Source organism: Lepisma saccharinum, chromosome 19, assembly GCF_977018435.1.
Source record: "Lepisma saccharinum chromosome 19, izLepSacc3.1, whole genome shotgun sequence".
In the NCBI taxonomy this organism is placed as follows: Eukaryota; Metazoa; Arthropoda; class Insecta; order Zygentoma; family Lepismatidae; genus Lepisma; species Lepisma saccharinum.
Window position 1 is genome coordinate 13,085,589 of NC_139247.1, and position 72,089 is coordinate 13,157,677.

The 72,089-nt window shown below is 38.7% G+C and overlaps 1 protein-coding gene across 1 annotated transcript; it reads right to left on the bottom strand.

The window, feature by feature from the left end:
- Positions 1–5,287: 5,287 nt before the first annotated feature.
- LOC146002939 (uncharacterized) lies at positions 5,288–13,776 on the bottom strand. The gene is made up of 2 exons (XM_083141097.1): positions 11,246–13,776; positions 5,288–10,055 (listed from the first exon to the last, which is right to left on the bottom strand). The coding sequence occupies exons 1-2, from the start codon at positions 13,774–13,776 to the stop codon at positions 5,288–5,290; spliced, it is 7,299 nt and encodes a 2,432-aa protein (XP_082997223.1).
- Positions 13,777–72,089: the final 58,313 nt, after the last annotated feature.

The window sequence follows — 72,089 nt, forward strand, 5'->3', positions numbered from 1 at the left end:
TGGATTTCCCGTATCTTACGTGCCCCTTGCAATTGTTGATATTGCATGATGCACGAAACACTCCGTGGTGATGTTGTTAGCAGAGATCGCTAAGGCGCCAGGTGTCTAGGGTTTAAATCCTGACCTAGACAATGGTGTCATTTGTTATTTCATCATAGCTATCATCCTCATCTTCGCGATTAGCCAAAGGTGGCAGAAAAGCAAATTAAAATAAACCAAATCAATCGATCAATTATGGAGATATTTTAGAATGAGTACGTAATCTTGAATTTCAGTCTGCCCATTATTTGTCTTGGTCAGTGTATAAATACTCTCAATGCTTCTTACAACATCGCAAGTATCATTAATGTTTTGGATTTTGCTCAGGCAAGACTCCCAGGTTGTTGTTTTCAAGTCGTCTCTCTTAACAAGGAACGCTAGTGGCAACCCTGCCACGCGCCCCTGGTAGTTATGTCAGAGAAAGCGTTTGCTGTGTTGGGTTGCATACGTACAGGATAGATTTTATAGCGCAGAAACTAAGCGCTTTCGAGGTAAACTTTATAGGGAAAAGTTACTTGTTTTTATGATATCTACCAGCACCCAAGCGTTGTTGAAAGAGTTTTGCGACACCCTGTATAGATATATGTAAATTTATATTGCGTTATTTCAAGAGAAGGGGATATCTGGATATGTAATCTACATTTGACCCATTTATGATTTTTCGACACGCTAATATTCATGCAATTTCAACTCTTCCAAATTTTGTTTGAAGAAATAATATCTCAAGGCATTATTTAATTTCCAATACATTGTATGTGCGTAAGAATCAGACCATTTGTGTGGAAACCTTATTGCTATGCAAAAGTCGTTCCTGTCTGAGGATAATATAAATTCCAACCTGGTCTATTTTTCTTCCCCTGTCAAATGCATTTATCTCGTCACATAAATCTTCCACGAAATATCTCGGAAGAACATTTTGGAAGTTATATCCGCTGTATCTGCAAGAAAACCACCGAAAATATATATATTCAGTATTCCCTTATATGTTAAGTACACCTTTATAATCAGGTTGCCTAATCAGGACTGGACCTACAGCAGACGATGGCAGTTGCAAATTGATGATGTACTATATGTACATGTTTCCATGCATGTTCCAAAAAAAAGAGTAGGAAGACTTATTCACTTTTCTAAAACTCCGCGTGAGTTGTTAATTTCGCAATCACAAGCTCAATAAAGTTAATATACATTGCATAAAAAGAACACAAGATGTTTAAAGATATTAGAGATGAAGTTGTTTAGTGTAAATTCTCAATTGGTGAGAAATTCAAAGGTATAGAAGTATATATAATATATATATAGGGTGGCCACGAAGTGGGCGTACCCCTGGTTTTGGTCGGAAATTATGTTTATTGTTGTTGTTTTGCAATCGTTCGACTATCATAAAACACATGAGACTTGATTTAAAGTGCAAGCCGTACCGTCCTTGTCACGTTAAAGAACTCTCTGATGCTGATAGGACGTGGCGCCGGGATATCTCCGCAAAAGATCTGCCAGGACATGGCGCAGAATTCAGCTGTGCTACGATCATGATGGTCTCCATACCGATGTCCTCGGCAAGTAAACTATCAGGTACGTGATCACTTCGCTATAACAACAACAACCACTGTAGTATCGGAAACAAAAGGGGCTGCCCCCACTTTGTGACCTCCATGTAGAAGAAAGAAAAGCACTCTTTTGTTTAAGAGGATTTGATTTATTGATTTTATTGATTTGGGTTTTATGCACAGTAAGGCTAATCGGGACTGGATGTGCCTCCATCGAGAATCGAACTAGAGACCCCTTGATTACAAGGCTACGACGCTTTGACTGTGCCATAGGGAAGGCCCTTGTTTTAGAGGAGGAGTTACAGTATTGAACTAGTTGTTCATTTATTACAATATCGTCCGAATGGGCATTGCTACTAAAGTAAAAAAACTGGGCGTAAGCAAGGGTATGCATTTCTCCCCATGTTGCAAGTGGAGTGGGAGCGTTTTTTTTATCTTGATTATTAAGCTAGACACTATGTTTGAAAAATATGATGAATATGAATTTTTATAATCCCACGTATTCCTTGAGGGGATCCACTTGAAGTTATATGGAAGTTTCGACTATTCTATCTGTCAAAATTACATCTTCAAACAGTCCTCTCTACGTTGATATCCTTTTTTATGACATCGGAAGTTTGATATTGTTTAGAAAGCAAATAAAATAATGCTCCCACAAGCGCAATGCATTTCTCCTAGCCTCCTACGGCCATACTGACATTGTTGCCAAATCTCATGCTTATAAACGAGCTAAATTTCACCTTAAATGGAGCTAAAACATTCAAGGAGCTACATTTACAAAGTCTGGATAAAGTGCCTCCTAGGGTAATTTCAAGTGTGAATGTGGGGCTTTACTATTATCGTGAAGACAATTTATTCTTAGTTGTCACCGTCTAGTTCCGGTAGCATCGCTAGTGTTGCTCACGGGACGGGCATGTCCCGTCTCGTCTCGTGTCTCGTCTCGTTTTCGAGACGAGACAAGAGACCGTAAAAAACCTTTTGAAATTCGAGACGGGAATAGACGGAATGCCTGTCTCGTCTCGTTTTCGAGACGAGACACGAGACGGGACGGGACGGCTTTTGAAAAGTCTCGTCTCGTCTCGAATGTCTCGAAAAAATAAAAGCAAAATATTTAATCAGTTGCAAATACTTGTTTGCTTGGAATAAAGTATTTCAATTAGAAACGTTGATAAGCGTGAATTAAGTCAAAAGAAGACTATTTTAAAGAGAGTAATGAATGAATTGAACACCTAAACTTATCTTCAATACTCTTTCGAAACACAGCGTTACTACGCATTTTTTTTTCAATTTATTCCAGGTTAATAATTTTATGTTACGATGGCACTCCAGATATTAGTCCGAGATTTATCTTGTAAATATAGTCTCAGCTCTATAGGTTGGAAAGATAAACGGACCGACGGATAGGGTTTATTATTATTATTATTATTTAATTTTTACATCAAAGGGTGTACAGAAGTGAATGTTATTAGCAAGTAGGAAAAACATTGTATAAGTATTTATTACTCATCTCGTGTGCGAGCCATCGGCTGTGCGCACTACATATATTCTTATTACATAACAATGATTCCCTACAGACTATACTATCCGTTAGATGTTAACATAGCAGTTCTGGTAAATTAGCACTTATTCCTCTTCCGTATTCCGTCTCTTTACAGCACTTCTTTTCCCCCTAAATGTTTGTAAATACACCCCCACTTTTTCCAATAGTTCCATGCTCCTTTGCCCTACAATTGATTCGAACACTCTTTCCAAGCTTATGTTGTGTAGCTTCTCCTCCTGCAGAACGCGCGTGTCTTGACATAAGAATAAATGTTCTGGCCCATCATCACCACTGAGTAATACACATTTATATCTCCCTTCCTCGTTTTTTACTGTATTGTGTATCCATCCCCCAGCCTCATCCATATCAACCACCTTCTTGATGTACGCTACTTCTCCCCATTCCCGCGGTCCCCTTCTTTGGAGTTCGAGAGATCTCTTAGTTTCACATTCCGCTACTATTTCCTGCCTATCTATATCCTCTACTCTTTGTTTCACTAATGTCCCCTGGTCGACGTGCATGGACGTCCGCAGGATTTTTTCCAGGGAGGGTGTGACGCACAACGGGGAGAGGCGAAAGGGATGGCATGAGACTCTTTATGAAAGTTTACGTAGGTGTTAACCCTTTCCCCACCTCGCCGCCGTGAGCACTATAATTTGTTCATAAAAAAAACAATTAGTACAATAATATTTATACAAATATTGAATTTATTATTTCTGCGTTGTTAAAAAAAAATATGATTAAATGATTGTGAACATTATAAGTATATACTTTTGCTTCTTATTGTATTTACAGTTCCGTCTTAGTTATTAGAGGCCTCTACTATTTGTTTTACTTATACCATGCACACACACTAACTAAGTCCCGGCGCCTTCCGTTGGGGCCCTTATTCACTGCACTCTCACCTGCATATTCCTTCTAAAGCTAGTCCAGTCCACTTCTTTCACACACTTTCCTTCTGAAGCTTCTTTCTTTCACTATGTCCAATCCTTTCCTAAGATCCTTGCTTCGATATTACACATGTCAAAAAAAATCCTTATCCGCACTATTTGCACAATGCACACTCGCACACTCTCTACAGGCTGTTTTACTATGTCCTTCTACTCCGCCATATTCTATCTTTGTTGTGTCTTTTTGTAGACTCTCTCCTCGAAGAGAGAGAAAAAACATTAAAAAACTTCCCCCTTCTCCCCCCTGGGGTGGTTCTTGGACTGACCGGCAGAGGGGGTGTCCAACAAGAGTCCTTTTTGGTCAGTCACACGAGGTGCTGCCCTCTTGTGTATTTTGTTACACTACATGTTAAAATTCCACATCTAGCTGCCCGTAATCTGTTATGGACCGTATATGAGGGTACACTGGTAGTACTGGACCTCAACTAATCCCTAACTATAACCCAAATACCCCAGGAGAATAGGAATAGATTAATATTTAATATAAACCCAAGAAGGAAAAATATATATAATTAAAATACGAAATTTCTACCCGCACTTTCTCGCCAGAGTCCTCCTTGACTGGATCACTTATACTCCAGAGAAGAGTGCAAACTACACACGAAACACATACAAAGAAAATAATATGTATATTATTATTGAAAAAGAAATTCTAAACTGGTGGTTGCCTCACATCCCCCCTACGTAATCATACAGTAGGGCAAGCCCTCTACAGTATGATTTCGTACTCCTTGTAATTTAATAAATGATTATTCTTCTTACTATTTTTTTAGGGGGTGTCGGGGAGCGAGCCCCGTTCCGATTTGTATCCAAAAACTTTCGGTGGTTGGGTAGGTGAATTTGCAAAGGACACTCACCATATGTAAATTACATGTTTAATGACAGACACATAAGTTTACATACATTACACATTCCCTGTCACACAGATGACAAGAGAGAAAACTGTAGACACAAAACGACGTCCTGCAGCCATACTTGCTGCGCACTCGAAGACAAGTGTTGCCAACACCTACTTGGCAAATATAAAGAGAAATGTCTTGGCCGCCATGTTGGATCCAAGTACATTGTGGGGGCCAACATACCGCCCACCTTGAGATATATAATTTCAAAAAATAAAAAATTAAATGGTACACTGCAAACAAAAAATATGAAAAACAATTTTACACATATTGTACACTATAACTATTTGAAATTATTGAATGCAAATGTTCAATTTATGAATTTTGACAATCATTATTAAATGGCAAAAGACATAGCTTTACAACTGGTCTTTTGTAATTGCCGGTACTGGTTTTCACTGTAACAGTCCTTACGAGTCCATCAGTACCTGGATGAACGTCACATATTCTTCCAAGTTTCCATTGTTGTGGAGGAAGCTGATCATCTCTTATGAGAACCAAATCACCAACTTGAAGATTTTTCTGTTGTGTTCTCCACTTCGAACGTTGTTGCAGCTGGGTGAGATAGTCTCGAGACCAACGTTTCCAGAAATGTTGCATCAAATTTTGTGTAAGTTGCCACCGTGAAAGTCTGTTAAGTTTATATGTGGTAAGATCTCTTTCTGGAGCTGACACCAATGCATCTCCTATCAGAAAGTGTCCTGGAGTAAGAGCTTGCATATCATTTGGGTCACTGGAAATGGCTGTGAGTGGTCTCGAATTTAAACACGCTTCAATCTGTGCTAATACAGTGCACAATTCTTCAAATGTGAGCAACGTATTTCCCACAATTCTTTTAAGATGGAATTTCACTGATTTTATTCCACTTTCCCACAATCCTCCTGCATGAGGATTTAGAGGTGCGTTGAAATGCCATTGTATTCCCAAACTGCTCAGATTATTTGCTATTTTTTCATTGTGCTTGCAATTGTTCACAGTTTTTAGGATGTCTTTTAGCTCTTTGTTTGCACCAACAAACGTAGTACCACAGTCACTGTACATGTCACGTGGCTTTCCTCGTCGAGAGACAAATCTTCTAAGAGCAGCTAAAAAGGCTGCAGTGGTTGCACTACTCACTACTTCAAGATGAATAGCCTTAGAGGAAAAGCAAATAAACAATGCGATGTAGCCTTTGTAACTTCGACGAGAACGACCACTCATTTCCTTAAGAATTACTGGTCCAGCGTAATCCACTCCACATTGTAAGAATGGCCTATTAACTGTTACTCTTGGTGATGGCAAGTTTCCCATTAGTTGTTTTGATATGGTGGGATTATATCTATGGCACGTCACACATTTTTTCACTAATTGACGCACTCTGTCACGACCATGAATTATCCAAAATTTCTGGCGTAGCGTTGCAAGAACCAGTTGTGGCCCTGCATGCAAAAGAACAATGTGCTCATATGCAATAATTAAGTCTGTTAATCTATGCTTCTTGGGCAGCAAAATAGGATATTTGGCACTGTATGGAATGTTACTGTGTTTCAATCTGCCGCCCACCCTGAGAACACCTAGTTCATCAAAAAATGGATTTAAACTATGCAAGGTACTCCCTGAAGATATGGGTAAACCATTGTTAAGAGCATTAATTTCACTGGCAAATTCACTCTGTTGCACAATTTTCACTAACACCAGAAGTGTGTCCCACAACTCTTTTGTGCTCAATGGACCATGCAGTTTGTTAGTTTTGTTGCGGGCATTGAAAATGAACCGTTTACACCAGGCCACTACACGTTGCAGTTTATTTAGAGAAGAATACCTCTCAAATAGCGGGTTGTCTTGTGTTGACACAAGGATTACAACAGACTGCTTCTGTTCTACACTCACTTCACTACATTCTTGTATGTCACACTTGTTTTCAAGCAATTGTAGCTCATGTAAAAATGGAGGCCCTTGCCACCATAAATAATGTGTCACTAAGCTGGAAGGGGGAATCCCACGACTAGCACAGTCGGCAGGATTGTCTTTACTGCTGACATGACACCACTTTATATCACCTTCCTCTTGTATTTTAGAGACCCGATTCGCCACAAAAGTTTTCCAACGACTAGGACATGAAGCTATCCAAGCTAAAACTATTTTGGAGTCCGAATAGGAGGTAACAGTTGTGAAGTTGACTGGCAATGCTTTTCGCACATAAGTAATGAGGCGAACCAACAATAATGCAGCACAAAGTTCCAGTCGTGGAAGTGTTATCTTTTTCAGAGGAGCCACTCTTGTTTTTGAGGCAACAAGTTTTACCTGGACTTGTTCATCAGCACAGAAACACCTAAGGTAAACAACCGCTGCATAGGCTGCTTCAGATGCATCACAAAACCCGACTAAATGAAGCTCGATACAGTCTTTTGGAATGATGCAACGTTCAATTCTAATAGTTTGCAAATTTGGTAAATCACTGCAGTAACTAACCCACTTATGAACTAGATTAGTTGGAAGTTCATCATCCCAGTCAAGTTCTAATTTCCACAGTTCTTGTATCAATAATTTGGCTTTCACTGTGGTAGGTGATAGCCAGCCCAAAGGATCAAATAACTTAGAGATCTCTGAGAGGAGAAGTCGCTTGGTCAACACAGAATGCATAATTGGACTCACTACATTAAAGGAGAAATGATCCAAGGAAGGACACCACTGAATCCCCAATGTTTTCTTACAGTCACTGTCATTAAATTGAAACGGCACGTTTCTTTCAAGCAATTCGCTTGGAATACTGTCTAACACCTTAGGATCATTGGAGGACCATTTGCGAAGTTCAAAACCACCTTTAAGCAGGAGTTGGGTTAGTTGATGGTACAGTTCTATAGCACCCTCCGTAGAATCACTCCCACTTAAAAAATCGTCTATGTACACATGATTAAGTAACACATTTGAAGCAAGGGGGAAATTTGCACCTTCATCTTCACGTAATTGTTGCAGACACCTCGTAGCTAAGTATGGTGCACAAGCAGTACCATAAGTGACAGTCAATAATCTGAAGTCTTGAAATGGTTCACTAGGATTCTCTCTCCACACAATTCTCTGAAAGTCTGTATCCTTTCGATTAACTTTCACTTGTCTATACATTTTTGAGATGTCAGAAGTTAGGGCTACTTGATGTATTCTGAATTGTAATATCACACTAATGATATCACTTTGTAACTTAGGGCCAATCATTAAAGTGTCATTAAGAGAAACACCTGTAGACGTTTTACAACTGCCATCAAAAACTACACGAATAGGTGAGGTCGTACTGTCTTTAAATACAGGATGATGAGGAAAATAAAAGCTTTCACTAGGCACCTTATCTATTTCTTCAGGGGGGATGAGTTCCATATGTCCAAGTTCTCTATACTCAGTCATGAAAGCATTATACTGTTTACGAAGTTCAGGGGAGTGAGAAAGTCTGCGTTCTTGACTTTTAAGTCTCCTAACTGCTGTTTCTCTTGAAAACCCTAACACCACATCATTATTCTTAAATGGTAAGCTAACTACATAACGACCATTCTCTCGTTGTTGATTAGCTATGAAATGTGCTTCACACTTTTTCTCTTCTGACGTTAAATGATTAAGGGTTGGCAATGCTTCAAGTTCCCAGAAATTACGTACGTTAGTATTCAAATCACATGACACATGGAAAGATGAGACTGAGTTGGTATTTGCATTACCAACACTACCATCAATTTGCCCTGATAACACCCAACCGAAGACTGTTTCTAAAGCTGATGGAGTACCAGGAGGTCCCACGCAGCGTCCACTTCCAAACAATAAAGGAAAAATGTCACAGCCCAGTAAAATATCCACAGGAGCACTCACGTTAAATGTAGGATCAGCCAAGGGTAAGCCCTGTATGTGTGACCAAGTGCACGCCCCTGGTGCTTGCACCCTTGGCAAATTACCTGTAATTTTCTTCACTACCACAGCCCTGACACTGTACAGTTGTGTCTTGCACTTTGACAGAAACTGAACATTGGCTATAGCATTGGCTGTGTAAACACCCTTTTCAGTTATGCCAGAAATATTTATGTTTGTGCGTTGCTTAGGTAACTGCAACCTTTGTAAACACGTCTCAGACACAAAGGACACTTCCGATGCAGAGTCTAGGAGCACACGACAAGGCTGAAAGTAACCTTGTTTGTTTTTAACATTAACAATAGCCGTACATAACAATACTTGTGATACACCAGAGGATTTAACTAACTTGTTTTCTGCAACATGAGATGACACTTGTGGGGGAGAGGAACTGGTCGACTGCCCATTCTTGTTAGCCTTGTCAAAATGAATTAAAGTATGGTGATATTTTCCACAGACGCGACACCCGTTTGATGTACATACTCTTAATTTGTGCTGTTGAAAACAATTAAAGCAAAGCGCCTTCTCTTTCACAAAACTGTGCCTTTGTTGCACGGACATTTGAAGAAACTCTTCACACTTGTGTAGTTTGTGTTGCTTGGTGCGGCATTTCGGGCAGAAGGAAACAGCTGATGATACAAAGGAAGAGGTTGACGGCTTATTATGACTCACCGCCTTCCGCCGATTGTTGTTTTCACTTGCCATTGACGACAATGCACGCGCACGCTGATCTAGGAACTGGGTCAACTCGGAAAAACTAGGCACTTCTTGCGACGTGAGAGAGAGTTCCCATTGTTTTCTTGACTCAGGATCGAGCTTTTTTGTTGTATGATAAACAAGAATCGCGTCCCAAGATTCAACAGGTACACCGAGCACCTTTAAAACACGAATGCACTCATTTGTAGTGTCGATAAGACGACGTAAACTTGTGTGCGAGTTCTCATTCACTTGCGGCTGATTCACTTGCGGCTGATTCACCAGTCGCTGGACAGTGTTGCTAACTAATTCCCTCTTGTTAGAATAGCGGTTATTGAGCAACTCCCACGCATGTTGATAGTTTTCATCTGTCACTGCTAACGATTGTATAAGCAAGGCAGCCTCGCCCCTGAGAGAAGCCTTCAAATACTGAAGTTTTTGTGCACCACTTAAGTTCGCGTTTTTATCGACACTTGCACTAAACAAATCATGAAAACTTAGCCAGTCCTCCAGCGATCCGCTGAAGGAAGGAATTTCCAATCTCGGTAGTTTAACTTCACCTACATGTTGCTGGGGTGGGCTGTCACGTGATGATGACGTCACTGATGTAAGACTTCCTGATGCCGTTAATTGTGCTGACCGAAGCTTCTAGACAATTTGATCAAGTCTGTCTTCTTCCACACCTAATTCACCTTCATATCTTTCGAAGTCACTAGCGTCCCTTGCAGCAAGATCAATTAATAATTGTTTGCAGTCACTTGATAGTTGCGTCGCTTTATCACCACACAAAGACATCGTGGCATTGTCTAAAGTCCCGGAATTGACACGATTCTCGAGACGCGTAATCTCACGTTTTAGCACTGTCTTTGCTGCGAGAATTCGCTCCATTTTTACGCGTTCGCGAACCGCGAACCGACCGAAAATTGGCAAACCGGATTGCACTACACGCTGGTAACGAAAGATGCTTGTTTAGGCCAGCACCACGCCTTGATGACGTCAGTTTCTTTGTTCGCGTCTCGCGGGCGAGGAACTAACGAACGGAAAATACGAAAAGTGTGATAAGAAGTTCTGTACAGAGACTGTCTTTGTCACACAAATGCACGCTCACAGTCACAGTTCACAAATATGCATGTAGAAAAACACAAAGTCACTAGAATCACTTTCACGGAATGTCACACATCCGGCTATGGAGGACCATGTCGGGGAGCGAGCCCCGTTCCGATTTGTATCCAAAAACTTTCGGTGGTTGGGTAGGTGAATTTGCAAAGGACACTCACCATATGTAAATTACATGTTTAATGACAGACACATAAGTTTACATACATTACACATTCCCTGTCACACAGATGACAAGAGAGAAAACTGTAGACACAAAACGACGTCCTGCAGCCATACTTGCTGCGCACTCGAAGACAAGTGTTGCCAACACCTACTTGGCAAATATAAAGAGAAATGTCTTGGCCGCCATGTTGGATCCAAGTACATTGTGGGGGCCAACAGGGGGACATAGCCCCTGCTACCTATAAGACTACGCCATAATAACTAATAAGAAATATATATGCAAATTGATATTACAACATTATATTACACACATGAACAAGATTATAACACTAATATTCTTTAAAATTGTGAACTTTATTTTGTTTCTCTTTTTTTTTTTTCCAATGCCAGCGGCACAATACGGTCTCTTGTATGACCAGCTCTTCTCACCTCGACCCTCCATGGCTTTCTCCGGCTGTTTCCTGGGCCGTGACGTAGGGCTTTAAATGGCTGCTGTTATAAACCCCGGCGTCTTTGTCGTTTCTTACGTCCCACAGCTGATAGGAATTAACTCTTACAACATTTCTGACCGAAAATGGCCCTTCGTACAGCTGGGCGAACTTCTTAAAGACCCCTTTTGCAACCTCCGAGGACACGTTGGTCTTGCGGAGAACTAGATCACCAGGTTTGTAGGATATTGTATGATGTTTGTCATATATTCTCTTTCTTCTCTCTGCTTCTAGTTGTATGTTCTCTTTAACTTTGAGAAGTTTATACTCATATGGAGGGGAAGCGTTCAGCTGAGGCAAGCGAAACAGCTTCATGAGTTCCTGATCAGGTTTCCGGTTGAAAAATATTTCATACGGAGATGCTTTTGTGCTCGAATGTGTAGCCATGTTGATGCATCTGGCAATATCTGGAACGTGCAAAGGCCACTGCTTGTGATTGTGGCTCGTGTAAGCTCTAAAGAGGCGCCCTAACTCCTTCATTACTCTTTCCACCGGGTTTGCTTTCTGGTTTCTTACGCTAACAAACTGAGCTTCTATACCTCTATCGGCTAGCGACCTCTTCCATTTATGCGCCTTGAATTGAGTTCCCTGGTCTGTTATGATTGTTTGTACATTTGGGCACAGCAGTAAAAACTCATTCAACACTTTGTTAAGTATGGCACTGGTGGTAACTTTCCGCATTGCGTAGATAGCAATACATTTACTGAAAACATCACAAAGAACCAAGCAATATTGCAAGCCGTATTTTGCCTTAGGCAGGGCCCCGGCAATTAGAACTCCTGGCTCCTCTGCCAACACTGCTTGCATGGGTCCTTTCAGCTCTTTATTAGGATGTTTTGTTCGTTGGCACAAATCACACTCCGAAACAAATTGCCTGATTTGTTTTCTCATTTTTCGCCATGTGAAGTGCTCTGAAATGGCCATGAATGTTTTCCACTCCCCAAAATGACCTCTTTTGTGGTAAAAGTCTATCACTTCTCGCGTAATATTTCCGGGCACACACATTTTTAGCAAGCATCCTTCCTTTCTACACAATATGATGGTGTATCGAAACCCCTGCTTCACTACATCTTGACATCCTTTATCGCCATATTCATTTATAATATGACCTAATACTGGATCATCCGCCTGCAGCTTAGGCAACCTATGCATGGATTGCACAAGCTCTGTTGGAGGGTTGAAATGCACGGCCGCCACGACTATTCCAGGGGCCTTCAGATCACTACAGGGACCCTTTCTTACAGCACTAGGGTATCTTGACAAGTAATCAGCCATATTTTCCGCCCCTCTGATATACTGTATTTCGAAATCCAAAGCTTGCAAAAGAAGAATCCAGCGCGTTATCTTTGCATTTGCGAGTTTGCAGCTTAACAAGAATTTCAGAGCTTTGTGATCAGTTCTTATTATGAAATGCGTATCTGTTAAGTACAATGCATTCTTTTGTATGCCATAAACAATGCTCAGCAACTCTTTCTGTGTAATTGTGTAATTGCCCTCACAATCATTTAGAACCCTGCTACAGCAACTTATTATACGAGGTTCACCATTATCGTCTCTTTGGTATAAAATAGCTGAAATAGACCTGTCACATGCATCGCATTCTAGATAGTACTCTCTAACTTGCCACGGCTGGTGCAATATCACATCACGTAAAAATGCCTCCTTTATTCTCACGAATGCCTCTTCCTGACGAGATCCCCAAATAAATATCTTATTTTTCTTCAGTAGTTCTACCAAAGGTACAGTCAGCTCTGCATGATCGTGCTGGAATGCTCTGTAGAAGTTCAGAAAGCCAAGGAGACTCTTTAGCTCCCGCACATTTCTTGGCCTTCGGAAATCTTGCAACGTTTGCATTTTTTCTGGGTCTTTTCTTATGCCCTGTGAAGATACTTTCATTCCCAACAACGATACTTCCTCTTGAGCGAAATTACATTTTCTTAGCTTCAACGTTAGTCCACTATCCCTCAACTTATTGAAAACAATCCGCAAATGACGCAAGTGCTCTTCATAATCATCATCAGCAACAGTAATATCGTCACAATATGCGTCGCAGTATTCTCTAACATCTTCACCCAGTACAGCTTTCAAGCATCGAACTGCACTCGCCATGCTAGTTTTCAGGCCAAAACACATCCTCTTGTAACAATATGTAACGTTATTATATATGAATCCAAGATACTTCTGATGTTCTTCCTTGACAGGTATTTGAAGGAAAAACGAGGTCAAGTCAATGCAAGTAATGTAGCGTTTACCTTCAAACTTCTGTAAAATCTCCATTGGAGTGGACGGGGCGTCATGCTGTGCTTTCAGCACTTCATTCGCTCTCCTTGCGTCAAGACAAATTCTAACATCATTCGTTCCGGGTTTCTTCACGCATACTAGAGGGTTCAGGTAGCATGTTGGTCTCTGCTCTATTATTCCCCAAAGAAGCATTTCTTGAATTTGCTTGTCAACTTTCTCTCTATGTTGCATGGGGATAGGATAAAGCTTCTGTCCCCAAGGTCTATCATCAGTAATTTCAAGCTCGTGTTCATAATTCTTGACTAATCCCGGCTTCTCATCGAAAATATCCCTAAATTATATTAATAGATCTTGAAGCGCTGCTTGTTGATCTCCGGTTAGACCTTCTGTAGCCATAACGTGATCCTCAATCTGTCGTCTTGTAGCTTTCGTGATATTGTCTTCCATTGTGCCCACGTACACGGCAGCCTCAGTCACTTGAGGTTTTGCGTCCTTAGAGTTCATGTTTTTTGTTAAACTATCATTTACATAACTCCTTAACGATTTGTTCTCTGCCTCGTCACAACAACATATAGGCTCCTTGCATTCATAAGATAGAAAAAGGGTCGGCACCCCGTCGGCTATTTGCACCTCTTCCTGCGACAAGAATTTAATTTCAACACCTTGTTGCTCTATTGTCATCGCCACAATGTTTCGATCATAATCAATGACAGCTCGACACGCCTTCAAGAAATCTGATCCTAATAGAATTGGTTTCACTAGATTTCGAATTACAAGACACACGACATCAGTGGTCACTTCCCCAAATGACAGCGGAACGTATGCTTGCGTCACCACCTTTGATGCTTTGTTGCCGAAGGCTGATATTACTTTAATGCTCCCTACGCTTAACTGAGGGATATCAGGCTTCCATTTTACTATTTCTAACCACACTTCTTCTGATAAACAAGTGACCATAGCCCCTGAGTCGGCCAATGCTTGATAATGGCTTCCACCTATACCAACTGAAATAATAGGCATTCTTAGCACCTCGCTTTTCGAAACTTCATTTTCATTCTGAATGAGCTGGTCAAATATCGAACAAACAACGTCTCCATTTCCATTGTTATTGTGGTTAATATTTACTGCATCTCTTGTATAAACTTGCATTACTTTAGTTTCATATTCATCCATTTCATCCTCACAATTTGTACTTTCTTCCCCAGATAAATCAAAAGATCCATTTATCGCAGTCCGGTTTCCTAAGTGTCTTTCCGCATTTCGGATATTTCCCTTTTGTCATGCTTCATTATTGGAGGGACAGTCTTCCTCATTTTGCCTTGCCACTGATACACTGTTGGCAGAAAAGAACCGCGAGCTCTGTTGTCCGCGACGCGCCTCTTCCTCCCCCCTAGACCCGTGGTTGCCACCATTACGTCTGCCGTAGCTCCCCCCTCCTCGGCCTTGCTGCGTGAAGGGTCTGGGGCCCTGAGGCGGTTGCCTCTCGAACCTGTTGACATTCCTCTCATTGTCGCGAGAATAACTCTCACTTGGGCTGACGTAATTATTCCGTCTGTCTCTATCAGTTTCTCCGCCACGCACAGAATTTACCTGTCTCATCCTCGCTCTATTGTTTGGTTGAAAAGTTGCAGCATGCGACGTTTCTTGTATTTCCTTAAGAAGGTTAATTAGCTGCTTAGAGGTGTCGACCGGTGACCCAATGAGGCACCTCTGAGCGTACGCAGGCAATTGCTTTATAGCCATTTTAGCTAACATCCTGTCATCGAGCGGCGAAGGTAATATTGCGTTCTTCTGGACAAGGGTCATAACATATTCACATAAAGATTTCCCGTCGGCTGGATTGTATCGAGAAGTAAAGAGCTCAGCACGCAGTCTCAGGAGTCTCTCTTCACTCAGGTACTCTTGACAAAAACAACTTTCAAACCCCTTGTAATCCGTAATATTGCCTTTGTGGATAGTAAACCAATTAGCAGCCGCGTTTCTCAACGACAGCCCAGCGACCTGGGCTTGTTGCTCGTACGGTACCTGAGACAATGCTAAATATGTCCTCATTTCTTGCATGTAATTGTGCGTTTTTAATTCATCCTCTGTTCCGTGATAGGTGGGCAATTTCAAATCTCAATGCATTATTGCCATTGTTAGAGGGCGTAACTGAGCTTGGCCGTGAACTTTGCCTCTCACCTTTATCTGTGAAAGTATCTAACCGCCGAGTGACCGCGGAGATAGCCGATTCTGTATCCTTTCTTACAGATACAATGTCCCTTTTAAGGCCCGACACTTCATCTGTCAACAAAGCAACCTCTTGATGGAATGCGTCATACTGTTGCTGCAGTGCGTTGTTGAATTCTGCCATCGCTGCTTGCATTACATTTTCTGCAGTTTTCTCGCAGTCACCTCCTGTGTGGATGCGTATATCCTCCATTCTATTATTGTTGAGAGTGGTGACCCTTTCCTCTAATTTATTTGCCCTATCGCTTACGCAATCTATTCTGGAGGCAGTGATCTGATTAATCTCAATGAATTCGCTCTCAAGCTGACCCATCCTTTCCTCAACAACCCTATTGGATTGGGACAAATCTTTAAAAATTTTCTTCACTTCCACTTTTAGTTCTTGGTGACCTTTTTCCAAGCGTTTTACCTCATCTTTTAAATTGTTATGATTTTTCTGGAGCTCTTCCTGATATTTTTCTAACCTCTTCCGTGTTTCCTGCTGATCTTTTTTCATTTCTTCGAGGGTACCTTGGACATTTTGGAGTAAGGCAAAAATTTCTTCATTAGTTATCTGGCCTCCCCCCAAGCAATTACCACCGACAGATTTATGAACCGCCCCTGTGCATTTAGCACTCCTCTCTGGACTTAACGTTCCCTCCACAGTGGCGTCTTTAGGACGACCCTTTGGAGAAGGAATAAAACTAGACGTGACATTATCACGCGTACGCCTCCCCATAATGCTAGTCATGAATCTATTCCTTTTCTCACGTTAAATAAAACACTAACAACAACACAAATTTAGAAATACACCACAAAAAAAATAACATTGCTTAAGTCCTGAAATAAAGATTTAAAATTACCTATAAAATTTACTTTCTATTCTACACTACAGCATGCATCCTCACATACGATCCATGGCAAATACAACGGAACTGGCATTTTGATTTTTATCCTTTCAGATTTAAAACTGTGTTACTAATCTTTTGTTTCCTTCCTTTGATTTTTTTTACAGCTTATGTGGATCCGCGCCACGCTATTGGGCGCCATGTGACGCACAACGGGGAGAGGCGAAAGGGATGGCATGAGACTCTTTATGAAAGTTTACGTAGGTGTTAACCCTTTCCCCACCTCGCCGCCGTGAGCACTATAATTTGTTCATAAAAAAAAACAATTAGTACAATAATATTTATACAAATATTGAATTTATTATTTCTGCGTTGTTAAAAAAAATATGATTAAATGATTGTGAACATTATAAGTATATACTTTTGCTTCTTATTGTATTTACAGTTCCGTCTTAGTTATTAGAGGCCTCTACTATTTGTTTTACTTATTCCATGCACACACCCCTTTCGTTGGGGCCCTTATTCACTGCACTCTCACCTGCATATTCCTTCTAACCTAGTCCAGTACTCTTCTTTTACGCACTTTCCTTCTGCGGCTTTATTCTTTCACTATGTCCAATCCTTTCCTAAGATCCTTGCTTCGATATTACACATGTCAAAAAAATCCTTATCCGCACTATTTGCACAATGCACACTCGCACACTCTCTACAGGCTGTTTTACTATGTCCTTCTACTCCGCCATATTCTATCTTTGTTGTGTCTTTTTGTAGACTCTCTCCTCGAAGAGAGAGAAAAAACATTAAAAAACTTCCCCCTTCTCCCCCCTGGGGTGGTTCTTGGACTGACCGGCAGAGGGGGTGTCCAACAAGAGTCCTTTTTGGTCAGTCACACGAGGTGCTGCCCTCTTGCGTATTTTGTTACACTACATGTTAAAATTCCACATCTAGCTGCCCGTAATCTGTTATGGACCGTATATGAGGGTACACTGGTAGTACTGGACCTCAACTAATCCCTAACTATAACCCAAATACCCCAGGAGAATAGGAATAGATTAATATTTAATATAAACCCAAGAAAGAAAAAATATATATAATTAAAATACGAAATTTCTACCCGCACTTTCTCGCCAGAGTCCTCCTTGACTGGATCACTTATACTCCAGAGAAGAGTGCAAACTACACACGAAACACATACAAAGAAAATAATATGTATATTATTATTGAAAAAGAAATTCTAAACTGGTGGTTGCCTCACTGAGGGGCAAGGAAGGTATTTTTTTCCAAGGGGGGCCAACGTGGTATATTTTCCCCAATAATAGTGTTCATCCCTCAAAAAACATTGCTTAAATTTGAATATATCATGTTCGTGCAATAATTAACACACATTATTGTGGCTGAAATTAAATTATATGTGTGAAATATGTAATTTTTGGTTAACTTTCGTTTTAGAGAGGGGGCAACGGCCCCCCTTTGCCCCCCTTCCGCACGCCCATGTCGACGTGTCTCCCCTCCCATATCCATTCCAGTCCAATTTCGTATAGTTTCCCTTTGATCTCTATCGCCAAGGTTCCCATTTCCTCCCCTTGTACCCGTTGCATCAGCGCTTGCCATTTTACCGAGTTCTTCCTTCTCGATATTAATGTCGCCCAGTATTTAACGCTTCCCAACATGCCCCAGGTATGCTCCCTGACCAGTCCAAGGTCCCGTATATGCCGCACTTTGCAGTGGCCATGCTGATATGCAAAGCTCTCTTGTAAAATGTGCTTTGTAATCTGTTTAGTACATCGCCCCCCTTTGCTCCCCATATCTCCCCCCCTACCCTATTGACCCTATTAATAATGTACGATACAGTTTTTCCACAAAATGTATTTCTCCAATTTCCATACTGTCCGCATTATTTCATTTGTTATTGCCCCAGCCTTTCCTTGTACCGTTTGCATATGTCTTGTCCAGGTCCCTTCCATAGTGAGAACTAATCCCAAGCATTTTATTCTTTTCACCCTTTCTAATTCTTGCACTCTGAAAGTCCATCTTTCGTCTTTTCCATATACATATCAGTTTTTGAACACCATAATTTTTGTTTTTGTGAGATTTACTTCCAGTTTGGATTCTCTGCTGTATTTTCCCAACCCGTCCAGAGCTCTTTGTGGTCCGGCATCTGTCTCCGAGATCAGAACCATATCATCTGCGAACAGGAGCGCCGGTACCCTTATCATCCCCACCTTGGGGGTGTCGGCTTGTTCACTCTCTATATACGCCACTATATAATATATATAGAGAGTGAAGAGCAGGGGCGACAGAACACAATCTTGCTTTACCTCCGCTTCCGATTTTCGTTTCTCTGCCACTTGACACCGTACACAGAATTCTACCTTCGAGTATTGTAGGAAACATGTCAGTACAAATTGATGAGGAGTTGTTGGGAAAGTTATTAGGGAGTCCAAGATATTAGCAAGACTAAGAGAAGGAGATAATTAGGGACAAATAATCTTGCATTATCCCACTCCGATCAGCTGAGAGCTAAAGAGAGAAATACGGGAAATATGGAAAGAACTAATTTGGTGATTTTAGTGTTTACAGGGAACCATGACAAGGTTTTAACAGATGATTATTTGCGCGGGTTGCAAAATTATTAGAAAGTTATGGAAATTTCGGAAATGTCTTCGTTGATAAAATTCTTGTTCTTTCCCTCAGGTATTCCACAGGTGGTTGGATTCGATTTGTTTACGTCCGTTTAAAGATTATTTCCAATGCTTTTATTTTTATTTAAGGAGAATACTATTCGTTGGATTGTAATAAGGAAATACTGAGGCTGAAATAGAATAGATTTCAGTGAAGGAAGATAATTAAGTTCTGTATAATTGTCGTAGGAGGAAACTTTGTTCTATGAGGGGACTCCCCGATGGTAAAGTGATAGCGTCGTCGCCTTGTAATCAAGGGGTCCCGGGTATGATACCCGGTGAAGGCATATAATGATTTGGATCCCACTTTAAACTGTGGGTCCAGTCCCGATTAGCCTTTCTGTAAATCAGATGAACGAATGTTGTATCTGTTCTTTTTATTCTGTGAATTTAGCCAAGTTTTTGAGCAAAATACATGTAGTATCTACTGTCTACATTTTCACTCGTTATCAAACAAATTTCACAAAGTAGTTTTTATAAAACTTCAGAGGGAAGCTGACAGCAATGCCAGGGGAGGCGGTAGCTCAGCGCACACCCAGCCTGGTTATGGCCAGGGTGTATTCCGAGACTATTTTTCGCCGCTCACCACTGACAGAGGTTTCGCTTTGAACAATGGACACCGTTGCTTCAGGGGCGAGGTTGACCTGCAGTAGCGGGTAAGTGCCATAAATCCAGACCTAGGAATGAAGGTTGATGCAAGGGAGGGGCAATAAAAATTCTGTAATTTGCTTTGCTTGCCTACAGGAAGTTTTGCACTAACAATAATACGAGGGACACTTAGGATCCTTTTCAGCTGCTAGGAAAAGCTGAGAGAAATGGAAAACGGCAGACTTTGAATGAAAGAAGGACAGTGAACCCCTTGTAAGATAAACAAGTCCTTTGTATTATTCGCCGACACGCAAGCTTCGATTTCGAAGCTGAGGCTATCAACAACGAAGTTATTAGAGGGTTGGAAGCCGTGACGAAGCCAGAGGGGGGTGGCAGGGGGACCCCACAAGTCAGACACTTCGCCCTCCCCCACTGTGCCCCCCAATTGAAATTAATTAAATATGGAATAATAAGAGAGTTCATTTATACGATTATGACGATTTTCACCTTTTCAAAGTGGTGTATTCTGCATGATATCACTTTCCTGCTTATATTACCAACTTGACTACATTTGTTTTAGTATATATACGAAAGTGTGTGTGTGACTTTCGTTCAAGATTCCAGCACTGACCTGGGCATAGGTGATTTCTCATTCAAGTATGTCCTGCAATCGTCGAGATTAATTTAAGTTTTAACCAGTTTTAAGAAGTGGGAAAAAGCGTTGAATGTGGATGGTTTCGAAACATATTTTGAGGACCACAAAACATCATCTGTAGTACGGGCAAATTATTCTAATCGTGGGTCGTTAGTGACAACGCTAATTAGTAAAAGACATTCAAAGTTGATTCAAGATTTGGTTGGTTGATTGATTTGGTGTTTTAAGTCCACTTTATGCACAGTATGGCTAATCGGGACTGGACCTACAGTTTAAAGTGCCTCCACTGGGTATCGAACCAGGGATCAAAGGTGATCGGAGAAAACCCGACACTACATGTCAGTTGTTGTGGATTCATCGCGGTTTCTTACTATTCAGGGACTTGAATTTCGAGATGATGAGCCTGAGGCAAACCTTAACAAAGGGAATTTCTTAGATACTCTAGAAGTTAATTTCAAAATGAGGGGATATTATTCGGAAATGTATTGAACTTGAATCTTAAAATGCAAATTACACTTAAAAATTGATTCAAAACACATCGCGGGCAGGTTCGCTCTTTCTAGTACATATCAAAGTCGAATAACTTCTTCCCACGAACTCCATAGGTGCCTGTAATTGTGTAGCACAGACATACGTTGGAGTGGTAGGGTAAGAGTAAGTAATTTCAGATTCAGAATATTTCTTGAATTATGAGATAACTGTAACCTTTTTCAAATTTTTTATCCTGTGAAAACATTTCCCTGAATTGCGAAACACAAATTTGCCCAAAACTCTTCTGCGTTACGAAGATGACACTGAAGTACTCCACTTAATGGATTTCTTTGAAATCCTAGTAAAATATAAATGGGCATTTCACAAGGTTCACACTCTAGTTGTATTCTCTGTAAGAATTCCAGTTTCCAATGCAGCGTGTGAATGTGAAAGAACCGTTTCGTCCTTATAATCTTTGAAAAGGCTTGCTCGAGACAGGATGCTGGATGCAAACTGCCTCATATGGCTGTCCTTGATATTGAGAAGAAATGTCAAGTCCTGGACGTACCAAAGCTGGGCAATGTGTTCTCCAAAACACATAGATCAGAATTCTCCTACAGGAGAATTGCAATTCACTAAGTGACTTAAGAAGATCAATTTCTTCCAACGTCACGTTTATTTTGCAAGAAAATTAAACTCTTCGAAACATTTTTACGTCATTTATATTATTATCTTATAACTTGAATATTTATATCAGTACTTTCATCTCATGAAAGACGATGAATTATAAAATTATGAATGTCTTCCAATACTGAAATAGGCCACTAGAGACAACGCAACTTACGAATAAAAAAGAATTAATGCCTTTATTAAATAGAATCATATGGAGATAAACTCGTAATCAAGAAGTAAATTTAGGCAGTAAACGTCCACTCTAAAAAAGCGACAAACACAAAACAGCATACATGAATATAATAATAATTATTATTATAACTATTATTATATATGTACTATGTATATATATGTTATATATGTAGTGTTGCCACCTTCCGCCCCCCCCCGTCACATTTCCCTGGCGCCGTCACTGGTTGGAAGTAAATTTATTAGGACGAGTAAAGTAACATTAGTTGTTGACAGTGTTGCACTAAAGGACGTGATATGTGCCACTGTTTGTATAAATGATAGGAAATTTAAGCATAAATTTATAATTGTTGAGACTTGAGAGTTGTTTCCGCCATTTGATCGTAGGAAGAGGTTTTCTGAGACAGAGTGGGATTGTTTTACACGTACCTGAGAAAGAGTAGCTGTTTAAAGATAGAGAAGTGTTTTGCACGTTTTTTTAAAGTTCAGATAAAGCGGGAATTTAACCTTACTGTTATAAAAAGAGATAACGCAGTACAGGGAAAGAATAACTCTTCACATTTCTTGCACCTAGTGGGATGCAACACACATGCACAAGAGTATTGCAGGAAGTCTATGAACGAGGATGAAAAGGAATATGTGAAATTTGACTTACCTGCGGGTGAATTAGTGGATTCTAATATTCTTAACGTTGATATTGTATTTCTTTTAGTCCACTTGATTTACAAGTACACTAAATTGCGAACCGACCTTCAGTTTAAAGTGCGATCCGGTTCAATTTGTGCCCCCATTGGGTATCGAACGAGAGGACCCTTAATTACAAGATCTCGGCGTTTTTACTACGCCATCGGGGAAGCATCCAATTTACACAAATAGGTTGATTCCAATAACACGTTATATGCATAATCTGATAATGATGCACTTTTGGTGCATCTAAACTTATTTTTTTCAACTATAGCATGTCTAAAAAGTTATTGAAGTTTGGATTTTTATAACTTCAGGAGACACGGGTCTGAAAATGTGTGATATAAAATAAATGCAGATTTGCCTTCCATACGTGGTAGTTTTGTCAAGTTTCTTCGCTTCGTGAAACAAGACACTTTTGCAGGAACGGCTTCTTGCATCCACCTGGGGTCTTGCTCTAGCTAAACAAAAAATATATTTGTTTAGCATAATCGAGGGTTACTTATTCCTGCCGAACAAGGATTGTATTGCGACCATACGGCATTGCATGACAGTATCAATGAAGATTTATGTACAGAAATATTAATTAGGAACTTTTTCGTCAACTGGATTTAACATCCTTTTTTGTTATTTAGCAAATATTCAATTCATCACCTTTTTTGTCATTAATTTCCTTGCCAGGACAGCTGTTTTTATGCAAATTTTGACGTACTTAACTACACATAAGCTAGATATTAGCTAATATTCGTGCTGTTATATTACTATTCTTGTACCGCCTTTGTAACATTTCATGTAATAATAATATTATTATTAATAATAATAATAATAATAATAATAGAATTAATTAATTTGCATATTCAAGTGATTAGACTTATGAATTTTATTAATGTATTAATTTAAACATTTTCTTCATTGTTGATGTTAATGTTATTATCATTTTTTTCTGAAACACTTGGCTCGAACACCCTCCCCCGACATATATTAATAGATGTGTGCCTGCCGAAGGATAAATTTTATCAAGCGGTGGTGGTATCGGGCTTACGAGGCTAAAGGAAAAACAAACAAGTATGTGTGTCAAAAGCTGAAAGAGCACAATATCACAAAGAAACACTTTATGAAACTTATGTCATAGAAGGAGATGTTAACAATATTAAGAACAACAAATATTTTTTTTTGTAATATACTAAGTAACTTATTGCAATTTTGAATAGTCTTTTGTGTTCGTACTACACATTTAAAATCTTTTTTGTTGCTCTCAGCGCCAAGCTTAGAATTTAAAGAAAAAATGTAAATTTTCATAGTGCACGGAAGTTCGACATTCAGAAAGAAAAAAGGTCCAGGGGAAAACATTTCAAAAGGATAGACAGTTGTATGGAAGCGAGAAAAAACACAAGGTAGATTTCATAAGATATCTAGCAAACAGTAACCAAGAAACTGCATTTTTAACATTAATGTCCTCATGCCCTAAAAGGGATGAGGAGACAGGTGAGTGGAGAAGGTTACATAATTTAGAACTACATAATTTGTATTCATGTCCAGATATTATTAGAATAATTAAATCAAGAATACTTAGGTGGGCAGCCCATGTGGCACGAATGGGAGAGGAAAGAGGAGTTTACAGGATTCTTGTTGGGAAACCTGATGGTAAGAGACCTGTAGGAAGGCCAAGACGAAGATGGAGGAACAACGTTGAGATGGACCTAAGGGAAATTGGTAGGGATGGAAAAGGGTATACAGAACTTTCTCAAGATTAGGAAAGATGGAAGGCCTGTGTTGCTGCAGCCATGAACCTTCGGGTTTAAGAAGGCTAGGGAGTTAGTTAGTTAATGTCCTCATGATTAACGAACCTTATTTATTCTCACCACGCAATGGGTAAAATATTTGGAGCTTTATCCCATTATCCGGAAAAATATTGTGTTTCTGCTACTTTTGACTTTTTTTGGCATGATATCCCGGATCACTTTTACGAGACGAGACGAGACAAAACGAGACGGGACGAGACGAGACGAGACAAAACGAGACGGGACGAGACGAGGCGGGACAGAACCCTTCGAGACGGGACAAACGAATATTTTCGAGACGAGACACGAGACGAGACAGCACTTTCACGAGACGGGACGAGACAGACCAAAGTCTCGTCTCGTCTCGTCTCGTGGGCAACACTAAGCATCGCCCATCTCAATTATCCACCGATGGTCTTATGAAATCCGAAATAAGGGATTCCCGGATAACAATATTATGTCATCTTCAGCCACGGCGCTATGACGAAGTAGCTGCGGAAGTAAGAGGGGGTGGAGCGACACAGTCAATATAACAATATCACATCACGTGCAAAATGTATACTAATGGAAAAAGTTGGTCTATGTGGCTGGAGCCAGTGTGTCAAGGGTCACCAGTTCACAGGCAAACGAGTGCAGTAAATGACCAAATCTGGCTCGAAAGAGGAAGAGCCTCGCGGAAACTGTTCCGCATGCTCTTAAAGTAGGACGTCAGTCATCTATCTTTAAACAACTCCTCTAGTCTTTAGCGTCCGAATGGTCGATCTTGGACTTGTATTTCCGTTGATGACGGATGGTCGATATTTCGACCAGAAGCACACTGCAGCAATTAAAGCGCCATTTCTTGAAAACTAGACATGATATTTTAGTTCTGTATGACAACTTAGAATTACAGAACAATATATCAATTGTTACTATTATTAACAAGATAATTTTGAAGAAGGGATTTGTATTTCTTCGTTTCCGCAGTAAAAGTATGGATAAAAAATAAAAATTGCTATAACTCCTCAACCGCTGCTGCATCCTTTGAAAAACTTCAAAATACCGGTTGATCCCTTTGAGATGTCAGAAAAATAAACCGTTATACAAGATGTTAATGTAGACATCTCCGAGCAGCTACGTGGCGGCAGTTGCATGCACGTAATACTCGAAAGTTTCACATACCATACGACATACTGTGTGCGCTGTTGGGACGTGACCACCATCTTTGTTACCATGCACATCAGCTCCGCCATGTGGCTGAAGTCTGCTAACCTCCACTCACTCGAAACTTACATCCTTTCTGCTTATATTACAACAGCTGCTCTTAGATATCTACATTAACCTCTTGTAGATAACAGTTTAATTTCTTTAATTTCACAAAGCCGTAAATTCCTTTCTCTCCTTCATTTTTCTTCACGTTTGGGCACAAGGATGACATATCCTCACAGACTGGTCTTTTGTCATGTTTCTCTCCAAATTTGGTAAATTCAGCGTCCATAGGGACAAAATTGATCGCAACACTTCCGCTTAATACAATATTATATTTTTTTATTGAACGAGTGTCCGTCTGATTTCAACGAGTGTTTGCATGATAATTGTAGATATTTTCATTCACTTCGGTCTATTAGGGGGTACCTTATGCCATGTTTTTTCTAAATTCAAATTTTCATCATTCCCGTCTGCCTTTAACACTAATGGGAGGCAGAATATATAAATTTTACCTCTGTTACAAGCCCTGTCTTTAGTAAAGAAAACAAAACCGATTTCATCTTTCTACGACAATTAGTTATGGATCTACGATTTATTTTATTTTATTTATTTATTATTATTATTATTTGTTGATATTCGCGGCAAGTCTGAAAAACGGGCGCTTGAATAGGCGCCGGCCTGAACGGGAATACAATACACTCGCGCTAGATATAGAGAGACGATATATTAAGTATTAATTGAAGGGTTTGGGTGTAAAACATTTCATCATTTCTTCGTTTAATACGAAAAATGTTTTTAGAAGCTATACTGTAAATAAATTGTTTTCTTGTTGTGTTTATCAACTTTAGAAGGCTTCACTGAGTCCAATGCAAATTGTATGACATGGCAATTTCACTCGAAAATTGATGGTTGGCACTTTTTACTTTGAAAATGACCAAAATGTCACTTACCATGTTTTACATCCAAGCGTTTCTAATTATCATTTACGACAATCAGAATGGAACGGAATGAGAGATATTACCAGTCCTTTTAACAATTTGTTCCTTTTATTTCAGGTTGTTCAAGAATCTCATTCATGCATTCAATTATGTCGGTTAAATTGTCAGAGAAGCCTTTTGAAATGCTGAATGAATTTCGCATTCCTCTGTGTTTTCACAGAGCCTGTTCTGATGAAGAGCGTTTGAGAAGTGTTTTCTGGATTCAGCCGAACCGTTATAATTTCTTGGAACGTCAATATTGTTTGTAACTCGCCCTTCCAAGCTTAATATCATGTTTTATTCTGATGTTGTTAACGCCACGTTTAAATTCGCACGAACAATGAAGCGAAGAACATAACGTGAGAGAGAATAAACGGTGAAATTGTAACAAGGTGTTGAGTTTGTAATTAAAATAATGTTTCGTACATTAACATTGAATGGTCGCAGGCATTTGCTGGAACTCTGTTCGTTAAAAATGTATTTGAAAATGATCCATTGTTGATTTGTTATGGGGCTCACATTTCAATGGATCAGAATAGTGATCCGCTTGACTATTGACGGGAGCTTTCTCGTACACGTACTATCTATATACATAAAAATAGGCTACATGTGTCTAAAAATCTGTTATAAATTTGTGAAGTGGGTGCTTTCACATCACATGATTTCCTGTTTGTGAATGTTGCGTAGATATATCATAATTAAAGTAAGATTCTAAGATATCCTGTATGCATCTTCGTTTGGATTCATCACTTTAAAATATAATACACTAGATTTAGTATTTTCCCCTTCTGTAATATTTTGAGTGAAATTAATTTTAGTAAGAGAACCAGAAAACTTTAAAATGGAAATTCTCACTGTAATGTAAGATACATGTTGACAAGTAGTGAGTGATGTGCGCGACCACCGAGGTGTCAACCTTAGCTTGTTCTAAGGGGGAGCTGCCTGGTAAACCACCCATTATTTTTAGATTTTTCGACTTTAAACACCTTACAAAACATAAACAATAAATTGTGTTCTTTCGTAGAATATTCTCAATGGTTCTGTATTACTTTCGATAAAAGAAAAATATTAGGGAAACGTGCATATGTGTATGATTCACGTGATAGACCCAACAACTACCACACATTTTTGGTATGTGTGTCCCGATAGTGTAAATTTGGTTTGTAATGATTGTAAGTTTTGGAATTATTATAATTACTATGTAACTGCTCGCATATAAACAAGAACGATTTTTTTGAAAATTATTACATCTTGGTTTAGTGAATATGAATGTATAACTCATTCAATGATTGGTTCTTGTTTTTTATTAGTGGTAGTAATTTTCGTAATTATTATAAAACTGTACGTATGTAAATAACAAACAATGCAGTGATTTAATAACATATGGTTTCTTTAGATTTAGTGATAATAATTTGTGAATCTCTCAGGTCCCCTCATGTAAGTAAGTTTCTTGTGCGGCACTGGTTAGCTCGGGTTTACCGTCCCTTCTACATGTCTGGTTCAATTAACGCTTTTCCAAGGAGGATCCTGAAAACATTAATTTCCTCTCCCACGAGATTCACATACCATTCCCACCTAAGTCTTCTTCATTACATTATTCTATTAATATCAGGGTTTGAATACAGATTAATCATTTCTATATTAACCCTCCACTCACTTGCTTATCAATTCTCTGACATGTTTCAATATACTAGTATTTTTTTATATCTCTACAGAACAAATGAACCAACAACATCTACGCAATGTCTCTCTTTCTGACGTTTCAAATTCATCACATCCAGTCCATTGGATAAATCTACTGACTAGTGAATGTAGGGATGAATAAATGAATGTCTTATTTTTGACAGTGATATATTCGCCCATGAAATTCTCTAAGTCAATTTTTGGTAGATGCTTCTCAGATCTCAACATCAATCACTGTCTGGAAAGAAATTTGATTTTGGCTTCAACTTCCGATTCTACAGTTTGAGGTATGTTATCCAGGAACGATCTTTTCTTCAAAAGGGATTTATTTATGGTTGAGTAAGACGTGTTATGTCGTGTAACAAGAGACTGTTATAAATATGTGATTCTAGCTGTCATAACATGTAATGAGCCCCGATTCCTTGCTTTCATTCCGGCCCTGTTTACTTCCTTCTACTCATCCAATCTATCTCAATTTCTACGCCTCTCCATGGGTGTCTCGAGAGCAGTTTAACATTAACGCCTGAATTTCAGAAAAGGGGGCCACTCATAATACTTATATTTGTCCCTAGGTTCTTTTACAATTACAGAAAGTGAATAGATCACCGGTAATTGACAGTTTATTAGCTCAGCCAGTTAATTCAGCAGATCAATGCATTATCTTGGAGATTTACGAGTACATGTGTTGATTTATGCTGTTTGTATTCACATGTTTGAAAAGAACGTTGATCAGATTTACAAACTTGCATTAAATCAATAATTCTCTAAAACAAGAAACCGTACTTATGGCATAAACATCGGTACTTTCATTAACACAGAGTCAGCTTAACTAACTCTGTGGCCTAAGCTCGACTTACGGATGTTCCGACCGGAAACTCAGCGTTCTAACAAAACTGTACGAAGTTTTAATTGCCTTTCCTTACGCAGCATCTTCACTTCAGCCCGCTAGGCACTATGATGCGACTCGGAAATATCTTAAATAAGCAAATCTTTGCTAATGAAGAACTGGGGCGTTCCAAACAGGGATTGGCATTACCAAATGCTACATTTATTTTCCATCATCAGTCGAGCCACCACTAGTGGACTAAAGTCTCGATGATAGGGGAGACAAGGGCTATGTGTGGGGTAGCGGTGGTCCTCGGACACGAAGGTCCTCGTTGTTGTGAAAGTGGTAAAAAACTGCTTCTCTTTTTTCGCCAAACTGGACTTTTTATATTCGAGGCGGAAGTCCATTGAAGTTCACCTCTTAGAACTGGAATTCTCCACGGCTGATTGATTGATTGAGTTGCTGTTTTAAGTCTACTTTATGCACAGTAAGGCTATCCGGGACTAGACCTACAGTTTAAAGTGGGATCCGTACCACTATGAGAATCCACTGTGTATTGAACCCGAGACCACTTGATTACAATTCAACGGCAATATCACTGCGCCATCGGGATCGGGGAGGCCTGAATTTTCCACGCAACGCTCTATTTCAAGCTACAGGTTCCACAACTGGGTACCTAAGCATGGTGGTATCTTATATGCTGAAATTCGCAATGCAGTAATTACATACAAATGCACGCAATAACATATAGAAATACACATATGGATACATATTAACTGTGACCGAAAGAGTTCCATTAACCTTGGAGCTGACCAGTAATTAATTAATATAATTACAAATAAGCGAAATTTTTCCGCTCCTACAAAAATTACATCTTAAGAATTTTAAATATAAGAAAATGAGATTGGCAACATAATTCCTTACCCGCTAGTCTCAAATTACTTACTACAGTCTGACATACCTACGAATACCCTCTTTGGAACTGTAGTTGGTATAATGTAAAAAAATAGCTACATATGTATTAATAAAAAAAATATGTCATATATAAGGGCTGGATAAAAAGTAGTGGCAACGCTGCTATAATTCGTAACCAGGATGTATTGGCAGAGGAAACACCAGTTAAATTGCTTTAATGTAAACGAACACCTTCTGCCACACTGCCACATTTGCGGAAGCCTTCGTAAACCGTAAATGCGTCCATCTCCGTTGATGACTGGAATGACTGCCCATCGCACAGATGATGGCTTCTCTTGCGTCGTAATGCTTCATGCAAAGTGGTTCTTTCATTTTTGCAAAGAGATCACAATCGTACGGACTCATATCAGGTGAATACGGCAGGTGTTCGAGTACCTCCCATCATTAGTCACACAGCAGATCCGTCACAGCGTTAGAAGTGAGACATCCTGCATGGAGTCGTTGGCAGCAAGTATCGTATCTTTCTCCTGATCAACTCTTCATCACCACATGTCTCACATGACTCATATGCACGTTGTTCCTGTTTCGTTGCTTGCACTCTTCTCCTCTATTTCACGGCGCTACGGTATTTGACTGAATAACACACAACCGTTCCCACTCTCCACACTTGCTCGTCCAACTTTCCGTTATCAGCTACGTCAACCCCATGGCTCACAGGCTCACGACTCACACGTATCAGCCACGCTGCCACTACTTTTAATCCAGCCCTTGTATATCTGTGGTTAACATGTAGCCTATATATGTAATATAATTTTGGGATATATGAACTTTTCGGGCACCCTGTGCACATGAATAGTACGGTGCTCAGAATCCGTCATCAGACTTCACAGTAATGCATTTCCCAAAGGTAAATCTAAATATAGTTATTCGCATATACATCGGCTGAAATTTAGAAACCAACGACATGTGGAAAGAGCTGAAACTTTCTTGGAAATTCGAGAAGGCCTTCAGGTCATCTGCAGACTGCAGGGTGGAGCTGGGATGGAATTTTCTTGGAGCCGTCATTGTCCACAAAATGGATGTGACAGTCGCGGACATTTTAGTGACAAACTGCTCCCTCGTTTGTTCCTTGAGAGTCGACAAGACGTGTTCGAGCGAAGCCGTAAATTTTCTCCCGTCGTCTCCTTTCTACGGGAACAGGAGCTGCAGGCTGGGAATCGTCACTTGTCGTAGTAGACCTTTCGTCTTGGCTCCTGTTAAGGATGGCTAATGCAATAACGTGTAACACCTGTCGCGCGAAAAAGTTTGACGTGGACTACAAGGCATCAAATATAGGGCTTCAAAATATATCGAACAAATTTCAACTATTTCGATCAAGATCGGTTATGTTCTCTTTTTTTATTTTAGTTGTTGGAGAATTCTTATTCTCTTTTAAGAAGTGGATATCTGCTTGGACTATTTTCAGAGAAATCAGGAATTTGAGTACAAATTGTCACTGTAAGAAGCAAGATTTAAAAATATGTTTTTATTAATACAATACCTTCATGAATTCATGAAGAAATACACAGAATTGTTATAATGAGAGACAAATTAAAATTATCTATTGTTTAAAGGTGGTCTACAAGTAGGGCAAGCACATGATAAATATCAGTTAAAATCATAAAAGTAATGCATTGAATGTGCACTTGTTTCTTGCTATTTGAACACATCACTTCACAAAACAAGATGTAAATGCAAGGTAGTGAAGCCTTATAGAAGTAATGCACACTAGGGAAAAATGCCGTTGTTTAAAGATTTTAACATATTATATTAGAGTCTCCTTGTTCACTCTAGCTTACAGGGATGGGAGGCAGGGAGGCTTTCGGGCCCACCATCTCTTGTTTTAAGATTTTTCAACTCCGAACTTTTTTATAATAAATTGCATTGTTCCGTAGGATGTTACCAATATTTTTTGTATTTTTTATTCTTAAAAACACATGCAGTCGAGGAAAGATAATGTTGGCTGGGGAACTAATTACAACAGAAATGAAACCAATTGCCCTTACAGTAAAACAATGTGAGGAATCCGATTTTCAAGATTCTACCACTCTCTAATCTGTAGGTTTGCCGCGAGATTGAAAAAAGAGAGCACAAAAAAAAATCACCTTGAAAATTAAAATATAATATATCTCGTAAATGGTGCATTGTACACAAAAAGTGAAGATAACCGAAGACAAAGAGATAATAATTATATAAATTATAATTTGCTAAATTGTTTTTTTTTTGTTTCATAGAGCTTTAATTTTTAGAATATGCGTAAAAGTTGGTTTCCGACAGAAATAACATCAAATACAGTTACACTATGAAACTTACGTTTCAAAGTCATTGGGCCAAATTCATTGCTTATGATTTCCTCTAGAGAATATGTGTGTTTCGTGCCTGTAGAGTCAGGGGATTCCCTATATTTGACGGGTTTAATTTCTTGCGACATTGGTGAGAACGTATTTTTTTTCTGCAATGTTTCGTTCACTCACTTTGGTACATGTTGTTTTAAAATATATGCACACCACACCGTAGTGGCGATTATGTGTCAATCCTTGGGAAAAGGGGAGTAGGCAAGGGCAGTTCATTTTCTCTTGGTACACATGGCTTAGCATTTGGAGGCTATAGTGAAGGGGCAAAATTTGGGAATACTGCTGCCACATGCTTCCCTCCTCTAATCACTGCCACTGTTAATATGCCTAACTAATATGAAAAGGTTCTATAAAAAGATTAGTTGACAAACCAGCGTAAAATCGAACACTTCGCCAAATATATAATCCATTGCAGAATTTTTATTTAATTTATTTATTTCTTATTTTATTTCTTCTTTTTGATGGCGAAGTCAAGGCACAAGCCTTTTCTTACACTTAACCATCTCAATTTTACATTTTACAAATTGAGTTAAATATCTAACAGTTTGCGAAATATAAAACATCAAAATACCAAAGAAAATTTAAAAAATAAAAAATAAAGGAAGAAGAAAAACACGAAAGACAAACACAAAAAAGAAAAAAAAACACAAAAATAGATATATACATATACTGTAAGAAACGTAAAAAATGAACGTACAGCATGAACATACACATAACAAAAATACTTAAAATACAGAAAAGTCAGTCAGTGTTTGTTCTACAAATTTACATCAACAAAGGTTTCATTTTATTGTCTTTCCCTGTTTCAGTTCTGGTAAGTTGACTCCAGAAGATGATTTCTTAATTTTGATTTGAATCGTCTAAGAGAAGAAGATGTTTCTTATGTTATTAGGGAGGTTGTTTAACGCTCTGGTTGCAGTTATAGTGAAGGAATTTCCGTAAAACTCTGTCTTGTGGGAGGTGATGGGGAACAGGGAGTTGTTTCCTGAACGGGTAACAAAGGTGTGTGCTGCGCTTAGGGGTTGAAATCGTGAAAGTAGGTAAGGGGTTTTTCTTGAATGCACTATTTTGTAGAGCGCTGTAAGAGCGTGGAAGCGGCGGCGTGTTGAAAGGTCGAACCAGCCTAGGTCTTTGAAAGCTGGGGTAAGGTGGTCAAAACGTTTGATGTTATAAATAAAACGCACACGTGCATTTTGTATTGGCTGTAAATGTCTTGCTAGTTCACCGTTGAGGTCAACATTCGTCAAGTCACAGCAGTCTATTTGCGACAAATTTAGCGTTTCCACGAGTGTTTTCTTTACCTCGTGATAAGATGTTTTTAGGCGGTACAGTGAATGTGCTGAGTAAGATTTCTTGCATATGGCCTTCAAACGGTCACTCCAGGTGAGGTTTTCGTCCACAACAATTCCCATGTCTTTGTCCAAAAGCGATAGTGAAATGGGTTTTCCGTCTACAAGAATGTCCGGGATGGAGGACTTCTCTTTTGTGGATATGAGGTGCCGTGAGCCAATTAAAATACATTTAGTTTTCTCAGCATTTACTCGTAGACCGTTTGCCTGAGACCACTTGCAGACTTTCATAATATCAACGTTTAGGGCTTTCATGGCCATATTGATGATTGCTTTAGGGAACTATAAGTGACATTGGACGTCATCAGCATACAGATGGTAATTTGTTGATTGAAATATTTCCGATATCGTAGCGTTCCAACATGAACGCGGGGATCTTAAATAGGGATGTAACTTGCCCCTCCCGACTAGTACTAGTTGATGGTAGAGACAGCCCTGAACGGGCCAGGTACAAATATCTAACTTATCTTTAAAATAAACTCATGATTCGGTTTAGACTGAAGTGAGCAATGCGAATGGCAGAATAGGGTGTAGACTAGCTTACCCTGTTCGGTTTAGAAATAAGACCAGTAGCTCCTGCTTCGCCGATGATTCCAGATTAAAAGACCTCGTGTCGCTCTCATGCGCACCTATTTAAACCCTCGCTTGGCCTCTCGTCACCTCTTGCCAAAGGCCAGTGTTCTTACCATTTCCTGTGAAAGGCTTACCCAACACATTTCTGAGCAGGAGCTGACAAGGTCTGCCAGGGTCAATATTTCTTAATCGAACGGGTATCCTACGACACCCCTCTTGCGAGACAATTTCTAAAATTGAAATTGTAATCATTAAAAGTTTAAATTGAACCATCTGCCATTCACCAAAATTTAAAAGGTTTTTTTTTATTACATGAAAAAAGGTTACATAAAATAAAACAATAAAAAAAATGTCGGAGACCCTTCACCGAAAATTAAATGGAACAGAATTAAGCTCAAAGCTTGACTGCTGAAATAAAGTCTCTTGTTTTCATTAGCCACACGCTGGAAGAGTCTTTCGTATGAGAGATGCTGACGGTATATCAACATGCGATAGCAAGTGTTGTTCGCAGGTCCGAAAGTTCATCACACTGGATCGTAACCCGAGACATGCGAATGCCTTCTGCGTTTCGCATAACAACTCGGAGAGATTGGTAATGGCATCTGAACAACTGCTAACTAAGCGCCGAACGTAAGCCGTGAGAAACCTTGAGGCCGTATGCTCGCAGTCTTCCGCCTCGTCAGGTTGATAGTTCGAGGCGAGAGCAAAAAAGACTGTGGTAAACACCAATCTCCACTGGACTGCGCGGCATTGACATGGATGCACTGAAGCCAATAAAAGAAACGACACATGCAGTATTGGCTACCCGCAACCACACGAAGAGAAGAATATAATTGAAGAATAAATTTTCACTTGCTATTGACGTTCGTAGCACACTAATGTGGGCACACGATGACCTGCGAAGTCAGAAGGCAGGGCAATCCAAATACACGCAAACTCCAGAGTCCTGGGATACGAAGCATTGTTCCGGGAGATGCACGGTCCTGGACCGATCACAATTGCGCTGGCGGACCGGGTTCGAATCCCGGTGTGGAAAGTTCAGGAATACTATTCAGCCGATGAAAGCACATTGACAGCGGGGCGGACGAGCACAGGGTAGTCCAAGGAGAGCCACTCCAAGTAGCGTTTGCAAGCCCCAATATATGCGTTGTACAATGGCGGACACTGGGGGGGTATTTATGATAGGCCCCCGAAAGTTCACAGCAGACGCCATTCCATATTTCCGGCACACATCGTATGGCGACACATTTCGTACGCTGGTTGCATACGAAAACGGAAGGTGTACCGTGCCGTTGCATACAGTGTGCAAAGTGTCCGGGGTTGCGACGCCACGGTCACCCCAGGAAGGGGAACACTAAACATGGCCACTGGTAGAATGAAACTGTTCACAGGTGGCCTGGCAGGTTGCTGATTCACAGGGGGGTCACAACACATTTGGGTCGTTGACTGTACCCGGAAAGTTCCAGTATGCTCGTGAAGTACACTGCCTAGCCTTACAGAGCAAAAGGGACGATGTACATGAAAGATGCTCATGCTTCTTCTTAAGGGGGTTAAAGTTATGGGGGGGGGGGGGGGTTGCTCTGTAAGATGAAATTTCTTCTGATGTTTCTGACGATGTTCCGATCCTGGGATGTCACTTGGGATAGGATTTTCGTTGCTGCTACGCTGGTCCCAATTGGTGGTAGATAATGGGAACAGGGGCGGAGACGACCAAAAGGGGATAGGTCGTTCTGATTGCCGTGATTATCGAAGATGCATAACAGCAGCAGGGCGATTTCAGCTCTCACACCGGTGATATACACTGCTCAAATCCAAAGGAAGCTGGTGAGCTCCAAAGCCTTCAGGAGTGCGTTCTTCTTCCGGCCTCAAAAAAGTCGCTGGACTACTTTCGAAATTCCTTGAACTCGTGGAATTTCCGAACAGGGTAGGAAACAGGTAGGACATTGGAAAGACTACATTGCTCTCAGTCAGTCAATATTTAAAATATATAAAAAATGTGTAAAGTAATCGCCTTTTATAGGCAAGTGAAAATCATGAGTAGAGATAAATAAACAAAAAATAAACTGCCCATAGGTGCAATAAATTATAAAACAAAATTTGAATGAAGGCTAAATAAAATAAAAGGCGGAAAATATAGTTTGACGCCTTAACCCTGGAACACCATTAAAATGAAAATATGACTTCATCAAAAGTAATATCCAATATATATATAGCCCCAATCCCACCACTCACTGACATAAATGTTCTCCATGAAGGAAGCCCCGGAGGCGAAAAACGCCCGATTACGACACCCCATGAAATCGTCCCAAAAGGCCGAGAAAATTCAAAAATCGCTCAATTAGCCCTTCCTTAAGGGTGAAAATGCCCTTTTTTCACGTCCCTAGCAACCGTTTCCAAGGCTTTTCTCTTTTGCTCACATTGTTTCCTTCAATTCTTAATTGTCTAGCTACATTATATTTGTCACAGATCACACACAGATGAATCAACACCTGGTTCAAAAAGGTGCCTTAAACAAGGGTGACATCTACATAAGGAGTTTCAGCCCAGAATCAATTACTTACGTATATATTGGTAAACTCAATGCGAAAATGTTATCTACATCTTGGTTCTTTTAACTAAATGTTTAGAGGTATAATAACAAACAATTATTTAGAGTTTTTGCCGTGCTTGTTGTTATCCATGGAAACGAACGTTGCTAGGGAACTTAAAGAACATTTATTTAACCCCCAAAACTACTGTAAGGGAATTATGCTAGACTTTTCGTATTTCAAAACATGAGCATCAGAATTTATTACGGAGGAGAGGTAGGAATTTGATGGGAACGACGGAAAACAATTATTTTTCTATTACGTTTACAAATGTGAAAATGTCAAAAGACGTAAATATTGTTTTCTCAATTTAATGTCGCTCTTGAATTCGTTTATACAAGAAATCTAACTAACTATCTTGAAACAGTTATTGCTTACTCACTTTATTATTAAGAAAATATACAATTTTGAATATTTTGTATATTTGTACCATATTAGAGCCCGTACACACATAAAGTTACTTTCTAAACTTTTCAAAGTTATATGTTCCCCATCATCCAATACAACATGCAGACATTTTCAAAGTCATTAAGATCATTGATGAACCCCATCTATAACGTGATTGCATTCACAACGTGGCCGAAGGTCAAGCATGCGAGCGTACAAGACGTGGCCAAAGGCCACGTCGAAAGTACGCGAGTCCAATAAATATAAAGCCCCAATCCTACCACTGACTCACTCACTGACATAAATGTTCTCCATGAAGGAAGCCCCGGAGGCGAAAAATGCCCGATTACGACCCCCCATGAAATTGTCCCAAAAGGTCGAGAAAATTCAAAAATCGCTCAATCGGCCCTTCCTTAAGGGTGAAAATGCCCTTTTTTCACGTCCCTAGCAACCGTTTCCAAGGCTTTTCTTTTTTGCTCACATTGTTTCCTTCAATTCTTAATTGTCTAGCTACATTATATTTCTCACAGATCAATAGACACAGATGAATGAACTCCTGGTTTTGAAAAGGTGCCTGAAACAAGGGTGACATCTACATAATAAGGAGTTTCAGCCCAGATACAATTACGTTATACTCAATGCGTAAATATCTACATCGTGCTTGTTTTAACTAAATGTTTAGGGGGTATAATGACATGCAATTCCTTAGAGCTTGCCGTGCCTGTTGTTGTCCATGGAAACGGACGTTGCTAGAACTTAAAGAATGTTCATTTTCACCCCGAAAGCTACTGTATGGGAATTATGCTAGACTCTTCGAATTTCAACATGCGAGCATCAGAATTTATTACAGAGGCAAGGTAGGCATTTTAGGGGAATGACGGGAAACAGTTATTATCCAATTACTTTCAAAAATGTGAAAATAACAAAATACGTAAATATTGCATTTTCAATTTAGTCGCTATTCAATTCGTTGATGCAAAACATCCAACTAATTATCTTGAAACGGTTATTACTTACTCAGTTCATTATGAAGAAAATATACAATAATAGTTTGAATATTTGTACCTTATTAGAGCCCATACACACATAAAGTTACTTTCTAAACTTTTCAAAGTTATACATCTGTTCCCCATCATCCAATACAACATGCAGACATTTTCAAAGTCATTAAGATCATTGAGGAACCCCATCTATAACGTGATTGCATTCACAACGAGGCCGAAGGTCAAGCATGCGAGCGTACAAGACGTGGCCAAAGGCCACGTCGAAAGTACGCGAGTATGTATATATTGACTAAATTATATAGCCCCTGGCTTCTCCCAAAATATAGAATAATATGCAAAATAAACTGAAGTTATGACATGGCACTAAATGCCCTTTGTTGGCACATGATCATATACAATAAAATAAACGAAAATATCTAGGATTAAATATTGATAAATATATAAAAGTAATATGTAGATGGTATAAAATATATCCCCTGGTATCAGAAAAGTAACCCGACGAAATCCATTAATATCATGCCAGACATGTCAAAGCATTGTAAAAATAAGGAACTGACGAAAAAAAATAATTAACCCAAAATTTGGTAACGTCACAACTGTTAAAACGGATCTAGCCACAAGTAAAATTCGGGATCATTAAGATATAATAAAAAAGTAGATGAGATGGCTCCAATGACGTTAAGATCATTAATTACGAAAGATACATAATAAAATGGATGAATAAGTCAAGGCGACATAGTGACGCATTGTTAACGCTCACTAGTCAAGGTTGGTTTGCGCTTGCATACGCCTGACGTATAGCATAAATAAACAGTTAAAATGAAGTTCCAAATTAGTAATAGGATAACAGTAACGGGAAAATGGGACGAAAATATTTCATGAAATTTTGGTTCGTTCGCGATTGACTGATTCAATTTCTCCATGGCCAGTCGAAAGTCAGTCCAATCAGGAAGAATTACATTTGAAAAATTTACAGAGGTATTAAAAAGTGGAGAAATTGCTCGAATAGCTATTTCTGTATCTAAAGCCCTAGGAGTGTGGATAATTTCATCATCAAAAATCAATTGATCAAAATTCTGATAATTACAGAAAAAGGATGTTCCTTCAGACACTGTTATTGTTTTGTGTGTATTTAAATTGCCGTTTTAAGTTTGTGATTGGAGGAATTTGCCTGTGCCGGAAACTATCACTCCTGTTCGAGTGCGAACTTTCGTGAGGTGGCCCCCGACGTTGGATTTTATTTCTGTGGAACAGGAAATAGTGGAATTATGAAATAGAATATTTGTTAAGCATTTCATATTATCGTGAATTGAAAGCTCCGTATGAATACAAACGTAAATAACGGAATTAAATTTACAATGACTGTCAAGAATCTCCACGATTTGGGTTTGACCATTATGTTCCATTTTATACGATAATTGGGGAACCTTAACCCGGAACCATTTATTATCAACAAAAGTGCCAACATTTATAGTCCGATAAACGGAAGAAATAGCATTACGGGGTAAATTTGGACTTTCTAACAAAATATGAAAAGAATGAGTGGATAAGTCATAATTGACAAGGTAGACATTGGTTAAAGCGTAAAAGAGAACAAGATCCGTCATATACAGGGTGTCCTTAAAGTCAGAATGAAGACTCAGAAAAACACGGAGCCAATCAGGAGAAATCATATGATAAGACAGTTTATTCATCGATAGATCGGTTACCATAAAATCAATACGGGTAAATAATTCTGACGTGTGCAAAAGTGCTATTTGGTGCCTTTCTTCCGTATAGATGTCACAAAATTTTGAAACTAAATCCGCTTTAAGAGCAATAAGAGAACGTTCGAAGATTACCAAAATGTTATTAACAATTCGGAAAGTCTGGATTTCGTCTTTCTTCATTTCCTGTAATTCTGCCTGAATCGGATCTTGATTATGTTTTAGAGCTTGAACAGAGGAGCTAAGGTGATGAATTGAAAAGAAGTTATAAATTGAAAGGCCTACCGAAAATAAATTCATTAAATTAAAAAAAAACGGTATTTTCCCTCGAGTGCTCCCAGATACATTTTTCCACACCCCATGGCAATTCGGCCGGCTATCGCTGGTTTTAAAACGACAAGGGAGGTAAAGTGAAATTTCGCGCAAGTATTGCTGAATACGATCATGGGTATCATATTGAATAGCTGACCACTTAACACAGCCTGAGTGGTTATCAGTCCGAATGTTAATATCAATATGAATATTGGCAGTTCTATATATGTAATCGGAACTGTGAACCATAAGACCTTGTTGTTCGTAAAATAAACCTAATCCACTGACAAAAATATCATCATTTTCAGTTGCCACTGTATATTGAAAGGTGGTAAGGGTCGTCAGGAATAGAAAGAGACACCTCCAATAAAATTGCGCGATGTCAGCCTAAACTCAAACAAGAAACATGATGCAAAATATGCCCATGGAGATTTGTCTGGCCATACTAAGCTGGATTCCAGATGTGGAGATAGCCCTCGACCAATATCTCCACCTGGCAGGAATATCCCCTGGTTGGCGGGGGGCCTTGGAGACCTTAACGAAAAGGGTTATGTGGAAGGCGACCCGCAGGGTCGTTTGCACCCTTAAGGATCTGGATGGAATTTGTGCAGCAGCCTCTGAAGATGCGGCCATCGCATGCGATGCCCGAGCGGGATATGGGTCGCGCCATTGCGAGACCTATTGGGAACTAACGCGCCTAATGGACGAGAAACTTGAACTATTAGTGTGGGTATCGGGCGTGCGGTACCACTGCGCAAAAAATGGTGTGTTGGAGGTGTGAATTTATAAATAATTGGAATAAAAAGTAAAAAAGGAGGGTGAAGAAAGTGAGGAAAAAAAGTAATAAAAAAATAAAAAAATAATAACAAAACAAACAAAAAATTAATGAAAATTGCCTAAAGCAAAACATAAACATCCCGGGTGTGACCCTAGGAGGTTGCCTTGGCTGGTCTTAAAACCGTTGGCAAATTGGGGGGGGCGCATTTGTCTCTCTTAGGTATAATGTAAATTCAAAACTGAAACTAAACTGGGTTATTGATTTAGAAAACATTTCTTGGCTATCTGTGAAGTAAATTTACGGTTCTGAGAATAAAGGAAAAAAATATAAGGCATTGCGTTAAACAGAAAAGAGGAAAAACTACTCTACGTCATGCTATAGCCCGCCGTGTATTTTCTTTGTCACTTAGCATAAATGCTCGCCGCGTAAGAGATTACAGTTGACCCATGACAACTGTAGGCGTCTAAATCCACTCTTTTGAGTTTTTAGCCTAATAAAGTAAACAAAAATTACTTTTTATGGTTGCCTTAGGGAAAAAAATTGAAACGGAACCGTAAATGAAACATCATGACGGCGGGCCGGAAGAAAAGTATAGGATTTGGCATGGGCAGTCACAATTAGCCGGATTGATGTGCGACGATTTCCTTACCCCTACAAATAACATGGGAATCACGTTCCTTTCGTATGATATTACTTCAACTAAAGTCTATGACGTGTGGGAGATTAAAATATAAGCACAATTACTCGCTATTACCTAGTTTACGAAGATTAACATGAAATTAATCTGTAAGAAGTAATTAAATTTCATTCGGGAAACTTTTGAAAATTCTGAAGGAACGAGAAAAAATCTCATAAATAAGCGCCCTTGAAGAGGCTCTTATTAACACCTTGTTTGGAGGCTAGGAATTTCAGTGACGAAGCCACCTGAGTGTAAAGTTCATTTACAACAAATTCCGCATCCATCCCGACACTTGACGAAAAGAAAGGTGTCATCAAATTCTCTCTCTCTGAGATTAAAATAGAATATGTTTCTTCCGCTAACTCGAATCTGGAGTAGAAACTGAGCACCGAAGTGGCCTCGACGATGATAACTGCAAGGGAAGTGCAATTCAGCATAAAACAGGAACTCGAGGAGTCTAGCTAAAGACATCTTTCAACTCTGCTGGAGGTGTGATCTGAGTCGGGGGAAAAAGGGGGGAGGGGGAAAGGTATATGGCGGCCGTTCTGGATGGGCGGAGTTCCCGTGAGTGAGGACCAATAACAGGAACATGTTCTTCCTCTGCGAGGAACACGACGATAGAAACTTAGGACTGGTAACGAGGGAGGCGGTGCCAAGGAGCAAATAGGAAGAGGAAGAGAGTACCTTTCATGAACTTTTGTTTCTTGATGTACCTGGAGTACCGCCAGATGTAGAGCGGAGAGAAATAAAAAAGGGGAGAAGGTTGTTCGGCGACAAAAGCTGATACGAACTCGGTTGCATAACTGCTAGGGGAGTGCGTGGAAAAAGGAGCTTGATTATATGTCGTCGTAAAACATATTTTGAATGAAAGGGACAATTGGTTCAGAGTGGGGCTGGGGGTCGTCGGTTCGAGACACGTCTACGTTTTGTGTTTTCACCGTAACTCCTTCAACTCTCTTTATTTTAACAGGATTAGTTTGAACAGAGCGAGATGAGGTGTTAACATCATCTAACTTTAATGGATTAAGAGTTTGACATGCAACATTAAATGTATCTAGATGGACGGGGGGAATTTCAAGTGGGAAAATTTCGTTTTGAGTACCTGCTTGGTCATAAAAGGGGTTTTGAAAGGTAAAAACTGACGCAAGATTTCGACATGTAACGGGTTGGGTGGGACCACAGTGGCAAGAGTGGCTATCCGACTGGGATATATTTAAAAATTGTACACTTGAAGACATATTTACTCGTTCCATTTCCCTTGGGCAATTATTTTCCAAAACTTTTAAGTTTTTACATCTTCGCTGACAACAAATAAAAGCAATAATTAAAATACAAATAAAAACTAGTGTTAACGTAATTACTGAACAGATGATATACGGGTATTGGAAAGATCTTATGACCACTTCCTTGAAGGATAGGGAATTTACGTGAGAGATAAAGGCAATTAAAACGAATAAATATAGGAAAAACTGCATCTTGTTGAATTAGGTAGCTATTATTGAACCTAAACTAGCTTAAATTACCACAACTGTTATTTTTAGTTATTATTGAAAAAAATGAATTACTTTTCGGCCAAATAAATGTCAAATCAATAAATTTGATAAATCACATATTTTTACACAAAATAAATTTAAATTAAAATTGTCTCGGGTATTTTAGTTAGTTTTTAGAAACAACGCAATTAGTGCAATGCAAATAGGAATTATTCAAGGAGGGGTCAAGAAGATAATACTCAAACTGTCAGCCAGGAATAATTTTAACTGAAAATAGATTTTAAAAAAATATCTCGTCAAACGTATGAAACTTCACACTTTGCTTATTACTAGCACAAATTACATGTTCTAAATGAGAACTTGGTTCTCTGCTTCATTTTAGTAGGCTTACACAGACTTGTTTCTTTATTCGAGGCTAAATGTCACGGGGACATTAACATTTCTTACGTTATTAATTATAATAACGGGTCTTTTCACACAATACCGGTAGGTTTGAATTACTTTTCGTCCAAATAAATGTCAAATCAATAAATTTGATAAATCACATATTTTTACACTAAATAAATTAAAATTAAAATTGTCTCGGGTATTTTAGTTAGTTTTAGAAACAACGCAATTAGTGCAATGCAAATAGGAATTATTCAAGGAGGGGTCAAGAAGATAATACTCAAACTGTCAGCCAGGAATAATTTTAACTGAAAATAGATTTAAAAGAAATATCTCGTTAAACGTATGAAACTTCACACTTTGCTTATTACTAGCACAAATTACATGTTCTAAATGAGAACTTTGTTCTCTGCTTCATTTTAGTCGACTTACACAGACTTCTTTCTTTATTTAAGGCTAAATGTCACGGTACATTAACATTTCTTACGTTATTAATTATAATAACGGGTCTTTTCACTGGGTGCTGATAGGACGGTACTGCTTCGCTTGTATCGTGCACTCATCAGGTCGAAGCTTGATTATGGATGTGTTGTGTATTCTTATGCCCGCCCATCTAGACTTCGCATCTGCTCTGCTCTGGTGCTTTTCGGACCAGCCCTATCGCCAGTTTGTACGTAGAGGCATCTGAGCCGTCGCTGTCTCTGCGAAGATAGCGGCTGGTAGTGAAATACTTCCTCCATCTTCGCTCGATGCCTTCACATCCCTCATTTCACACCATCTCAGACGAGAATAGCCTGGCAAGGTATCGGCTCCACCCTAGTGCCACTAGACCATTTGGTGTTCGTGCAGACGAGATCCTGTCAGCACTTAATATTGATTGTGATCTTCCTGGCGTCTCTCCACTCATTCCGCCTCTCCCTACCTGGGAGTTTCCTGCACCTTCTATCGATTTTTTTCTGACTGCCCTTCCAAAGTCAGAGACACCAATGGTTGTATACCAGCATAAGTTTTTAGAACTTCGTGCGAAGCACCCCAATTTTAATGTGTTTTACACGGATGGGTCCAAGACAATCGAATCAGTTGGTTGCGCCTTCGTCCTAGACTCTCAAAGTTCCAGTTACTCGCTACATCCTGCCTGTTCCATCTATACGGCAGAGTTGTACGCCATTCTAAAGGCACTGGACTTTGCAGATGTCAACGGTCTGAAGAAGGTCCTTGTGTGCTGTGATTGGACCAGCGTGTTGCAGACTCTGGATTCGACGTATTCCCGGCATCCGGTAGCGCAACGCATATTCAGACGGCTTGTGTCCTTATCTGCCAGTGCGGATGTAAACTTCTGTTGGGCCCATAGCCACGTAGGCATCCAGGGGAACAAAGCAGCTGATGCTGCCGCCAAATCTGCTGATGCAGATGGCGACGTTCTCGTCCACCTTTTGCCACCTAGCGACCTGCAGAATGTGTTCCGTTGTTCCCTTCTTGACACTTGGCAGGCCGAGTGGGATGCGGAAACGGGGAACAAGCTTTACGCTGTTAAGCCCACCATAGTTGCTTGGCGTTCCTCGTCCCGCCCTTCTCGGCGAGAAGAAGTTATTCTTACCCGCATGCGTCTAGGACACAGTCGTCTAACGCATGTCCATTTGCTGCAAGGGCTGGACCCTCCGTTGTGTCGTGTAAGACCACTTTGTTATGTAAACGGGTCTTTCAAGATGTTGTGTACACTAACGAACTCTAGGGTTAAATATAAGAAGTAGAGATGACGTCAGGCGTGATCTGATTGGTGTTGCACAAGACGAGCTCGAGTGTTCAAGAGCTACCAGGAAGGCTGAAGCACTCGAGTTCTGGGTAGCACGCCGATCTGATACACTGCACGTACACTAGAATATTCATGTAAGGTAGAGTTCGTTAAGTCTAATTGGTATTTGGTATGTGTCTTTGATTTAACTTAGATGAATTAATGGAATGATAGAATGGTTCCAAAAGATTTTGTTTATTTTTCAATTTGGTTTCAATACGTGCAATAATAATCCTGTTAATATATAACTTCATCTGGTTTCTTTGAAACATGCTGGTTTTAATAGTAACATCTGTATTTCTCATTGAACATTCTCGAGACGCATAGGACTATCTATAGCATGCTCCACTGCGCGGTCACATCAGCCTCGTTTCCTCACGGGAGTTTGGTTATCTCGAAGGAACCGAGGGTGGTGATAAGAGAGAGCATGGTTGATCGTGTGTTTTCAGAGGCACGTTCATTTGACCTTACATACCAGCTGTCCGTTTGCTCTGCTCGTTACATTGAAAAATGCCAGTATTCAATCTGTTCATCGTAAAAGAAAAGGAAAATTTAATGGTTATGGAACAGAAGGGGGGAGATATGAAAATTAGAATTTAGTATTAACGTATGTTTCTAATTACAGATACACTATTTGCAATCTAAAGAAAATGGATGGTGTGAATTCTTTATTAACCTTAGATCAGGTGGGAGACTCGGATCTCACGCAATATCGTGAGCCTTTTTCTTCAACTCGTAACAGAGACCAACGATCTGAAGGTAATGAGAATAATCCTATTAATGTACTCGACCAAAGAAATGTAGAAGTACAACCTAGTTATAGGGTTCCTATCAGGACTTCCTGGGTAAATAGACGCCCTCGTCACAATTTAATACAGTTCTCTGATTCAGACGAAGAAGCTAGGCTTATTATTAATGAAAGAAGTAACAATAGTGTTATTTTTCCTGATGGTGTGTTAAGCAAGTTAACTAGTCATATTGCACAGAATACGTTAGTTCAAGCTATTGCTGATGTTCAGCCCGTGGTATCCGAATCTTCGGATAATATATTTCAATTTTTGCTAGCAATTGAGAAGATTGTAGAAAAGGGTTTGTTTCCCTTGAGAGAAATCATGTTGTCAGTGTTAAATAAAGTGGGACAAAGATTATATAGTTTATGGTTGACTTGTATATCGAAGAACAGCATGTGGCGAGAAGTTGTCAGGAAAGTTCTAGATACTCATGTGACGTCTTTGGGACGTGAGAAGCTCATTACGAACTATGTATTACGCAGGCAGGATAATTGGGAAGACCCAGTAGAATTTTTAGAAACTAGATTAAGGAGAGCCCGAGTTTTGCAAGTGGCGTGGACAGATGCGGAATTTTGTGCCTTGTTTGTCGAAAGACTGTTGCCTAGATATTCCGAGAAATTTCTTATAATGAGTGAAGTTTCTGACTCTCTTGAAACATTCAAATGGAGTCTAAAAAAATGCAAAAACATCATGTTATTGCAAGTGAATTTTATGCGGAAAAAAGACAGGAAAAACTTGTTTCCTTCTCCTTGCCTAAAGACAAAGTTCCTATGCAATGCCGATTTTGTACAAACTTTAATCATAAAGAATCAAATTGTCCCCTTAAAAGACAGGCTTATATAATGAAGAGAGATCTTTCGAAAACTATAAATAAACAGGAGATGCAAGCTGTTTTCATTGACTGTTCTGTGGAAAAGGTACCAGTGTTGGCTTGTATTGATACAGGTTGCTCTGAGAACATTATTAAAGACAGTATTTGGCAATTAATTAAAGATAAAAGAAATTTTCACGAGCATGACGTAGATATCAAAGTTACCGTGGGTAATTCTTTCAGTTTACATCTTAATAAGAGAGTGACATTTGGAGTTCAAATTAATGAAATGTCGTGGCCAGTTGATATGTACATTGCTAAAAACTTACCTGTAGACTTAGTACTTGGCCTAAAATTTCAAATTCGAACTGGAATGAATATAAAGTTAAGTGATGGTGTAGTGCAGTTAAAAAGCAGCAATAAGATTGTGCCAATTAAGTGGAATGGTGATAGTTTACTTAAAGGATGTACAATATTTCAGGAAAGTGTTTCTACTCCTCAATATTCAAATGGGCAGACGATTCGTCAAGCCAGTGGATACGACGACCGCCGGGAACAAGTTGGAGTCCGGAAGAGAAGCAGACCAGGAACCCGAGAACCCTTTGGCAGGCCTAGAAGACATCAAGGGACACATCTGGGAATACAGACTGCAAATATAGGTTATTATGAGCAAGAACTAGGTAAGCTGAAAAAGGAATTTTCTGACGTACTTACTGATAATGATATAGGATGTATAAGGGATTATGAATATCATATAAAGTTAAAAGATACAACTCCCGTTAGAATAAATCCATATCCAGTAACTCGTGAGAAAAGGTTAGAAATTGAATCAATTGTTCAAGATTTATTAGAAAAGGGAATTATAGAAGAGTGCCAAAGTAACTATTGTTCACCTTGCTTCATAGTGAAAGGTAAAAACAATAAAAGTAGGCTTGTTTGTAACTACTCTGAAGTCAATAAACATATACTATTTGATGCCTTTCCTAACACGGTGTTAGAGGAAAGTTTGATGTCAATTAGCCAAGAAAATGTTTATAGTGTGCTAGACATAAAAAAGGCTTTTCATCACATTAAATTAACTGAGGATTCGAAAGCACTGACTGCCTTCGGGACCTCCTCGGGATTTTACCAGTACACTAGGATCCCATTTGGTCTTAAAATTGGCCCTAGTAGCTTAGCCCGAATTATGTATAAAGTTTTGGGTGACTTGAAAGGTAAAATTTTGGAATTCTATGCAGATGATGTAATTGTGTTTAGCCCAGATAAAGAGACACATTTGAGACACCTTCGAATTGTATTCGACAGATTTAAGCAATGTGGGGTCACCATCTCCCCTACTAAAAGTCAGTTCATGAAATTAGAAATTCAATATTTGGGATTCATTGTTAAATCAGGAAAATTATGCATGGACCCAGATAGAATAACTGCTATACATAAACTTCCACCTCCTAAAAATATAAGAGGTTTAAATAGACTTTGTGGGTTTCTCTCTTACTTCATCCGATTTATTCCAAATTTTCATGAAATAATGTCACCTTTGTATGATTTAAAGGTTAAAGGAGTTAAATTTCAGTGGGGACAGTCTCAACAGTCTGCCTTCGACAAACTAAAGCAATGTTTTGAAGATTTTGTAGTTCTGAAACTACCCGACCTAACTAAACCCTTGACAGTACAAGTGGATGGAAGCTTAAAGGGGTTCGGATGCACGTTGTTGCAGGAAAATGAACAGGGTCAACTAAAACCTGTTTATTTTCATTCCAAACGATTGAAAGAGAAACATAAATCAAAAACTATATATGAAATAGAATTAATGGGTTTAATGTTAGCTATCTAGAAATTTGGTTTCTATTTAAAATTAAGACCATTTACGGTTCAGATGGATTCTCTGTGTTACATGGATGATAAGAAGAGCTAAGAAATATCCATTGTATGCTAGATATTTAGAAAGGCTTTCCGAATATCAGTTTGAAATCTCTCACATTTCCACCACAGCTAATGTTATTGCCGATTTTCTCTCACGCATTTACAACAGTCAAGAATTTGATACTGAAAATTTGGAACTTGAAGAATTGCAACATGTTAATTTGGGAATCTATTTTCATCCATTATTCTCTTTATCATTTGATTTAGAACAGAAAAAGATAAAGTATTGTGCCGAATCATAGATAAAATAAATAATAAAGAATTGGTTCCAGATTATAAGTTAGTTAATAATATTTTGTACAAGAAAACTCGTGCAATAAATCAAACGTTTAAAATATGTGTGCCAGAACATTTAGAAAATTCGATAATCGATTATTTTCACTCGAATGTAATTGGTGGATCCCATTGTTATTGGGTAAAAACACTCAAGAAAATACAGTCTAGATTTACGTGGGAAGGTATGAAAAATCACATTCAACGATTTGTAAGTAGTTGTGATATTTGCCAAAAGGCAAAGAAAAGAAATGTACCTGCGTCTAATGCTTTGATGTCAGAAATCATAAAATTACCCTTTCAACGTATCTTTATGGACGTAATAGGTCCGTTACCAATGTCTGGTGGAAATAAGTTTATATTAATAATGGTAGACGCCGCTACTAGGTTTTGTGTATGTCACGCAATGGCTAAGATTAGTTCTAAAATGTGTGTCAAATTACTACATAAAACATTTATGTTACTAGGAGTACCTTATGAATGTTTAACTGATATTGCAGCTTATTTTAAAAGTCAATATTTCACCTCATATTTATACTCCATGGGAATTCGTCATATTACAATTTCGCCATACCATGCGGCGGCAAACTTGAGTGAAAGATACATATCTACGATTAAAAGTTCCATGCGAACTTATATACACAATAGACAAGACAAATGGTCAAGTGTTTTACAAGAAATTGTCTTTAGTATTAATTCAGTATATCATGAAACTTTAAAGATGTCTCCGGCAGAATTATTTTTGGGTAGGAAGTTGTACTCTCCTCTAGAAGTTAAGTGGCAATTTATCTTGTCGGATGAACATCTTGAAAAACAAGATTTAATAAATAAATGGGAACTTGCCATTGAAAATATGGTTAAAATGTTGCATAAGCGAGACAAAATGTATACAAAGAAATTGCAGACATAACATTTTCCGTAGGTGATTTAGTTTTAGTAGAGACGCATAAAATCTCTAGTCTAGCACAAAATATAACGAAATCATTGAGTATGAAATATGCTGGACCTTATCAGATAATAAAATTTCTAGGGGGTAATAGTGTTTTATTAGAAAATGTAAATGACTCCAGGAAAGTTCGTCGAGCTCATGTTAGTCAATTGAAAAGGTATCTGGCTCGACTTCACGATTATAACTCCCCAGAGTTTTTTTCTTTAGCGACGTGCTACCCAAAACACGCGTCAGAACTCCTTGTGTTGCGTCTTATCTGTGTAACCATCTGTTACTTGTAGAAGTCTGCTGTATAGGCATGTCTTTATTTCAAGTGGTACCTGCCTAACTGACTCAAGGTCAGACTTTTGAATTTCTTTCCGGAAATGTGTTACTGAACGAAGGTTAAAGATTACGTAATCTAAAAATCCAAAAACAATGTTGCAAATCCATTAATGATGTGTCGACACACACATTTGTAAATAATTTGTATACTAATTATTTTTATATGTGAAAAGTAATCAAATAATATACATATGTTTGATTTATAAATGTTATACAGTTTGTTCATGCAAGTTACGAAGATACTGTTCTCGATTTTGTATATTTCAGATGGGGTCTGTACGCCTAGCTTTATGTCGCGACACACAACACCAGATTTATTGGAATAACAGCGCTGGCTACCCAGAACATACTTAAATTAGAATGGTATCATAACTAAGGTGTAATTTTTGTATATTACCCCCGAGTGGGGGAGGTTAAGACCACTTTGTTATGTAAACGGGTCTTTCAAGATGTTGTGTACACTAACGAACTCTAGGGTTAAATATAAGAAGTAGAGATGACGTCAGGCGTGATCTGATTGGTGTTGCACAAGACGAGCTCGAGTGTTCAAGAGCTACCAGGAAGGCTGAAGCACTCGAGTTCTGGGTAGCACGCCGATCTGATACACTGCACGTACACTAGCGTTATTTATGTAAGGTAGAGTTCGTTAAGTCTAATTGGTATTTGGTATGTGTCTTTAATTTAACTTAAATGAATTAATGGAACGATAGAATGGTTCCAAAAGATTTTGTTAACCTTATTATATTTTTCAATTTGGTTTCAATACGTGCAATAAAACTCCTGTTAATATATAACTTCATCTGGTTTCTTTGTAACATGCTGGTTTTAATAGTAACATCTGTATTTCTCAATGAACATTCTCGAGACGCATAGGACTATCTATAGCATGCTCCACTGCGCGGTCACATCAGCCTCCTCACGGGAGTTTTGGTTATCTCGAAGGAACCGAGGGTGGTGATACGTGCTTGTAATGTCGTTTTAAGCATTCGTCACATTCTCGTTGAATGTGTCGATCTTGCTTACCTCCGGCAGACTTTTAACTTTTCCGGCTGTTTGTCATCCCTCTTGGGTGATGACAGCAGCATTTTATCAAATGTCTTTAGTTTTTTACGAAGAGCTGGACTCTTCCACCGTCTGTAAGGAGGTTTTTAGTTTGTTTCTTCTGACTTTTTAATGTGTTGTGTTTGTCTCGTGCAGGTCTTTTTACAACCTTGCAGTTTTATTTTTTAATTTTTTCCCAAGGGGTTATTTACACCCCTTTTTAAGAATTAAGTCAGAATTTTACATAAGGGGGTATTTCCCCGTATACATAGAACGGTGCAAAATGGCCTTAAGTGCCGACGCACCCAAACAATTTTTAAATCAATCAATCAATATACACAATAGAAAATACAAATATACACTAAATAACGCTCGTGCCGAACTTTCGTTGCTTTAATTAACTAAGTGAGCTCACTGACAACTTATTTAATTCTTTTTATAACTCATGCATGGATGGAAAAAATGTACATATATTTCAGAGCGTGTTTATAAATAACTTCATATATAAAACATGCAATTGCCTAACAAAATAGTTTTTCATCTACGAGAAAACAGCAATGGTGCGTACATTAGGTTTTATACGTTTGGCGAGAAAACGAATTGACGTATTGATACTTTAGGGAAATGGAACGAAAAATAAAATTAAATTAAAATATAATATAATAATTATAAAAATAAGGTCCACACAGAAAGTAAATAATTACGACATGTGCTTTGGGCTACTTATGGGCAGTTACTGGTTCGAAATCTTCCTCTTGAAGAGATACAATATTCGTTTCTTCCTCACCCCCTGAAGGGCGGTGATAGCGTTTTAACCTTTGTACCGCTACTGAATCGGACACAATCTTGCCTCGTTTATTTTCATATCCCACTAAATAGGAATTGCTATTTTCCTTTCTTACTATTACCGCGGGCCCAATATAAACACCTGAAAAGCACTTAGCTTATTTGCCTTCTGAGTGGGGTCATATAATAATACCAATTCACCAGGGAGCGTAACTTGTTGCTTGATGACGTCTGTCATAATATTTATTTTGGGACTCAAATCGTTTATTTTCGTAATTTTCATGAGCCGCGCCTCGTGCCTTGTTTAGCCTTTCACGTTGGTCTGTGTTCGTACTATTTTCGCAGGGATCTGCGTGAAGCATACTTTCCCAGGGCAGGCGGGCTTCGAACCCATGCATCAGGTAAAACGGACTAAATCGACTTGAGTCGCCGCGTGTAACATTATACGTAAACACTGCTGGTTGTAGATAGGTAATCCAGTCATCATGTTTTGGGGTTACAAAATGCTTAATTATACTCTGTACAATACCGTGACCTCGTTCCTCTAAGCCGGAAGTATTATGGTGATACGCAGTAACAAATTTTAACTGAATACCGAGTTTAGCACTAAGTTCTTTAAATACAGAGGAATTAAATGGGACACCCCTGTCACTGTTTAAAATTTTTGGACATCCAAATCTTAATATTATGTGCTCGTAGAGAAAGTTAGCAGCCGTTTGAGCAGTGGTATCGACAACAGGAGCAGCAATCATATATCGGGTACCAAAGTCCATGCATGATAAAATGTATTTACATTTATTTGGGCCATTTGGAGGGAAAGGTCCCGCGAAATCTATATCTAGGCGTTCAAAAGGGCGACAGCTTGGAAAGGTCTGGAGTTCGCCTTGTGGCAACCCTGTAGGGCGCTTGCTTGTTTGGCAAGATAGGCACTGGCGACATTTGTCCTGTATAAAGCGTTTCATATAGGGAAAATATATGCGATTGAGTGCATTGTAATATGTTTTAGTAAACCCTAAATGACCACCACCACACGGGTGAGAATGTAATTGTTCTACTACAGTATGACGTAAGGACTAAGGTATACAAAGTAATTTCTTACTTCCCCCACCCATCTTATCGTTCCTGTATAAAAGACCATTTTCCAGCACATAATGAAAAGCCTGTCTTTCGAAGGGGGTTGGGCGTAATCTGCCCCCTCCAAAACTTTTATGATTTCTGAAAAAAATAATTCGTCACGCTGGTGTTTTCCCACATCTATTGATTCATCCTGGAAAAGAAATATACGAGGTTCGCCCAATTCTGGCGATTCGTCGTCCGGGGGGTTGGTTGATTCCCTGCTAATAGCGTCGGAAATATTTTGTGTACATTTACAATGAACGACCGTGAAATCGTATGAATCAAGCTCTGCACTCCACCTCGAGAGCTTCGAACTCAAATTACGGGTGGTACGCAAACAACTGACTGCTTTATTGTCTGTTACAATTTCGAAATGTTTCCCAATTAAATAAAACCTAAAGGTTTTGAGGGCATACAGAACCGCTGAGAGTTCTAGTTCCATGAAGGACAATTTTTCTTCCCCTTTTTTGAGTGTTCGACTTGCATATGCTACAGGAAGGAAATCATTATGTGATTTTGGCTGTGTTAAAATAGCACCAAGGCCTTTCAGACTTGCGTCACAGTAGACGCGTGTTTCTTTAGAAGGGTCATAGGGTAGCAAAACTGGGGCAGTTATTAAAGCGTGTTTTAAGTTAGTAAAAGCTGTTTCTTGGTCTTCCCCCATACAAATTTTTTGCCTTTGCCCAAGAGGAACTGGAGAGGTTGGGCCTTCTCTGAAAAGGATGGGATGTATCTACGGACATATGAACATAAACCTAAAAATCATATAACTTGTTTTGTGGTGGAGGGGGTGCGGTAAGTCTTAATAGAAGAAATAATACGGTCACTCAAGCTTAGGCCATAACGCCCCACCAAATGTCAAAGGGCGAGTATCTCAAAATAACCAAATTTACATTTGTGTGGAGAAATTTTTAAGCCAGCGTTTTGTAGACACTGAAACAATTGTTCCAGTGTTGTCAACATTTCATTAAAGGTATGGCCCCAGGTAAAATAAATCATCCATATAAAAGGCGAAGTTATCACTTTGCATTCCGCTACACGTCAATTGAACTGTTCTGTTCATCGCTGCTGGAGAAGTAATATAACCCTGACTTAAAACATTGAATTCAAAATGACCTAGGTTGGGAATAGAGAAGGCTGTGTACTGTTTACTGTCTTCCGTTAGTGGTATCTGAAAGAATCCTGAACGTAAATCTGCACTAGAATATTACTGCTTTCCGCCCATATCGTGCAAGATAGACTGAATGGAAGGCATGGCCATCGCATCGAACACAGAGCGTTTATTTAAAAAGCGACCGTCTTGAATAAAACGGTAACTTCCGTCACGCTTTTTCACAAGAATAACTGGTGAGTTATAAGGACTTGTACTATCCCGGATTATTCCCTGTTTTTTCAAAGTCTCAATTTGTTTCTTTATCTCTGTTCGCAAATGTACCGGGATCGGATATTGCTGCTTATGGAACGGCGTAGGATCAGAAAGCTTGATCCTATGTTTGTAATTGGTAGCAAGGCCCATGTCATTCTCGGGCCAACTGAAAACATTTTTGTATTTTAACAAAAGCTCTAAAAGTTAATTTTTCTCATGTTCCTCCAATTGAGGATTAATGTCAAATTTGGATATATCCACTTGTGGGATATCGTCGTTTTCTGATTCTTCCTTTGTTAAATTAACTGTTACAGAACTATTTTCCTGATCCACCGTTGCCAACTCACAAGATTCTGCGCCACCGATCCGAGTACATTTGCGAATTACAATTCTATAATTCAAAGGGTTGGATACCCAAACACGTTGTGTAGCAGGGTTGAGTATCGACCTTGGTTACATTATGCCAGATTTAGCCTGAAAATTTGCATCCGGCTCAAGTAAAGTTAAATTCTGATTTTCTGTATTGACTAATTTTAGAGGGATGCACAAATGTGATCTTGGTTTCACAACAATTCGTTTAGAGGCCACATATTCAGGTTCAACAGTATGTACCAGCAAACCTGACAATTTAATGAAAACATCAAAAGCTTTCTTCGAATCAAACCGAATGCGGTTGCGTGGGGGAGTGCCAAAACTGCTCAAAGCCAATTTATTGCTTTCAAAATCTAATGTTGCATTTTGGGCTTTGAGAAAATCATTACCAAGGATGGTATTATGACCAAAATCTTGTACCACCCTGAAGGGGTGTCTAAATGTAAATCCATTTAGAGAAAAATCTAAAAGTACAATTTCTTTAATTGTTAAACAATTATTCGTGACACTTTTAACTAGAGTGTTGATTTTAAACCTCCTTGCATGGGCAGGAATACCCTTATCACTTGTTACACTTATTTGGCTCCCACAATCGACAATAAACCTTTGACGTTCCCCATTTACATTGGCATGTACATAAATGAGGTCTTCAGACGGGAAAGTAGAGACTAAAATCTTTTTACTGCCCGCAGGTGTGTCTCCACCACTTGCGATTAATTGGCGTTTAAATCTTCTGGATTTTGAAGACAAAATTCGTAGTGGTGATTAAGAAAACCACATTTATAACAAAGTTGTGGGCCACGCCGGTCACCTTGATCGGGACGACCGCGGGGGGTTGGTGAACCTCGCCCCCGACCATGCTGAAAATTGGAACTATTCTGAAACCGGTCATTGTTTGAACGATAGCCTCTACTTCCCCTGCCTTGAAAGCCTCGTCAGTTGTTTGAACCACGATTGTGATTAAAATTACTGCTATGATAATTTTGGCCTACAGTTTGAAAATTTGCATGATGTAACGAGCACATGAGCAACAGCCAGCGGTTGGCTCGATGCCAACAGATACCTAACCCTCCCAATAATCAACAACATATGACGTGTCTCTTGTCAGCTGCTCTGCAATGTGGAAGGTCGTAAATAGGAAGTGTTTACAGCCAAGAGAACGGAACCTGTGACTTAGCATTGGGCTAGTGCCAAGACTTGGCACTGAACAAGGTCTACAAAGACACGTGTGACATTGGAAACATTCCAAAGGTCGGCCTTGCCTGACAGCTGCCAACAAGCTGAAAGGTTGCCAACTGACCAAGTGAGTCCACGTGCCAATAAATGAACTTAGGCGAAAATAGTCACAATGATAAGGAAGTTCTAGGAAGGCCACGCGGTAGGGCAGCTTGACGAGTAGACAGATAATACTATAAAAACCACTTAAACATAAAATAAAGATCCTGTTGTGTCTGAGGATTGCAGGCACGGGGAACTGCTGACCTATCGAGAGATCGTTGGCTGTGGCTAGACCAAAAGGTATGATGGACTTTATTTGTCTGTTGTTGGCGCCTTAGATTACTCTTCTAAGTCAGGTCTTACATATATATTTAGTTAACATTAAGAGTGCATAAAATGTAATCCTTAGGCTTAGTTTTAGAATAAATATTGTGAATCGTAGAAAAGCGAGTGTCTATCCACATCTTAAAAACCTCTTCTGAGTCACACTCCCGAGTAACTGTGTCTGCCAGGCAGTATCAGTTACATTTAATGCACTCTTAATGTTAACTAAATATATATGTAAGACCTGACTTAGAAGAGTAATCTAAGGCGCCAACAACAGACAAATAAAGTCCATCATACCTTTTGGTCTAGCCACAGCCAACGATCTCTCGATAGGTCAGCAGTTCCCCGTGCCTGCAATCCTCAGACACAACAGGATCTTTATTTTATGTTTAAGTGGTTTTTATAGTATTATCTGTCTACTCGTCAAGCTGCCCTACCGCGTGGCCTTCCTAGAGCTTCCTTATCATTGTGACTATTTTCGCCTAAGTTCATTTATTGGCACGTGGACTCACTTGGTCAGTTGGCAACCTTTCAGCTGTCGGGCAAGGCCGACCTTTGGAATGTTTCCAATGTCACACGTGTCTTTGTAGACCTTGTTCAGTGCCAAGTCTTGGCACTAGCCCAATGCTAAGTCACAGGTTCCGTTCTCTTGGCTGTAAACACTTCCTATTTACGACCTTCCACATTGCAGAGCAGCTGACAAGAGACACGTCATATGTTGTTGATTATTGGGAGGGTTAGGTATCTGTTGGCATCGAGCCAACCGCTGGCTGTTGCTCATGTGCTCGTTACAATGATCATGTGACTGTATAACTTCCTCGACTTTTAACTCTAGGTTGCTGACCTGCTTAGCCAATGCTTCTACAGTGGACGGTTCTGAAGTTGGGAGAGACGTTTGTTGTCTTTTGACAAGGTCCCATTCAGCTTGCAAGGCTTGCAGCTGATTAGTCATGTCTTGATTAGCCCGAGGTGCTGATTCCGGAGCAACCGCCGTAGTGCTAACTACGGGGTTCTGGTGAGGAATGCGCAACTCAGCAGGAGACGGAAAAAGAGTTTCCTTCTGAGCCGAATGCAAGAGCTCTTGCACCGTTCTACGGCGCATAAGGAACTTTGCTTTTAGATATTCCTTGAGGTCTTTCAAAAGCTCCGGAACTGAATTATATTGATTTTTGTATATCTCCCTGATAAATTCCGGTTGAAGACCTGCGTTTATATATTTAAGCTGCTTATTCACAGCCATGTTAGGGTCCATCTTAAACAAGAGGGTCTGCTTATCCCTAACGTAAGATGATACCGGTTCATCGTCCCTGTGGAACCGATATCTGATCTGCTCCTCGATCTGCAGCTGATCAAGGGAGCCTGTGAATTCTTCAATAAGCTCTTTCTTGACGTCCTCATAGCTGACTAAATTGACGCCTGCTTGCTGGCTAATTGCATTAAACCAGCGGAGGGCTGCCCCACATAACAACGCCGGGAACATTTGCCGTTTTTTTCATCTCCTCCCAATTATTCAAAATCGCCGCACTTTCGAAACGATCTATGAATTTAGTAACATCCTCCCCCGAGGCACCCTGAAACTGAATGCTCTCGAAAAGGAGGTGATAAATAAAAGGTAGTTGAGCCATGGTGGGGGGGTCCACAAGAACTGTGGGACGATTATCAATTTGAAAGTTAGCCTGCGCGCGTGCGCGACTTCTAGTTAATGGAGGACTTCTGATTGGGGTGGATGAGGCACAAGGTAAGCCCTCCGCATCAAAAGACGGACCAACAGCATTATTGGCGACAATGATGAGCCTATCCAATGTGGTATGAAGCACGCCTCCAACTCAATAAATGACATAAGGCATTACTAACAATGGAGACGTAGCTTATTTAAAAAGAATGAACCCCCGTTAGTAAAAAATTCCGAGAAGAAACAAGTCTAACATAATATTAGCGAATTTCAATTTTCATTTATTTCAGAGTGAAATAAATGAAAAATTCCGCAACTCCAACCGCGATGCCTACCCTTTCAATTTTCATGTCTGTTTAGGAAAACAAGGCATGACGCTTTTCATTTCCAAAAGAAAATGAAAAGGTCCGCATCAATCCACCACGTAGCGTTCCAACATTGACGCGGGATCTTAAATAAAGATGTAACTTGCCCCTCCCGATTAGTACTATTGATGGTAGAGACAGCCCTGAACGGGCCAGGTACAAATATCTAACTTATCATTAAAATAAACTCATGATTCGGTTTAGACTGAAGTGAGCAATGCGAATGGCAGAATAGGGTGTAGACTAGCTTACCCTGTTCGCTTTAGAAATGAGACCAGTAGCTCCTGCTTCGCCGATGATTCCAGATTAAAAGACCTCGTGTCGCTCTCATGCGCACCTATTTAAACCCTCGCTTGACCTCTCGTCACCTCTTGCCAAAGGCCAGTGTTCTTACCATTTCCTGTGAAAGGCTTACCCAACACATTTCTGAGCAGAAGCTGACAAGGTCTGCCAGGTTCAATATTTCTTAATCGAACGGGTATGCTACGATATATCATTTATGTACATGGAGAACAGTAGCGGAGAAAAAACGCTTAGCTTGAGGTACACCGCAATTCATCGGTATCCACGACGACTTGTTGTCAGAAACGAAAGTGCATTGTTGTCTAGCTGCTAAGAATGTTCGAGTCCAGTCAACAGAGGGTTGGGAAAAGTAGAAATATAATGACAATTTTGCCAGCAGGATATCGGTGGTTTTGGAAGGCTTTGTTGTTGCTGTAATCGAGAAGAACCAGCATTGTAAGATATCTCTTATCCATCTCTGACCTTACATGCGGGCGGAAACCGGACTGGAAGGGGTTTAACATATTTTTCGATTGTACATTGAAGATTTGCGCTTACTGGATTGGTGATTTTAGCCTGGGAGCGTATGTGAGAGACTTTCCAAATGTTTGGGAATGTGCCAGTATACAGGCATGTGTTGAAAACATCTGAATTTGAGAATGAGATGTGGAAAGCGATACATTTTAACATGTTTGTAGAAATTTCATCTACTCCGGTTGTATTGGATCTTATTTTCTTAAGTGCAGTTTGGACCTTAGCATGCGTTATAAAAGAGAAATCAAAACTACTTTTGTTGTTGCTTTTGTGAACACCTATGGAGTCGATCGTACGTTTCTAATTTTTCGTAGATACCTAGAGATAATAAGTTACATTTCATCATTTCCTGTGCATACAGACGTGCACTTGTAGCTACAGGCGTTACCCCTGATGCAGAAAAAGGAGCACATGTCCTTAACTGATTTAACATGTAAACTCCACTTCCATTTATGCTCGGGTTTAATGAAATTCCGAAGAATATGGAGCATCCTAATGTATTGCAGCCACACAACAGCAGTATCCCGTTATCTTTGAAAGTTGAACTAAAAGTAGATAATGCTTCTTCAGCACTTCAGAGCTTGAACTTACGTTAGAGTCTACTTCTGAACGATCATGATCAACTGATGAGTTAAATAATGGTAAAAACCCCTATCCATGTCACACGCAGAATTCCAACCTGGAACCCTAAGGTCAATTGATTGATTGATTGATTTTGTGGTTTAAGTCCACTTTATGCACAGTGAGGTTAATCGGGACTGAACCTACAGTTTAAAGTGGGATCCGAATCACTACTTGCATCCACGGGGTATCGAACCCGGGACCCTTTCATTACAAGGCGACGACGCTACCATTGCGCCTAAGGTCAAATGTGGCAATCTAACTACTACTCCATACAGGTTAATAATTTTTTTAAAATTCTTTTTTGTCACTTTTTTTGTGCTAAACACAAACACAAAATTGTGTTTCTATTTAGGTGTCTTTTTCAAATTTCATGTAATTATTAATAATCCGTGTGGTCGCGATTTCTCCAAGAAGACAGAACAATATATAATTTTGTTAAATGGCCGCTAAACCTGGGTACGGAGCAACTAGTGATGTATTTTGGCTGTGTGTTGCAGTGGTTCTCAACTTTGTGAGACCACAGCCTAGTAAATTTATTTCTTACACATTAATGCCCTGATTCCAACAATTTCACTCATAAATATATTTCTGATCCTTAAAGTTTATAGGAATGTAATATGCACCCTTAATTAATATTAACCTTCATGCGGGCGCGCCTTTTTTTAAACACTAGTGGGCGCGGGGCGGTAATCTACCGCCACCTCGTTTTCACGTATTTTACCGGTTATATCTCGCCATAAACCTTTGTAATCGGGGATATTTTTAATAGAATCGTGAACACACATATTTAACCATGAAAACATTTATTAAAACTTGATCAATATATAAAATAAAGTGCAATATTCATTGAGGTTTTTAAACTCTCTCACAGCACACAATTTATTTTATCTTACAGCAGGAACTAAAAATATCACTCAGTCTTTTAAGTATTTAGGTAACAAAAGTATTCAACATTGAAAGAAAGTAGTTATTCGTCTCACTAATTTAATCAAGTAACATAATGTTGTACTAGGTATATCAAAATAGGAAGGCATTCATTACACAATCAATAATAGATGCATATCTCCATGAATTATAAAAAAGGAACAAAAAACAGTCACATGAAAGTAGCGCTATTATAATTTTGTACTAAGTACATCAAAATAAGTAAAATACTGCACTATTCATAATCTGATTTGGATGAATCATTACTGAGGCAATTTACACATGTTGGTACTGAATGTGATTTACATACACTTTTGTTACAATTACTACAACGTAATTTAGTTGTGTTGTTCTTTTTTGAACCGTAAATGTAACAGAAACTTCGTCTGTTTGGATTCACAACCTCATTGCTGGTAGTTCCTTGTTCTCGATACTGGGTTAGAAAAATTTCCAGATCTTTGGGAAGTGTATTCACATTTGCTCGTTGCCTCAGGTTTCTTCCATCAGTTCCAGTGCCAACTCAAAAATATACTGCCGCCGTCTAAAGGATTTCAATGGATTATTCATTTCATATATCCTCATGGAATTTATCCCAGCAATATCGAGGTCTCGGAAGAAAATTACCATTGGCCACCTTTGTGTTCTTTTGGATGTCGTAATCCGCGAACACATCAGATCAACGGTGTCGACCCCTCCTTTTGTGGCGTTATAATCCATTATCTGCACTGGCTTGCCTGTTTCCTCATCTATTTCGTGTCCATCGTGCAATGTTGACAAAACCAAAACTAACTTCTTTTTGGTAGCATACGAGATCAAAGTTGCGACGTCGTTACACCCAAATAAATGATGGCCAGGGACGAGGTTGGGTTTTTGTTTCACAAATTCGGGCGGAAGTTCAGCTTTATTGCTTCTCAAAGTCCCAAGGAAAGTCAAGCCAACCGATAACAGATGTTCAGCCAAGGGGTAACTACTAAACCAGTTATCTGTTGTAACGTTACGACTACTTTTTTTCAATGGATCACACAAATTGGTCACTATATCAAATGGCTTGTTGGAGGTTGAGCTGTACGGGCCAGGTCTCTGGGTTCCACAATAAATCATCATATTATAAGTATAATATGTCTGAGAATCACATACACAATATATTTTCAATCCATACTTTGAGGGCTTATTCGGCATGTACTGTATAAAACTACATTGACCACGAAAAGCCACCAGCATTTCGTCGATGGTTACACTTTCACCAACATTGTAGGCTCTTTGACAATTTGTTACAAATGCTGTCTGAAAGTCACGTATAGGAGCTAATTTATCGGCAGCAGATCGCACTTGACGAGAATGTATGTCGTCAAAACGAAGAGATCTTAGCAACATTCGAAACCTGCGTTCACTAAAATTAGCCCGCAAAATAATCAAACCAGTCCCATTTTTTGTGAAAAACTCGGAAATATCTGCGCGGTTTCCACGTTTGACTGCCATCAAGAACAGAGCTCCAAAAACTGCTTTTATTTCTGCTCTTGAGGTGAGCCTGTAATCCCTGTCCCGAAAGCTGGTGCTAGACAGATTTTGCCTTTCAGTCTTTCGTTGAGCAATGTGTATATTAGTGTATTTGACAATGTCATCGATCATTTGTGGAGAAATTAGTGTCAGAAAACATTCGAGCCTTGTTTGACATTTTCTAGCTTCCCCTTTGGGACCCGGAAGAGTTTTATAATGTTTGCAGACTTAGTTTTAGTGGTTTGTGTGAGAGGTTTGTTTGCCCAAATCGTATCACCATTCTTTCCGAAGTAAGTCTCAAACCTGGACTTTCGTCGTCTTCTTCTCCCTCCTCAAGACTCTGGTTGTCGTCTTCCATTGCCTCTTCTAACTCTTCCTCGGTGTCACTGTTGTGGGTACCATATTCAACAAATTGGGGTTCGTAATCAACATCATCAGGGAAGTCCACTTCGTCCTCCTGAACTCCATTAGCTTGATCTTCCTCGTCCAGTTCGAGGAGGATTCTTCGAACATCTTCAGGGTTTGTGAAGCGTGCCCTGAAAAAGTGGAAAAAATAAACACAATTTTTCTAATATGGGAAAAAACATAATAATACCTACTGTAAGTATATTTGGTATGAAAGGTACTACCTACAATAATTATTGGGTAGGTAGGTCCTAACTATTATACTGTCATTATTTTGTTATAATGAATAATTGGTAATGCTTGGGAGAGAGTCATATAATAAATGAATAATAAAGAAGATGAAAATTATGAGAGAAAAACATGAAATTGACGATAGAACGAATGTAATTTTGGTAAAACACTCTTGGTGATAGCACATAATAATTGTGATCCTGTTGGGCCCTAGTATGGTGCAAAGCACTGTAAAACTATAGTTTATTATTGCTTATACTCGTACATGCAATAAAACAAGAAAAAAAGCGAAATTGAATACTCAAATTTTTTTCGAAAGGTCGGATAAATTGTCCCAGTACCGGGCGCACGGCGGTAGATTACCGACTACCTCACCCTTCCACCTTTTGATGATGACTGGCACGCGCGATATGCCGATCCGACAAGTGACTTCAGTGCCATATTGCGTAATATAGAGTAAATAGAGAATACAAATACCTCCCGCGCTTCGGGACACTCGTAGCCTGTAGATATTCCTGTTTTTGTGCCGTGGGTGGTAAACTACTGCCTACGCGCCCGCATGAAGGTTAATATATCAACTATTGTATAATCATAGTTCAATTATGTATAGACTTGCTGTCAAATATAAAATTAGATTTAAATTAGTTGTCAACCCCTCGGTACAACGGACCTTTTGCAGATCGGCGGTTAAAAAACACTTGCACTAAAGCTGAAGCAGAAGCAAATACGACTGACCGCAAATGGCAAAAAAAAAATCTATTTAAGGAATCTGGACTGGACCTACAATTTGATATGAGATCTGAAGCATTCTGACTCCACGGAGGATTGAAAGTCAAACCCCTTCTTATTACAAGGCAAGAACATTACTTTATGCCACTCCAGAGAAGGGATGGCCAAATGGATCCGGATCTATTCGGATCCGGATCCGGGTCTGAAATGTATTGGAAATGAAAACACACATAAATGTGAGACATTCCATTCCAGGATGAAACCTTTAACACATATAGCAATGAAAAACTAAATATGCTGACCAAGGCAGTAATTTATTTTATTAAAAACAAACTAAACGTAACGTTTCAACCTTCTAGCAAGGTCTTCTTCAGACTCTGTATCAAGTACAAAAGCAACAAGATACAAAAACAGGGTATTATATATACACAAAAATTACTCCCTCCAGACTATTTAGAAAGTTGTTTGGAACTTTCTAGCAGGTGAAAGTAAAGTTGGCAAGTGAAAGTCGCCTGCTAGAAAGTTCCAAACAACTTTCTAAATAGTCTGGAGGGAGTAATGTTTGTGTATATATAATACCCTGTTTTTGTATCTTGTTGCTTTTGTACTTGATACAGAGTCTGAAGAAGACCTTGCTAGAAGGTTGAAACGTTACGTTTATTTTGTTTTTAATAAAATAAATTACTGCCTTGGTCAGCATATTTAGTTTTTCATAATCATGGAAACAAGGCTTAATGGTGTTATAACATATAGCAAGATAGAAATGTTATACAAAAATTATACAATTGTTCTACAGTTACAGTTTTACAAATTAAAATAAAACATTATAACATATGCAGTGTTATATAATTACAAAGTGTAAGACTAACAAGGGAGGTTATCTAAGTGTTCCCCTCGGATTTCCATGAAATTTAACAGGTGTATAGAGAGGCCCTATGCCCCCTGTTTCTTCCTATGCCATATTTACGTGGTTTCGGGGTCAGTCCCCACTTCAATTTCTCCTCATCTTGACATTTGAGGGGGGGTGCTCTATACACCTTCCAAGTTTCATGGAAATTCGGAGATGGAAACTTAGACCTCCCTTGTAAGTTATTAATTAATTACAAATCTCGCACGCGCACACACACACACTATATATATATGTGTGTATGTATGTATATTATATATATACTGGGTGATTTTTTTTAACCTGAATCATTTGAATATCTTGAAAGAAAATCATCCTACAAAAAAATGTTCCAAATAAAAACTTGATAGTTTGGAGGGGGAAGTTTAGTGGTACAACGAAAGAACACCACCTCCCCCTCATGTAGGTGGGGCGGAAATTTTGAAATTGAAATTTCAAATAGAAACCCCTATTTTTTATTACAAATTCGGATTTAACGGGAAAAAATACATAAGTTTTGTCTGAAACATTCTTTTCGATTCGTGATAGTTGGCTCTATAATCGACAAATTTTCATTTCTTGAATGTTTACAATTTAAAACCAGTGTATTTCATTTCGCAATTCATTTAAAGTAAAAAATAAAACATTCTCGTGCATGAACTTTGTACTAATTCTTGACAAATCTTTTGAAATTTCATTAAGCTGGTAATTCGCCCATTTACAACATTTAAAAGTTAGATTCGATATTTGTTTATTTTTTTTATTGTTGTGTCAAAGATGCTTAACAAAGCCACAACAGAAAAATAAAAAATAAAACAATGTCAAGAAACAGTTCCTTTTTAGACTTTTCCTGTTAAATCATTGTTTGTTTATCATTGTTTGTTTCTCATTGTTTGTTTTTCATTGTTTTTTAGATCACGAGAATGCTCCGACCGATTAATTTGACTAAGCTGTTGATACCTTTTAATATCAATGGATGTATTAATTGTAGAAGAGAAAATTGAAATGGTTCTCGTGTATGGAGAATCTGGCAGGAATCTCCGTCAAGCTGTCGTTGTTTATGCTCAGCGTTTTCCAGACATGGTGCGTTCTTTCGCTTCGTTTCAACGTACAATCAATCAATTTACTACTGAAGAAAGTGTTAAATCTAAACAAAGTCCCCGTCTAAGAACAGTTACTGGAGAAGAAAATGAAATTAATATGTTAGATGCTGTGGCCCATGATCCTCATGGCAGCTCGCGGGAAGTAGCTCGAAATTCCGGATTGTCCCAGTGCAGTGTTTTGAAGATTTTACAGCGTCATAAATATCATCCATATCATGTGCCATTGCATCAAGAACTTCATGGCGATGACTTTCAAAATCGACTGACTTTTTGTCAGTGGGCACGTGAACAAATACAAATAAACCCAAATTTCTTTCGTCTGGTATTGTTCTCTGATGAGTCGTCTTTTACAAACCACGGAACGGTCAATCGGTATAATATGCATTACTGGAGTGTGGAAAATCCGCACTGGCATCAGCATCCATGGACTGTAAACGTGTGGTGTGGAATTGTTGATGACAAACTAATCGGTCCCTACTTCATTGATGAAAATTTGAATGGTCAAGAGAACCGCGACATTCTTCAAAATGAACTGCCAATATTACTTGAAGATCTTAACCTGGAACTGAGACAGAACATGTGGTTTCAGCAGGATGGATGTCCAGCGCACTATTCGAGAGCAGCACGTGAAGTACTCGACCGTGACTTCAATGGCCGATAGATTGGCAGAGCTGGTCCTGTAAATTGGCCTGCCAGATCATCAGATCTTACTTCACCAGATTTCTTTTTATGGGGCTACATAAAAGATAAAGTGTATCGAGAATTGCCAACTACTCGTGAAAATATGATAGAGCGAATCCAAAACGCTTGTGCCATAATTGAACCAGAGGTACTTTTGAGTTGTGTACATTCATTCGAAGCGCGGATCAATAAATGTATTGAAGTTGAAGGTCACCATTTTGAACACTTAATGTAATTGAGAAGTGAATGTAGTAGTTTACTAGCCATCGAGATATCTAGTACTAAGAATTGTCGAGTAATTTGGTATTTTCAAAATAAATTTATTTCTTTTACAACAATTTCAAGTCCTGGAACAAAACTGTTTTATTTTTTGAATTTAAATGAATTTCGAAATGAAATACATTGTTTTTAAAGTGTAAACATTCAAGAAATGAAAATTTGTCGATTATAGCGCCATCTATCACGAATCGAAAAAAATGTTTCAAGCAAAACTTATGTATGTTTTTCCGTAAAATCCGAATCTGTAATAAAAAATAGGGGTTTCTATTTGAAATTTCAAAGTTGCCCCCCGCCCCACCTACAAGAGAGGGAGGGGGTGTTCTTTTGTTGTACCACTAAACTTCCCCCTCCAAACTATCAAGTTTTTATTTGGAACATTTTTTGTAGGATGATTTTCTTTCAAGATATTCAAATGATTCAGGTTAAAAAAAATCACCAGTATATATATATATATATATATATATATATATATATATATATATATATATATATATATATATATATATATATATATATATATATATGTATGTATATTAACAGGTAACAATATGTTATAAGAACATTCTTACTTTCCAAAGAAGCGCATGTTCGATGGCAAAACGGATCCGGATCCCAAAGTACCGGTTCCGGATCTGAAAGTCTTTTGTACTTGATACGGAGTCTGAAGAAGACTTTGCTACAAGGTTGAAACGTTACGTTTAGTTTATGTTTTTAATAAAATAAATTACTGCCTTGGTCAGCATATTTAGTTTTTCGAAACCATTTTAATATTGAATCACTGCTTCCTTTGCTCATTACATATTGTTACGTACCCGCATGAGTGAAACTTACGGCGAACGATTGAAATAATGAATCATAGATGGTAGCACGTGGAAGAAATATCAGGATCGCAGATTGAAGCAACAATGGGCATGGTAATTGAATGAAAGTGTTTAGGAATGCTGTAACTAATTGTGTTTACCTAAAATTATGAACTTAGCTTACTAATGGAGAAGGATAAAGCTGAAACAAAGAAATGATCGCCATGTATAGCCTATGTGATTATATGCAGAGATTAATGAAGTCAGAAAGTGATTACGATTTTATATCTCTATCGTTGTAGCAAGAACGAGTTTTTTCTGCTAAACATTTTGGTTGTTTTCCCGGTGTGGCAGCCCCCCAAGCACTTCCGTGTAGTTGCATATATTACAGACCCGGTTCAAGGTCGAACGCGGGACTGGCGGCGCCCCTTGATTAACCTCTTTGTCTGCTTATATTAGGTGCTGACGCAGCAAGGCAGCGACCCGAATTACTATTATATTACATTCGAGACATTAGCCAAAAGAAGAAGAGGCTGGCAATCTAATGAAGAAAGTTGGATTGATAAAGGAATTTATATATAGAAGTTGGCAAATTAGAAATATATCCATTAGAAAAAATATATATGTATGAAAAAGTCTATGCGTCCATAGAAGAAGAGGCCTGTGGAATCTCATGTACGAAAGAATATATATATATTTAGAAGAAAAAGCCTAATGTTCATTAGTATATAGAAGAAGAAGTCTATTAGCCAATATAAGAAGAAGACCAATAGAAGTTCATTAGTACATAGAAGAAGAAGTCTATTAGCCAATAAAAGAAAAAGTCCATTAGAAGTTCATTAGTACATAGAAGAAGAAGTATATTAACCAATAGAAGAAGAAGCTCAATAGAAGTTTATTAGCACATAAAGTCTACTAGCCAATATAAGAAAAAACTTAATAGAAGCCCATTAGTCCACAGAAGAAGAAACCTGTCGTTGTCCAATATGAAGAAATACATACATACACATACATATATATATATATATATATATATATATATATATATATATATATATATATATATATAAGAGGAAGTAGTCTTCACCTATCGATAAGATGTAAAGAAGAAGAAGAAGTCCTTCACATCTCCATAGCGAAGAGCGAAGAAGAAGAAGCCTTCCAGTAGATACATTCCCATACACTTACAAGAAATATATATGTGAAAAATAAACATATAGACAGCTTTAAATGCAATCATGTATATATATTGAATGTAGCCTGAAAAATTAAGAATATACGGTGCATTCTTCCTACTGTAGTAGGTTAAACAACTTGTTTCCTTTCGTTTTTTCCTCAAATGTCATCATTCAGTTTTGATAGCCCTGAGTGTCTCATGCTTTACCCTGGCCTAAGCCGGACTGGTGTCACTCTCTTTGGGACGTGGCAATATGTGCAGTTATTTATTAATTATAATAATTACAAAAATTACTATCATTAATAAAAAAATAGTAACCAATTATTGCATGTCTCACATAGGCTATATTTTATCATTCACTAAAACTCACAAAGTCCATAATAATTTTTATTAATCCTTTTTAGTTTGCAGAAGTGTATTTGTTTATTAAATATAATAATTACTATCATTACCAACCAATTATTCACTGTCAGTCACATGAGTTTCTCGAATGAGACACATTCAAAGATGGCGCCTGATTTGCCCACCATGTGCATTTTGCCTCCTAATTACATTACAATTATGTTTTTATGAACAAAACTAATAAAGAAATATTGGGAACATCCTAGGAAACAATGTAATTTATTATTTTCAAGAAGTTGAAAAATCTAAAAAATACTAAGGTGGTGGGCCTTCGAAGGTTCCCCCCTTCCTCCCAAACTCCCTGGTTAGATAGGGTTAAAATTGTATCTGAACACCTATCGTGGATACGATACGCTATGCAATATGTGTCTACTGGGATTGACCAATATCTGTCTTTTGGCTACTACATGATGTAAATTTTTTTAGGTACTTTTAAAATATGTCACTACAAACCTGTAAACTCATAACAGTAACTTCAAGTGAAATAGGTTAGCTGTAATTGGTAAAAAGCCAAAAAAAACACAATATTTCCGTTTTTTTTAAAAAAAAGCCGGCATTTTATCGGAAAAACCCGTCCATTCAAAAAAGCCTGCTTTTTGCAACTCTAGCTTACACATAACATCATAACAGTTACTTTTTGATGAAATTTAACTGTAACTAGTTACATTTAAAATCAAGTAGCTGTAACTGTATCTAGAGTTACTATTTTCAACAGAAGTAACGCTTCAACTTACTTTTACAGTTACTTTACGGCACTAAAATCAGAGAAAGAAGCATTGTGGTATTCGTAAAGGGGGATGGGGGATTTCCACCCTCTGCTTGCTAAATTTTATCCATGGGGGGTGGGTATGTTATATATCTTGAAGACATTATCTCATACTGTCCCTGGACAGTCAGTAGAATTTCCTCCCCAACTGGAAATTTCTTAAATACAACACTGGAATGAAGCAATGGCCAATATATGTCTCTTCACCGCTACACCATGTAGAATTATTTAGCTAGTTATTGTTTGCAAAAGTTATGTAACAAACAGTGGACAATTATTTTATTAATGGTAGTTACATTATTTTTATAAGCTTTATCCTGTGATTTTATTCGATATTTTGATATCAACAATATATCATTGATTGACCTCCTATAGCAATCAACCTGAGAATATAATTACTTAATTTTTCTTTAACTTGCACCACAGCAAAAATATGATGTGAAGTTTCCAATATGGATTTTTGAAGTGGTAGAAAGAGGCATTTTCTACTATTCTGTGCTACACAATTACTTCATTGTCTTTTCATAATGTCGTGGTATATCTAAAAAATTTCAACATACACACAATTTGTGGGGTATCAGTGAGAGAATATGTACTGTAGATTGCCAATAATATTAACATTACAAAACGTATATATATCATAAAATTATGGTCACAATTTATCCCTTTGCCAATATTCTTAACACATATAAATACATTGAAAATACTGCATACAACAGTAGAAAATAGGCAAATGAAATTCTTGGGAAAGATAGATGTGTGTAGCATGAAATCTGTGAGGCTCGCATGTTCCACTCACCATGAGGGCACATAACAATAGTTTGATTTCCTATTTAAATTGTAGCTGAAGTTACGAGTAGCCAGTTTGTGCATAGAGTAGAGCAAAAAAAAATAATTAAGCACTTTTATTTATTTTCAATTTTTGCAGATTATTTATCCATAAAGAAATTAGACAAATGCTTACCATTTTATACCCCAGTTTGTGCTGTAGCAGTGGCAAATCATTCATGAAATGTCTCCCTGTACTTCCGGCACCTAAGTGTATATCTTCCTTCCTGCATCATGCTCATGGTATTTTGGCAATGCATAGGCCATGGTTTTGTGGTATTGGACAACCAGGACATATTGTTTTCCTAGTCGCCTTTAAGATAAAGAGAAAAACAAGGAAATATTAAAGTATAGTTTCCACTCTGATACATTTGTAAACTTAATGACAATACAAATAATACTGTCAATAACATGAAGAATTCATAATATCAATCACAGGTATGAGAATAACATTAGTAGTGAAAAATATGTGAAAATGTAAAAACACTATGTTCTTATTTTACAATTCATAAACAAATTCAAATTGTCCTATCTTCATTGAGAAAAAAGAAAAAGTATTTTATTTTTGACTAAGTTCATATTTCTATTGATTCCTGTAAATATTAATTCTTGGGTATTTCTCAGATATTGTAATAAAGCTAAATATATGTTAGAATGAATGATGTTTCCAGGTTGGCCTACCAATGTCTCTCTCTCTAAAAATAATGGGCGAGGAAGTTACACATGAGTAGTCCAAGCACAATTATGAAAGGGCACGAACACTGCAGTTCCATTGTGCATGAAACACAATATTTAAGAATACATTCTAACTACCATAACCCCATAAACATATATCTCATGTTTCCGTACTCTTAAAACTTTTGATATCACCTTTAAAACACTCTACCTTTATGTGGTATATGTGTGTAGGGGGCGGGGTATGCACAGGCATATTGGCATTATGGCTTATTATCACGATGCACCATTTTCATGCTAGCAACATTAAGATACTTATTACATGGAATGTTGATGAGTGAAAGACTAAAAATGCACTACAATTTTCAAAACTTCATTCCACACTGTTTGCCCTTTTAAACATAATGTGTGTAACTCTCTGTACTCCCTCGAGAAAAAGAAATATTTTGTATAGTTTATTAAAATTATGTTGTTTCCTTGCTCTTAGCCTCCAGAATTGTGGTATTGTGAAGAAATGTACACCTGTTACTTTCACATGAAGCAGAACAGCCTGAAAATTTCGTGCAAGTGCAACACGACA

Coding starts and splice junctions, on each gene's coding strand:
- LOC146002939 (XM_083141097.1), bottom strand. CDS start 13,776: ATGCAACATAGAGAGAAAGTTGACAAGCAAATTCAAGAAATGCTTCTT. Junction 10,056..11,245: donor GAAAGCCATGGAGGGTCGAG/GTGAGAAGAGCT, acceptor TCCTTCCTTCAG/CGGATCGCTGGAGGACTGGC.